General features: G+C 40.2%; 4 protein-coding genes across 5 annotated transcripts; 1 reads left to right on the top strand and 3 right to left on the bottom strand.

Moving 5' to 3' along the window:
- Positions 1-14,524: 14,524 nt before the first annotated feature.
- On the bottom strand, positions 14,525-17,942 carry LOC128742201 (endoplasmic reticulum metallopeptidase 1-like). Of its 2 annotated transcripts, none has more exons than XM_053838488.1 (5): positions 17,883-17,942; positions 16,292-17,806; positions 15,311-15,838; positions 15,040-15,251; positions 14,525-14,981 (listed from the first exon to the last, which is right to left on the bottom strand). In XM_053838488.1, exons 2-5 carry the CDS (start codon positions 17,759-17,761, stop codon positions 14,525-14,527), a joined length of 2,667 nt encoding a protein of 888 aa, XP_053694463.1. In that variant the 5' UTR covers positions 17,762-17,806; positions 17,883-17,942. The 2 variants fall into 2 exon arrangements, with proteins under 2 accessions (XP_053694463.1, XP_053694454.1); XM_053838479.1 differs by having other exon boundaries at positions 17,887-17,942.
- Positions 17,943-21,242: 3,300 nt separating this feature from the next.
- On the top strand, positions 21,243-22,097 carry LOC128745293 (50S ribosomal protein L27). The gene is made up of 3 exons (XM_053842327.1): positions 21,243-21,389; positions 21,446-21,609; positions 21,660-22,097. The coding sequence occupies exons 1-3, from the start codon at positions 21,335-21,337 to the stop codon at positions 21,861-21,863; spliced, it is 423 nt and encodes a 140-aa protein (XP_053698302.1). The 5' UTR covers positions 21,243-21,334; the 3' UTR covers positions 21,864-22,097.
- Positions 22,098-34,532: 12,435 nt separating this feature from the next.
- On the bottom strand, positions 34,533-35,138 carry LOC128745726 (ADP-ribosylation factor-like protein 16). Its single transcript, XM_053842806.1, has 2 exons — positions 34,820-35,138; positions 34,533-34,762 (listed from the first exon to the last, which is right to left on the bottom strand). The coding sequence occupies exons 1-2, from the start codon at positions 35,136-35,138 to the stop codon at positions 34,533-34,535; spliced, it is 549 nt and encodes a 182-aa protein (XP_053698781.1).
- Positions 35,139-43,740: 8,602 nt separating this feature from the next.
- LOC128736635 (endoplasmic reticulum metallopeptidase 1-like) lies at positions 43,741-55,127 on the bottom strand. Its single transcript, XM_053831125.1, has 8 exons — positions 54,943-55,127; positions 54,816-54,867; positions 54,154-54,758; positions 53,305-54,093; positions 52,722-53,246; positions 52,454-52,665; positions 45,503-45,788; positions 43,741-45,447 (listed from the first exon to the last, which is right to left on the bottom strand). The coding sequence occupies exons 1-8, from the start codon at positions 54,949-54,951 to the stop codon at positions 45,280-45,282; spliced, it is 2,646 nt and encodes an 881-aa protein (XP_053687100.1). The 5' UTR covers positions 54,952-55,127; the 3' UTR covers positions 43,741-45,279.
- Between the last annotated feature and the right edge of the window lie 4,189 nt (positions 55,128-59,316).

Below are 59,316 nucleotides of genomic sequence, written 5' to 3'. Positions count from 1 at the left end.
GTTTGCATGGTAGGTCGTTCCGGTAAACACACAAAAGGCCTTTCGTTGTAACAAACACCGAGTCGACTTTATTGAAACCAAATCAAAGAGAAAGTCAAATACAACTTAATCCTTATAAGTTCATAGTTTATTTAACAGTCTAGCATATATAACATTACGAATCGAATTACCGGACTCTTAGCCCTGTCGAGCGCAAGACAATGACTGACTAATTTTACACGACAACCGATCAAGCAATTGTGATACCTATTCATAATGACATTGACTTTGACCTATGCTGTTTTCGTTAAGTGCCGATCTGTTTGATATCCCGCCTCAATCGATTTTGCTCACTAACACTAGTTCTGACGTTTCACTGAAGATCTCCTATACAGTAACCGATTGCTTTTTTCGTCGTTACGGCAAGCAAGCATTTGGAAGCAAAGCGCTTGTGGATGCCCACAAGGTGGCGTTCTCTCGCCTCTTCTATGGAACCATGTGGCGGATGGCCTACTGAGGAAACTCAATAGTCTAGGCTATCCGTCATATGACGTTATGCGGATGACTATCTCATCCTATTAATTGGAAAGTGCATAAGCACATTATTTGACTTAATGCAGCAGGCACTACGCGTTGTGGAAACGTGGTGCCGAAAAACTGCACTTTCGGTAAATCCGAGCAAAACATCTATCGTCTTATTTTCAAGACGTAGAAATACCAATGGAATTCGCGCTCTGCGCTTTTACTATTCGGATGTTGATGCTGTGAACGAGGTGAAGTACGTGGGGTCCACAAATATTGATTTCCGAATTAAAAAAGCGTGCATGGCCTTTGGGCAATGTAGACGGGCAATTGACAACTCTTGGGGGCTTAAACCCAAATACATACACACTTAAAATCTTTTACCGAACACCGCAATTTTTGACGAAATTAGAACTGCTGAACGTTCGGTAAAAATTTCGGTGATGGATATTCACGTTTTCGGACCTACAGTAACGTTTGGCATCACCGAAATTTTTACCGAACAAAAATTTTACGAGAAAATTTTGGTGCGTGATTGTACACGCTCGTTGTCAGACCAATACTGGCGTACGGTTGTCTTGTATGGTGGGTGGTGGCAGAGAGAGGAAGTTGTGACTATCCAAACAAAGCTAAACCATCTTCAAAGGATGTCGCCCTAGAAGCTATTTTCAATATTAAACCTCTACACGTGATTGGCTTTTAGTAGTCTGTGGACGGTTCCACTGGTCATACTCGATTGTGGTCGCAAATTGTTGTTGAGGACAAGTTTTCCCTTGCTCCTAGCGATATTACGCTCATGCGTACTTTTCCGTATAGGGCATTCTCAAGTGACTTTCCTCCTAGAGAAGAGTGGATGTAAGGCTACATGGAAAGGAAAATTTGCGACTATGTAGTCTGTTATACTGATGGTACGAAGGTCGCGCGTAGGGATGGGAACTATCATTAAAAATCGTTACTGATAACTATCAGTTGTTCCCAGAACTTTACTGATAACTATCAGTAAATATCAGTAATTCTACCCGTCACGGCATTGAAGAGAAAAAAAGGGAAGTTGTCATATTATAACTGAGTTATTCATTGCAAGTTTACATTGCAATTTGCCAGGCTGACGTCATGGAGGCTCACGCAGCTGCGGAGCAGATTTTTTCCGCCAGATTTAACAGAAATGTCAAGAGTACAGCGTGACCACGCAGCACATCTTTAATGATTTCAAAGCAGCATACGATACACTCGATCAAGACCAGCTATGGCACATAATGCACGACACCAGTTTTCCGGGTAAACGGACGAGACTGACCATAGTTGCATTGGAACGAGTAACGTGTTTCTCACGTTTCGGGGATACATTGTAGTCCCTTCGAGACACGGCAACGGTTGAGGGGGCTCGACCAAGTCGAAAGTTATTTGCAACTTCTGAGAAATCCGAGGACAGAAATAGGCGAGAACTGGCCCAAGATCGAGTTGAATGGACACGAATGATTGGACCAGCACGAGCCACCCCGGCTCTAGACTCTTGACGACGACGTCATATTGTGTCATTTTCGTCTATCGTGCGCAAATACCGACCAATAAGTTTAATCTAGCTGATTTTTACTATATCAGTAAACATCAAAAACAACGAAACCTTACTGATACTTAGTGATATGGCTGCTTACTGATAACTATCAGTAGTTAATGATAGTTTTCCCATCCCTAGTCGCGCGGGTGCTGGTGTTTACTTTCGTGAACTGGAATTGGAGTAATCCTATTCGTTGGGTAGTTACTGTACCGTTTTTCAAGCTGAAGTCTTTGCAATTATGTGCGGAGCTCAGTTTGCACTTCAGAAAAAAACTGATAGGCAAGATTATCTACTTCTGTTCTGATAGTCAATAGGCCGCCATGCAAGCGCTTTGTGCGGCTCATTCCAAATCTAAAACGTTCATCGCCTGCCACACTCAACAAGAAGAACTAAGCATTCTGAATGTCGTTCATCTGGTCTGGCTGATGTACTAGCAAGATCTGGAGGAAAGTCGGTTTTCGGACCGGAATCTGCTTTACCCAAGTAACCAGTTAGCACTTAAAGAAGCAGAAACCTAGCTTTTTATTAGCCTATGGTGCACACCACATCGTGGTGCAGCATTCTGCATTACCAATAGGGTAGAAAAAGACGGCATCCGTTAGGTAAAAGAGGGCACGAATAGTGCCTGTAGAATAGCAAAATAAGAAGTCAAGTACAAACCGTTTATCAACACTTACGGCTCGTTTTAATGCAATTGACTAAATGCATTATATTACGTTATATGCACATATATTTCTTTCTTTAATGCTGATTTACGTTAATGCTTCTAAGCATCAACAATATTAATATACGTTTTATAAGCATTAAGATTGCTAATATACAAAAGTTTGGCACCAGGGATGCAGAATTATTTCCAATATACGGTTTTGGATTAATGCTTATGGTTACTTGGGTTGTACTCGGTCCTGGGCTATTCGTCGCCAATTCGTTGCGCATCTCGACACACGCAATTCGGCTTCAACTTGGTCGACCATCGTGCATGTTTAGCCCCTCTATTCCTGGTGCCGATGGGGTTCTTGAAGAGACCGGATTTCACTACACAGTCCGGCATCTATGCAACGTGGCCGGTCCACCGTAGTCTCCCAGCTTTCGCCAGGTGTACGGTGGGAATCTCTCAAAGCAGTTCCTGTAGCTCGTGATTCATACGTCTCCGCCACTCTTCGCTTTCCGTTTGCGCTCCGCCAAGAATAGTCCGCAACACCTTTCGTTCAAAAAACGGCAAGTGCACGTATGTCTTCCGTAAGCAAAGTTTCCGTTTCAAGTCCGTAAAGGACTACCGGTCTTATTAGCGTTTCGTACATCGTCAGCTTTGTGCGGCGGCGTATGCTCCTAGATCGAAACGTCTTGCGGAGGGAAAAGTAAGGTCGATTCCCAGCTTGAATGCGTCGTTGGATCTCCTTACTCGTATTATTGTCGGCGGTGACCAGAGATCCCAAATATACGAACTCATCAACCACTTCCAGTTCATCGCCGTCAATAGTCACTGTCCGTGGAAGGCAAGCGTTACTTTCTCGAGAGCCTCTTTCTACCATATATTTGGTTTTCGACGCATTAATTTGTAACCCTATCCTCCTAGCCTCCGTTTTAGTCTGGTGTAGATAGCCTCCGCCGTCCCACGGTTTCTAGTAATGATGTCGAGGTCGTCTGCAAAGGCTAGGAGTTGGCTACTCTTGCCGAAGATCGTTCCTCTCGTTTCGATGCTCGCTCGCCGGATCACAGCTTCAATAGCGATATTGAATAACATACAGGACAGTCCATCCCCTTGCCGTAACCCTCTGCGCGATTCGAAAGGACTTGAGAGTGTCCCCGAAATGCGCACGTAACACATCACTCGTTCCAGAGTAGCTTTGATCAGCCGCGTCAGTTTGTCCGGAAAACCGTACTCGTGCATTATCTGCCATAGCTGTTCGCGTTCAACGGTATCGTATGCTGCTCTGAAATCCACGAAAATATGATGCGTGGGCACGTTGTATTCTCGACATTTCTAAAGGATTTGTCGGAGAGTAAAAATTTGATCCGTATTAGCACGGGCCCCCATAAAGCCCGCCTGATACTGACCTACGAAATCTCTTGCTATTGGGGATAGACGACGCAACAAAATCTGGGAGAGCACCTTGTAGGCGGCGTTGATCAGCGTACTGCCGCGGTAGTTACAGCAGTCTAGCCGGTCGCCCTTTTTGTAGATGGGACAGATTATGCCTTCCATCCACTCCTCCGGTAGTTTCTCTTCTTCTCAAATCCTTGAAATCAGCCAGTAAAGTGCCGTTGCTAGCGGTTCTTGGCCATTTTTATAGAGTACAGCCGAGAGTCGGTCCTTTCCGGCGGTTCTATTATTCTTCAGCAGACCGATTTCTCACCGGATCTCTTCGAGATCGGGAGCCGGTACGCTGTTGTCGTTTGTAGGTATACCAAAGTTAACTTCCATTGCGTCTCATGCTGCTACATCGCCGTTGAGGTGCTCATCGAAGAACTGCTTCCACCTGTCGACCACCTCGCGCTCGTTTGTGATTAGATCCCCTCCCTCGTCCCTACACCTGTCAGGTTTTGGTGTGTGGGCCTTGCGAGTTTGGTTCACCTTCTCGTAAAACTTGCGGGTGTCATTAGCCCGGAATAGTGGTTCTAGCTTCTCGCGATCTCTGTCCTTCTGGCGCTTTTTCCTCCTCAGGATAGTGGTCAACTCATTCCTCGCTCGTTGATACTTGGCCAAATTCTCTCTCGTGGATATGCTCAGATAGTTTTCCCAAGTTCTTTTTTTCCTCGTTAATTTTAATGATAATGCTGACTTCATGGAATGATATGCAGTACCTTTGTTAGCATTCCGTGGTACAGATTGTTCTAAATATACATTAGAATACGTTGTATGCATATTCATATTTGATTACATGGAGATAATATTATTAAAGCTCAAGTACAAAAATGTTGTCTGTTATTTCAGAAGCTCTTAAAAAGAAATAAAAATTGTTTAAAACAGAATGCTGAACATTTAGGTGCTATAGGACAGCTCAAAATTGCTTACAACAATAAGCATCAAACATAATTTTTTACTGTTTAATGTTGAATGTCTTTTTCCAATCCCACTTAACATTTGCGTTTCTTCTGAAAAGCCATAAGATGCACTGATATTAAGGCATTTAGATTAGCGGTATGGATTATAATCTAGACTTGCCCAGTTCTGAGAAATACTCTCCTTGGTAAATTTTAAGATTTCCGTTCGTTCACTTACCTATCAGAGAAATATCCAAAAAATCATGACATTTAACATTTTAACATTCTTACTTTTAAAACATTACGTTACGTGCTTTTAATATGCTAAAAAGTATAAGGGTCCATGCCTAGTGGCACGGGCGCAGGCTTGAAGTAGGACTACGAATGTAGAGCCATTCGTCTCCCAATCGTAACAACCGGACAGAGCATTTCCCACCAATTTAAGCCCTTCTGCTTCCGCGACCAAAATTTGGGTTTTCTAGCTTATTTAATATTCTATTATAGCAGCTTATTGTCAATTGCAAGTAAAATTGTACCATCCAAAGTGCGATATCGCTCATAAAAGTGCTATTTTGCATTAAATCATTTCGGTATCTTCGGCGCACTTTTTCGTTATCTTCCAAGCAATAAGTGCGCCGAAGAGACCGAAACGATTTAAGCTAAAATAGCACTTTTATGAGCGATTGCGCACTTATTGATTGGACAATTTTCCTTGCAATTGACAATAATAGATCGATGTTTCGAATCCAACACGGTCGGCGTAATTTACACTCCACACCAAACAATAACCGGCTGCTGCCGAGTTTTACCACCTTTGCCGTGTCCGGAAAGGGAGATAAAATCGTAACTCTCATTATTATTTGCAACCCAAACAACGCGAAATGATGCCGTTCGCAAAATCAATTCAACTGCTTCATATACTTATTCAGTAGTTCTTAAAAGAACTGATTGTTTTCTACCAGCGGTTAATAATACGAATCGAAGAAATTTACTGCTTGGCAGCAGCTTTTTTCGGACCGCATTCTCCGTTAGAACTTCTTTCGATGCCTTTACTATGGTTTGGACCAGCTTTCTCTTGTTGAAAACTAACTTCAAAGCCTTTTTCACGAATGTGTCCAACCCTGAAACGTCACAATTGTAGCTGGCGGCGATATACTTCTATACTTCTCCTCGTTGCAAGGATCCGTTGACTCTTCGGTTTATTGGCGTCTCGCTTAGTGAATTTGGATGTCTTCGTTGCCTTATTCCGAGGAAGTAGCAACTGCTGAAGCTCAACGATTTTCGAGCGGATTCTAGAGCGTAAATTAAGTACAATCAACCTTTGATTCAAAGGGAATTTAATCCATAGCTCTTCTCCTATATATTTCTGTCATCCGTGTTAGGGAAGCATTGGCGTGGGAAGGCAAAAATTTTTAGCAAAAATAAAATTAAAGCAACGTCATGAGTTAGAAGACCGCATGGTGAGTCACCACATATTAAACGTTTTATAGATCAAATCAGAAGAAATTCTTCATGGTTTAAAGAATCGGCGACATTTGGAAATTTAGTATACAGAAAATTTTCATCTCTTCATAAACAAATTCGTTCGTCCTAAAAAGGACGGGTTGTGGTAAATTATGTGGTTGAAAATCCGTCTAGAAGAATGGCTTGAATGTTTGAAACAGCACCTCCCAGGGCAATGGTGACAATGGTTACCGGACAGAGCATTTTTCATTGATTCAAGCTCTTCCGCTCCCGCAACCAAATATTCTAATATAGCAGATAACAGATCGATGCTCCGGTACCAATGCGTTCGGCGCACTTTACACCAAACAATGATCCGCTGCTGCTGCCGCTGCGCTGCGTTTTGCCAGTTTGCCGAGTCCAGTGAGGGAGGTATAATCGCAACTCTCTGTCTGTTCTGCACCGTACCGATGCCAATGCGAAAATGATGCCGTTCGCCGGCTTCTGATTATATACCAGAGCAAACGGCAGCAAGTTGTAACAAAGGCGGATCAACGTAGGGCAGAGAATCATAGACACGAAAGAAAGGCGGTACAACGAAACCGTACTCCGTACATTGTTTGAACAAAACCGGTGTCCGGTGCTTCCTTAATAAAGAGCTACCAGTTTCTGCAAAAGCAACCTAATATGAAGCATCGTCTTCATGCCACCGAAAACCAGTGGAAAGGCCGCAAAGCGCGATAGGAAAAAGAAGAAGAAGCCACGTCACTAGGAGAGCAACGCTATTTTCTTTCATTTAATGCCGACAGGGATGGCACGGCAACGGGCATGGCAGACGTGCACTCACAGTTGTGTGTGGTTGTGCCGGGTGAGTTTGCCAAGCGCGCCGTCTCGGAAGGTACCAAAGTATACCGGTACCGGCCTATAGTAAATGTATCTGGTCAGGCTTCTGTAACTATACAACAATTAGCCCTTTTTAGGGCCTAATATATAAATGAAGATGCAATTCGATTTTCTCACTAAACGCTTAGTCTTGAATTACGAAGTGGCGCAGTTTTCTTTTGCCAGATAATGTGGCTCACTCGTTTCATGTTTTTAGGAAGAATCTTAAATTCGTATTATTTTGCATGTGTAGGTATATGAACAATTTTGTTCAGAAATATTCTTCGGAAGGTTTCGTCTTAATACAGTTTAAACATGTAATTTCTGACGGGCTCATACTTCGAACGCTTATACTAAACTGCCAACATCACTTTAAAATGTGAGAAAAATCAATTTAACTGCTTCGTATACTTTTATTCAGTAGTTCTTAAAAGAACTGATTGTTTTCTACCAGATATTAGTAATGCAAATCAAGGAAATTTACATCTAGGCAACAGTTTTTTTCGGGCACCTTCTCCGCTGGAACGACTTCCTTTGACTGGGGCTTTCGGTGCCTTTGCTACGGTTTTCATTGGCTTAGTAGATTTTTATTCGAGGGCACCCGCATATTTACTCCAGTAGTACAGCTTTAATCGGAGCCGCCTTTGCAGCAGTTAGCAAAGATATTGTTTTCGTCCGTTTTATCAACCTTGAACAAATCGGAAGCGCCTGTTCTTTTTGTTTGGACCAGCTTTTCGACCAGCTAATTTCAAAACCTTTTTCACAAATGTGTCCAACCTTGGAACGTCACAATTGTGGCTAGCGGCGATTTACTTCTAACGGCTTGCAGCGAGGATCCATTGATTTTACTGGGTATTGATAGCAGCAAAAACCATATCGTTCGCTGGCGGGCGAGTCGGTGGCTTCTTCGGTTTGTTGGCGTCTTGCTTGGTGAATTTGAATGTCTTCGATGCCTTATTCCGAGCAAGCAGCACCCAAGAAGCTCAACAATTTTCGAGCGGATTCTATAGAGCGTAAATTAAATACAATCAAAGGTCAGCTTAACCCATAGATCATCTCGTATATATTTCTGTCATCTGTACTAGGGAAGCATTGGCGTGGGAAGGCAAAAACATGAAAATAATGAAATAATGAATATACGTCTAATATTTTCTCAATTATTAAACGTCTGTTTGAGAAACTTGGAATCTATTGTATTGTTATGGATTTTTTGAAAAATTTCCAATCGATTGATACCGATATCTCTAGAATCTGTTGACGGATGACTGAGTTATAAGCGTGCAAACCATAACCACTTTTCGTTACATGTTCCCTTTTCGTTTTTCTAAAGTGCACCCCAATATAGAAATCAAAGAAGTAGTCCTACTTCAAAAACAATCAAACTGCTCAAAGAGTGCCTTTTCAAAAAGATCTTTTATTGTCTTGTCAGTATGACTTAAAAATAGTTAAAAAGGTAATTGTAAAAGTTTTTCAAACCAGATAAATAATAGTTTTTTTAATATTCCGCCACAATAAAAATAAGTTCAATTTTAACAAAAGAAATAGATATTTAAATTTAAAATAAAAGCGAAGAAATCGTTAATTTTTTTGGTTGACAAATCTGCATTAAGAACGTATCCTTGAAATCTCTATATTTTTTTGTTTTTGTTGTAAAGAAATAACAACAAATTTGAACGTGTTTTGATGCAAACCATATTTTAATGCACCTAGAATCTCATGATTATCCCTGCTTGTATATAAATCTAAAACGATGTCATATAAGACATAATCCGATGAAAACTGTAATTAAATGCGATTACATCTTCATGATAGCTATTGTTGGTAACTAAATCTAAGAAATCGTCATATGCGATATTCGCTAAGCATAACCCGATTATCTTTCGACCTACACCAAAAAAACTATACACGTGCGATCAATGTGCAGATCACATAGATATTCTCCTGGTGCTAATCACTACAGTTCCATAGGAATAACCAAGGAATCATATTCAATTGCAAAACCATGGGTAAAACACTTTGAGATGATCTGGGGCCCTATTCTCACAGTCACCTTACCTAAATTTTTTAGGTGAGGTGACAATTTGCGATCCTCACAGTCACCTGGGTGACTCTGCTCACCTGGGTTACTGTACAAATCAAACGGGGAGCCGTTAGGTGAGGTGAGGTGACTGTGAGAATAGGGCGCGTGAGAGAAGTAAGGTGAGGTGAGGTGACTGTGAGAATAGGGCCCCTGATATTCACATCAACTCATCGTGAAAGCCACGTGAATTTCAAATAGAATGACTTTTCATAAGAGTTACCCTTTGATTAAATGTGTAAAACCAGTGAAATATTTATAAAAACTTACACCTTAATTTCATGTGGATTGCAACAGGATATGATCTAATGGTAAAACACGTGGATTTGCGGTGCTAAAGCAGTGACCACCATGTTGATTGAAGGTTTGTTGGAAAAGCATGGTTGTTTAACATGTTTCCCATATGAAATATTTCATTTCACTTTAAATCGAAGGGAAACGCTTTTGATACCCGAATGATTGACATATGAAACAAGATTATCAATATTTGCACGTTGAAATTCATGTGTAAGGTCTTTTGATAACGCCGTGTCTATTTTTATCAGTGTACTTACGATTTTTACTATTAATTCGTATATCAATCATCGTGTGCATTACATACGATGAAATTTACACATTGCGTTTACAAAATGTGTACATTTATACGAGTCCGATGTGATATCCATTTATATAAGATTAGCTGACCCGACAAACTTCGTATTGCCACAAATTAAACTATGTTGTACATAAATCGTGAATTTCGGATGACCTTTGTCACAATCTCGAGTTTTGCACGTTTCTGAGAAGTTCATGGGTGTTTTAATAAACAAATTTTCCTCACAGTAAAGTAGAAAACAACTCCCCCCATCGCTCAGCCTGATAAAATAAAGCGGATAGGATTTAACTATTCGCCATCATTACGAACCATTTCGCCGAGTACCATTTTGCGGATCACCAATTCTCGGTTGACCATAACGCGGAATATAGAGTTTCGCAGAATACCATTTCGCGAAAAACCTTACGCGGGATGTACCATTTCACAGAAAATCTTTTCGTAGAAAGTACCATTTCGCAGGGGTGACCCAACTGAAGGAAAGTAATAGAAGTCAGCAGATCTAGGAAAATAAATAAACCTAGATAGAGGTGATCTCTACGGGGGGCTGCCTCCCGCAGTGGCCGGCGCTTCCGGCGGCAGGTCGCCGGCAACACTCGCGGCCTATGGCCGACTCGCGCTGAATTATCTAATGTTACTATTGATAGTTTTTGGTGGTCTTGTTATTGATTAATGTTTTATGAGTCTAAAATTTCTCGAGTTTGATTAGTTTTTGTGTTACGCAAAGATTTCTGTTTTATTTGTATGAGAGTCCTTATCCCCCTACCACAGGGATGAGGGGTCTCAAACCATCATTAAAAAAATTCATGCCTCCAAAACCCCCCACATGCCAAATTTGGTTCCATTTGCTTGATTACTTCTCGAGTTATGAGGAAATTTGTACTGAAGTTTTTGGAGCGTATTAGTAGAATACGGTAAGCTTACTAGACTTATCATGGCTACGATGGATGGAATCCAGTGCTGTGTGAGAATCTCGGGTGGATTGTCGGACCCATTCGAATCTCGCAGGGGACTTCGACAAGGAGATGGTTTTTCCTGCCTGCTATTCAACATTGCGCTTGAAGGTGTTATAAGGCGAGCGGCGATCGAAATGCGGGGCACGATTTTCAATAAATCCAGTCAATTTATCTGCTTTGCTGATGACGTGGATGCTGTCGGCAGAACATTTGAGACGGTGGAAGATCAGTACACCAGACTGAAACGCGAAGCAGAGAAGATTGGATTGAAAATAAATACGTCTAAAACGAAGTATATATAGCACCGCGGTTGCGGTCTCGTTGAAGGCCGAGCGTATCCTGCTCCATCCGTTTTCGAGGTTCGAAGCATCTAGCTCCACAGAGGAAGGCAGAGCTTCATTCAGTACGCGCGCGTAGTTTTCGGCAGTTCGCGGGTTGTCTAGTTGCCGAATGTTTAGCCGAGGGGGGTAACATTGTCGCGAGGTATAAACCGTCGATAGTTTTGAGCGCACATGTACTGCTACTAGGTAGTGGCCCGAGTCAATATCCGCACTCCGTAGGGAGCGTACGTTGGTGATGTTCGAGAAAACCAGGCCCACAATGAGAATATGGTCGATTTGGTTCGAGGTTCATTGGTCAGGTGATCTCCAGGTGGGCTTGTGGATATCTTTGTGGGGAAAGAAGGTGCTTTTGATCACCAAGTCTCGGGAAGCCCCAAAGTAGATGCATCGCTGACCGTTATCATTCGTGCCGGTGTGCAGGCTATGGGGCCCGATCACCGGTCTATACTTCCAGGCCGACACGGGCGTTCATATCCCCGATGACGATCTTGATGTCCCGTTGTGAGCAGCTGTCGTACGTTGCCTTTAGCTGCGCATAGAACGCTTCCTTCTCGTCGTCGGGTCTACCTTCGTGTGGACAATGCACGTTGCACGTACGATGGTTTAGTTGAAGAAACGGCCTTTTATCCTCAACACGCACATCCTCTCGTTAATCGCTTTCCAGTCCATTCCGCGATCCTGCATTTTGCCCAACACTACGAAGCCCGTTCCCAGCTCGTTGGTCGCTCCACCACTCCGGAAAAATTGGACTTTGCCGCCACGGATCCTCCACACCTTCTCGCCTTTGCGACAGATCTCCTGCAGTGCCATGATGCCAAACTTTCGGGGTTCTAGCTGATCGAGCAGCACCCTGTCGCCACCAACGAAGTTTAGCGATCTGCAGTTCCAGGTACTAAGTCTCCATACCATGTTCTTATTTCGGCGCCTTGGTCCATGCCGAATATTCCGAGAAGATATTTCTTGACTCTTGTTCTTAGTTTTTTGGGTTTAGATAGGTAACCGTACTAGATCTTACGCTACGGAGTCTCGTGATGGGGCTGCCATCTTGCAGTGTCGGGACACACTGTGCCTCCTCCTCTGTTAGTATACGACCTTAGTTTCCACCGGGGTTGGTTTCCTGATTGTCTCTAAGGTTGCTCGTTTTCCGGTTGGTACCACGTGGAGGTAGGGGCAGGAGTTGCTAGATAAGCTAGGGACCACAATGGGATCTGTTTTACGCATTATCCAACCATTTACCAACCACAGACTAATTATCATTATTATTCTAATTATCACTAATTATTCTCACAGTCACCTCACTTTTCTCACCCGACCTATTCTCACAGTCACCCTCACCTCACCTTACAGGTCCCATTTGAATTATACAGTTACCCAGGTGAGCGAAGTCACCTAGGTGACTCTGAGAATGGCAATGGCAAATTGTGCTCTCACCTAAAAAAATTAGGTTTTAATTCGAGTCAAAGATGCTGATACCTGATACCTGAAGAGCGGAAAGGTGAGAGAGAGGGAGGGGGGGGGGGGGGGTGTATTAGAGTAGTCGTTGTGACTCCTACCTTTTGTTCAATGCTGGAGAGTGCATGAGTCGAACCAAGCTATAATCAAAGATTATAACCGGATTCGAAAACCGCCAGGGCATGTGACTTGCTGGTACTGATGACCATGACCATGTCCAGCGCCTCTGTGGTTCAAAGGTACACGGGTACCAGTGAGCGACACGCCCTGGCAGGTGTTGTGGGTTCAATTCCGGTTATAATCTCTGATTACAGCTTGGTTCGACCCATTCACCTTCCAGCATTGGACAAAAGATAGGAGTCACAACGACAACTTGTTAAGCATAGCTACCTATTACCCCCCCCCTTCCTTTCCACCCTTCCCCTTCATTCCCGAAAAAATCCTTCTTCATTACTTTCCCTTACCGTCCCTTCATCAATTGTAGAATCATCGTTCAAAAAAATATTTACTAAAATTGTTTAATTTCGTTATTTGTTTCTCTTTGAAGAAATCCCGCTCGCAGTTCTGAGATCAGGCAACCGGGAACTAGAGATGGTCGGGTTTCATATTTTCCAAACCCGAACCATACCCGGGCCCGAAATTTATTTCCGTCAAACCCGAACCCTAATTTTTATTTTTCGTCGAATCCGCATCCGCCCTGAACTCGTACTGTATTTTAATTTCATAAAACTCACACCTCGATCCAAGTCTTACCAGTTTTCATTTCGTATTATCTTTAACTTCAGACTCTGAAATTAATTTGAAATTTTGGTTTCAGTTTTCGTTTTACTTTTTGCGGGAATGCGTTCCAAGTTTTCTATGAAACCGTGTAAAAAACGAAACGAAAAATTATTTTGAAATGCTTGGATCTTGTTTCAGTATGTTATAACGGTATCTAATCGCCAAAAGTCAATTTTTAAAATTCTCTATACTAGCTTAAAGGTAGCAGACATGAAGCACGAATCACGAAACTTTTTTGAAATCGTAAAACAAACCAGCAACTTGTGATAGCAGACATTAAAGAAATGTTATGAGAAATTTGGTAGTCTTCTATCAGTCGGATCAATCGCTCGTTAGGGCACAGTTATGGCATGATCCAACTAACGAATTCTGGGTGTATATAACTTTTGGTTTAAATCCGGAAATTCCTAACCGTCTAAAAAGCAACCAATCCAGCGTAGCTGATATCTGAGTCATACTAAAAATGTCATTAAATTATTGCTTGTTTTATTATGATTAAATAATACTTTTACACAAATTGAATGTGGAGATGATCCGGTTTCTCATTACTCGAACTCAAACCCGACCCAAACTCGGGTTTAATTTTTTCGCTAAGCCTGAACCCGAATATTTTTTCCCGGCCAAACCCGAACCCGACATTTTAAAAAACTTTTTTCGGGTTTTGGGTTTGAAAACCTAGCTTTGCTACTCAATAGAAAATTACCGGGTAAGGCCACGTGGAGGCGCTAGATAGGAGCTTGGGATGGTTGGAGCTCTGTTGGACGCTTCCTCATTCACCTTCCCCATTTCATACCCCTATAACCCAAGCCTTTTTATATTTACAGAAACTATACCACTGAACAGTCAACTATCACAGTCTGAAAAAAACATTAAAAAAATAATTAAATAGGCTGACTGACCATCACATTAAAAGAAATAATACTCAATAAACTTCAGAAGTCAACGAATATTTTAATTTTAAAATATGTAAATATTCATTACAGCAACTGTAGGTATTACATGAGCCCAATTCGGGAATTTACGTATAAGGTCATTGAACTCTTTCGTATGATTCTTATGGAATTCCCAATACGTAGACACGACAGCAAGATCAATCAATGGTCCTGTATAATCTTTCTCCTGGTGTTCAAAATCCATTGTCACATTCCACGGAACATCATCCGGTAATCCGTGAGTTATCAGTACAAAATGACCATTTCTATTGTTAAAGTTAGTAGTTGGTGTTACACCTTCAAGTAAACTCCAGTTAACCAACTTTATGCCAGATTTTGGTCCAATAATGAGCGATGACTGGAAACTACCTTCCAGTGTGAAATGTAATCGTCGAATGTGATCACTTATCTGCTCTGTACCTCGCAAATTAAGCGTAACTGTTTTTTCCACAATAGGTTCCGGCCCTGGAATCCAAAAATTGCTGAAAATATCGAAATATTATTGGATTTACTCTCCATCGCTCTTCTTCTTAGTCATACTCAAATCGAATTTGATGCCATATGGAATAAAACGGAACAGCACAAAATATCTCCGTTTCACACGTATTCATTTGGCTCATTGGAATGATAATCTCAGGACTAACAACGCCACGAATGAGACGCTGGGAATTTCGGTCCATTTCCCGAAAAAGATATCCAGAATCCCTTTTTCTCAACGATCCTGTTTTATCGTAGTACAATCGCAATGTGTGCTGTAACATGCAATCTAGATCATTTTAGTTTCACATGGCCTTTCATATATTCGACTTACTGTTACATAATGCCGTTGAACTGATGGTGCATTGGCGCTATCATCACGATAAGGAAACCCAACCTGGGTAAAACAGGCTATCAGCAAGGCAATTAATATTAACACAGTTAATCGAGAGATTAGCTCGGATGATTTTTTTAAAAGAGCTACCAATGGAAACATGTAGCTGCCCATCAACAGTACACAAAGTGCTGCTATGGTACCTAATAAATATTCTGGATTTTCATTGCCTCCAATTCGTCCGGAAATAGGTATGAATAATTTCATAAACATATGATAGAACTGTGTTGCCCAAAGCATAGTTATAATCTGGAATGCAACGTGAATCAGGAGCCATTTCCGTGAGCTGTTGTACTGATGACCAAGTACAGATGTCACAAGAGCCGACGTCAGAAAGAAAAACTGTACCACCATAAAAATATAAGAACTACGAATGCCGGCGAATGTCAATGGTATTACAAGCACTGTCCAAAATAGGCTAACTCCAATCAGACGAGATTGTGTAATTTGAGACAGATTTAGAAGGCTCTGGAAAGATATAAATTAAAAATTGATTAAAATGAAGAGGCCACTCTGCTTCAGATTAAATATTCTACATGAAAAAAGCAGTTTATTAATACCATATCAAATTTTCACTTTCTACCGGATATACCTATATGTAACTAGATACAGCTTATGCAAAAAATTCCAATTTTAACAAAAATTATCAATTGACCTGTCTGTTGCGGAACGGTCCAAATAAAAAAGGACAAATCAATAAAGCACACATTTTTGGTTAGAAAAAGAACAAATAATAAAAGTATCTATTTTTTCAAACAAACTTTTGCGCGAATTATTTATATTGAGCCGTGTTAAGATACCTTATTTTGCTATTTTTCAAACAATTTTTTTTAAATTTAAATTAGTAATAAAAACAAACTTTAAACTGCGTTCAACATATTTATACAAGCATTTTTTTAGTGCTCGGTTAAAAAAACTCACCTTTTTATCAATAAAAAACATGCTCACAATCATCTGCGCGAAGCACTGAGATAACAGTGCCGGACAGCAATACAAACCTAAGATAAGATATGGAGTTGAATACCAAGACATGGCTCGCCCCATTGCGTCTAGTTGTCGACCGATTATCAGGCAAATTAATACACTGAACAGCGTACCTATTACAATTGCTAAAAATCCGTACATAATTTCTCTGATGATGAGGGCTTCTGCGGATTTTTTTATAACTTTGCTAAGCCCAAAATAGGGCAGCAAAATTGAAAGTATGGCGACAAGGATATTAATTGTGACGGCAGTATTCGTTGAATAGCATACGAACAACAATCCTAGAAAATCATAAAACACAGAATATCCTAAAGAGGCCTGCTCGCTGCGACTGTTTTCCAATTCCTCACTGTTGGCCATTTCTCGAGTAATTGCAAGTATATTATCGCCCGTTCTCTGAATGACTGGCATAGACAAATAGTCGATGTTATCATATTTTGTGTGGTAACGGTAACCCTCCACCATGTGAGCAAAATCCATTCCAGGTATATGTCCGAAATCTCGAAATATTCTAAAATCAGTGTCTGATGGAATTAGGCCTGATTGGAAAATTTCTTCAGCTGTGGCATGAGCAAAGGGGTAACGAATTGCACGAGCATATACATCAATCATCCACGAGTGTTGAGGACCGCTCTGGAAAAGTACTTCTTTGCCTCCAGAGCCTGCAGATTCCAGATTTAAAAAAGCAGCCACGTGCTTAGCCCAAGGATGCTGAGTAATAAACCCATGAGCCCCCTGTAACGGAGTTTCCTCAGCACCATTGAATAAAAATATTACTGAATGCCGTGTTCGTTGTGATTGGCGAGATAACACCCGCATAACTTCCAGCATGACACAGCAGCTTGCTCCATCGTCACTAGCTCCAGGGCTACTAGCGACCGTATCAAAGTGGCAATTAAGCATTAAAGCAGGGCTTGTTGAGTTTTCATTTTCACCAACTAGCATCACAACTAAATTTTGGACATTTCGATACAAACTGGTTAATGGATGTCCTTTAAACTGTACACCATATCCACCGCTTACAGTCTGATGCTGAACAAGCAATTTCTGATTATTATGCTTAGTAGCTTCAATTACTGCAATCTCCTGCTTAATGTAATTAGCAGTCAATTTTTCATTTGCTTCACTACCAGTCGGTTTCGGGCCGAAATCGTTTAGGACCTTTAGGTTTTCCCATGTTCGTTCTGCAATAAACGCTCCAGGGTACTTTTCCAAATCAGCCTTTGTTAACGCTTCTGGCAAATTAGTAAATAAATAACTTGAAATGGAGCCGCAGAACAGCAACAGAACTACACCGAACATTCCCAGTTGGGAATCAATTTTGTGTAAATTATTCTCATCGTCTCCTACGGGATCATATTGCTTTGATTTGATTAAACTCTTTCTTGCTCTCCGTTGATCGCTCATTGCTTTGCAATATCCTGATCACCTGCCAACTAGCCGATGAGTTTTCTGAGTAAAAGAAACAATTATTAAGTACTTTACTTTTATCTCGGTTGATTTTGAATTGGTTGTGAGCACAACTTACTTACAATCCTTACAATACGGGATGTCTTATCGGTCTTATCTTCCCATGAGGCTGTAAATATGCCGCTTATATATAAAATGAATTATGTAAATAAATAAACAATTGACATAATATTTTTAGATCGTCTATCAACAAACACTGCCCGATAAAAAATTTCTCCTGCTTTTCGTATCCAGCTTTTTACGAGCCATAATGGCGGACGTGTTCGTAATATTCGAACAGCATTTTTGACATTTTCCTAATACATCACACGTTTTCTTTCCGCACGTTCACTGTAAAACTAAAGGAATGTACGGAAAGAAAACATGCGATGTATTGGGGAAATGTCAAAAATGCTGTTCAAATATTACGAACATGTCCGCCATTATGGCTCGTAAAAAGCTGGATAAAGCCTTATAAAATTCTAGATAGAATTAATAAAAGGGCGAATGTCGCAAATATAAACAAAACGAGTGAGAGTTATTTTTTGCTGGACCAGCATAGGAAAATCAACCCTCACTCAGTTTGTTTACGCTTGCGTCATTCGCCCTTTTGTTAATTCTATCTTCAATTATCCACTTTTTCGCGTGCGTAATTAGCGATGTCCGGTAATCACTCGATTTCGAGTAATCGATTAGAACATGGAGTAATGGAATACAGCAAAAATTCGCTAATTGGTGGTTCGTTAATTGGGCGTTCGATAGTTGGGCGGAAATGTCAAAATTCACTGTCAAAATGAATTATTTGAGTGGTCTAGAAATGCGATTCAAGATCATATTTATTGTTGCTCAGGGGATAATCCGCCGGATTCAACGTCACGGGTTACGTCTAACTGTTTAGCTAGAGGTAATGTGGTATATCTGCGTTTTGTCGCTGTTCTTCCCGGCGATACAGTCATTGTCTATTTAAAAACAAACTAGTCATATCAACAGTTGATTATTAATCATCATACTTGAATGCAAAGACAGCAGACGGAAATATTTACTTACTCCAATTTTAAACTTAACCTGGTTTTCAATATGTATTCCGAGTCACGAAAGTTTTCAAAATCAGAGACAAAAATAATTTGCGTGCCCCTCAGGAAACGGTCAGTCAGCTCAATTAACGAACACGGCTCGATAGTCGTGGCCCAATCAACGAATTCTTCATTGGCGGAACTTGCGCTCATTTCTAGGGGGGGCTATCCAGCTTTTTACGAGCCATAATGGCGGAGGTGTTCGTGATATTTGAACAGCATTTTTGACATTTCCCTAATACATCGTACGTTTTCTTTCCGCGCGTTCACGGTAAAACTAAAGGAATGTACGGAAAGAAAACGTGCTATGTATTAGGGAAATGTTAAAAATGCTGTTCAAATATTACGAACCCGTCCGCCATTATGGCTCGTAAAAATCTGGATAATCCCAGTGAACCGATCATAACCGTCCCATTAATCGAAATTTTCGAATATTTGTAATACAATACTACTAGCACGAATACTGAACTAATCGATTAGTGCATAGAACTCTAACCGATTAATCCGTAATCGAATAATTGAAAATTTCGGACATTACTGTGTAATGGAGGCTATCCAGCTTTTTACAAGCCATAATGGCGGACGGCGTTCGTAATATTTGAACAGCATTTTTGACATTTCCTACATCGCAAGTTTTCTTTCCGCACGTTCCTTTATAGATTTACCTTGAACGTGCGGAAAGAAAACGTGATGCGATGTATTTAGGAAAAATTGTCGCTATCCATGAATGTTTATCAAAATTTTGACAATTTCACACCCCTGCTCTGCATACACCCTTTTGCAAATTTTTGCTAGAAATGTCAAACAACGTGAGTCAAACCTCAAACGTAGAGTGACTATATACAGAGTGGCGACAAGTCATCCCAAATGTATGCAATGCGGTTTTTCCAAGGTTTTTCTTTCTCTTTCCTGCATACGCGTTGGATAGGCCGTCTGCTCGATTGGAATGACACTGACAGATAATTATCTGAGAGAGAGTCGCGGAGACGGTCTTCTTTTTCTTATGCTTTGGCTGTTCTTCTTCTTCCTATTACGTTTGCTTTCATTTTCGGGCAAATAAATGAAACTTGTGCGTGAACATCTCATTGGACATGTGAAGTGTGCATTTTATAATAACATATTTTGGTGTTAATTGTCACACGGGAATTTCAGTTTTTGCAAAAATGTTAATTTACAATTGAGACAAACAAGACTAATTCAATTCCGAATGTGTTTTTCACAAAAACACCGGCAGAAAACTTATGAGAATTAACAATACTTTTCCATTTTGGGACAACGATAACGACTGGCTGCATTTGACAGATCGTACTGGCTGCATTTGACGTTAGAATTTTTCCTCTTCGCGAATCTCTCTCAGATAATTATTGTGCTTTGCAAGAAATCTTTTCATTCTCGGAAAGTTCATAGCAAGCTGTCAAAATAATTCAGTATTGAGCGAAGCTGACGAATTTTCGTTAATTGAATATCGATATTTTTCACATATCGATACGTATACTCAGTTGAAAGCATAATCAGCAAAATTGCTCGCATCACGTGACGATCAGCATTTTACATTTATTTTATAACACTCCGTATAACGTGTTAACATTTACAGAGCTGTTGTATTTATTTATATGCATACCGAAATTAACTATATTTCGAAAAAATCTCTATCGAGATTTCGTCCACAAATGTCGATACCAGTTATATCGATACATTATCGCCCAATGCTGAGCTCGCCAAATATTGAAGGATGTGCTTTTTTCCAGAGGTGCCATACAAATAGATCAATTTCTATTGTTTAGATTGTTTGCATCACCATTCCGTACTTCTTAAATTTTGTTACTATTTACACCAATTTTTGTACTTATGATTTATATAAAACAGATTTTTGAATGTAAGAGGCTAAAAGAAGTTTTTTATGGTAGTTTTAGTTGCTAAAGCATCAGTAACAATTGCACATATAAACCAAAAAATATTTGGCCACCTTTCCTTGTTCTCGTTGCGGTGATTGACGATGCGGACTACCGCCGCAACACAATGAAAATTTATGTAAATAACCGCAATATCATTCCAATTTTGACATTGTCGCCACTCTGTATATAGTCACTCTACTCAAACGCACCCCATCGGCAGACAACCATGTTTTCGCCGCCAACATCTGGTGTGTGCGAAAATGAGATAGCATGCCAGCACTGCGTTTCACTGGTTTCACTCATTTGCGAGCAGTCTGATTTGGGGGATTTGGGCCGCTGTCAAATTTTGAGCCCCGGACATGCTGTCGCTGACGTTTACTGCAGCTCGATATAGAGATGTCGATGGGGTATTGGGGTACTCAAACGTCAAAGTTACGTTACGTAAAGCCAAAGCGTAAAACCGATAAAAAAGAAAAATAATATAAATATAGTCTTAGTCTCAGATAAATAATATTTATAACTAGATAGATTGTAATTGTAACATTCACTAAACTGTTTTAAACATGTCTACGCTGTTTTGTTTTGCTAATAGAGTTTTGAAAACCTCGCCGCATCTGAGTATGTACTGTTGTACATGATAAAGTTGATCAAATTTAATTGTTTTTTTACATTAGTTTTTTTTCGCAATGCTTCCAAGAAAACGGGTGGTAGCACAAGAAACCCGTCTGATCACGGACGACCAAAACATCGCGGATGGAAGGTTCAGGATGGGCATTATGTATCCGCCGGTACCATTCTAGCAACTCAGCGTACACCTCGCTTTCATCCAGGCCTAAACGTAACTATCGTAACTGCAGTAATTATTTTTTCTAACTAAAAAGATTTCAGGTTGGATTCGGAAAAAATGGAACCATATTTGCGCTAGAACATGGGAAGGTATACGTTACATGTGAAAAATTGGATCTAAACTGGGAGCATACATGGGTACAACGTATATACGCCGGTCGCGAAACTCAAACTATTTTCAAGAAATTCTTTAATGTAGTGCCCATAGAACAGCATAAACGTTTTAGGCTGATAGAGGAATCATAGTGTAACTATTATCAATATTAAATAATAATCGCGATAGAACCTTTCTTAACAAAACTCGTTTAGAGAAAGTTATTTGTTGTTATATGGCAAACTGGAAGGGGTCACTATTACCTACTTTTGCAAGTGCACTGGTACAGGTATATACCTGAGACAGCCCTGAGATCTATATTGCCCATAATCGCATATCAGTCCCATGTGAATTTTCACTGAATAAATATCAAGATCATTTGTTTTCATGCTATACCATCTTAGTCAAATCACTGAATAAATATTAAGATCGTTTGTTTTCATGCTTTACCATCTAAGTCAAAGATGGTAAATGTGGGTTTATCTGCCACGTGTCCCTGTGGAACGAAAGGTGTTTGCGGTGGACGTAACATGTCCAAATTCGTACGGATGTTGCGCCCAAACATAACCTCGGCCGGTGACATTCCCTTTTCAGCATGACGATTCGGTGTGGTACGATATGTTAAAAGAAATATCTCCAAAGCTTCATCAATGTCGCTTCAACTCCTCCCTTCGCCAATTTTCTGCACCGCCCGCTTGAAAGTGTCAACAGAACGCTCCACCTGACCGTTGGACTGAGAGTGAAAATTCTGGATTTCGACGCTCGTGAATTGTGTTCCGTTATCGATAACGAGTGCTTCTGGCATACCGAAACGCGCAAATATGTTCCGCAATATAGTGATCGTTGCTGCTGACGTTATACGGCGCGTACGAATCACCTCTGGCCACTTAGTGAAGGCTAGGGTTGCCAAGTGGCCGGTTTTTGGCCGGCCCGACCGGTTTTTCACTTGCAAAGCCGGTGACCGGTCAATCCGGCAAAAAGGCCGGTTTTCCGACATGTGAAGCCGGATTTGTACTTTTTACCTGTTTTGTTAAATTTTCTGATAAATTTATTAGCAATTCTGAGCAGTGGATCATTGAAGATAGTCAGTTTAGCAGTGACAATACCTTGGTTCTGGCTGCAATATACATTAAATTGCCCACTAGCGTCAGAGGCAAGTAGTTGTCACTCTAAAATTAGCTATCTTCAATAATCCATTCATTGTTCGTTGTGGTTGCGACTGTGATGTCCTGCCGTTCGCTATCTCCACAACTGATTGCTCATCCCATTTACAACTGTCAATCGACTTCCACTTTCTCTCTGTGCTGGTTACTCCAGGCAAATCCTCTAATATGCTGGCGCAAATCCCACCCCCCCGCATTTTTGAAGGCAGGACCGACCGGCCGGTTGTTCTAATTTTCAGACTTGGCAACCCTAGTGAAGGCATCTACGGCAAGTAAAAAGTAATCGCCTTCAATTGGACCTGCATAGTCCACATGCACTTGTTTCCACGGGTCGGTTGGCTTTGGCCAAGGAACCGGCGCTGAGTGGACTGGGGACTTCAATACAGGCGCACAATGCTTACAGCCCTTGACGTACGAAACGATTCCTTTATCAAGCGACGGCCAATAAACATAGCTTCTGGCTATCGCTTTCATTCGTTGGATACCTGGATGTCCCTGGTGAAGCTGCTTCAAACAGCGCTGCCGATGTTGGTCTGGAATCACAAGGCGCTCGCCGAACAAAATATATTCACCTACGGTGCTAAGCGAATCACGTCGAGAACTATACCGCTTGATATCCGGATCAATGAGCGCGGAACTTTACGGCCAACCTTCTCGAAGGTAATGATAAACCAAACGAAGTTGCAAGTCTGCTTGGGTGTCTTCTTCCACTACTCTGAAGCTGAGTGGTTAAACATTAGTTACACCATCTGCAACTGATTTCATATCCTCCTCTAAAGTAATGCTTGAGATGACATAATCCTCTTCAGGTTTGGTATGGCTGCTGATTAACCGTGACAGAACGTCAACATGTCCAAACTTTTCGGTTGGGACGTGCTCGATCGAAAAATCATACAAGAGTAACGTGGGCGCCCAAGGCTGTAATCGGTTTGCCGTATACACCGGAATGCCTCTCCTTGAACCGAATATTCGAACCAGGGGCGCATGGTTGATCTCTAGTCGAAAACGACGACCGAAGATCATTTTGTGAAATTTTGTAACGGCAAAAATGATTGCTAACCCCTCTCTGTCTGGATGACTATAACCCTGCACTGCCTTCGTTAGCGAGCGTGCCGCGTGCTGCACGACCTTCATCGAGCCATCCTATACCATCCTGACAGCTATGCTGCCGCCTAAGAGCCTAGCGGCGTGCGAATGCGATGGGGGCACTCCGCTATCCACCTTTTCGCGTGCGTAATGGCGGCTTGTGGGTACAATTTTCGAAAAACGTTAACATGCCTTTGGCAACTTTATTCTTGTCAAGTTGATGCTTCCACGCTTGATTGTTGTTGTAGAACTTTCAAGCGTACGTGAGCGGAATTCCCAAAAGGAAATGAACATTGTCGAAAAGTGTACCAACTGGCCGCCATTAAGCGCGCGAAAAGGTGGATTCCAGTTGTTCCCAACACTTTACAACTGCTCAAAAGTTATTGATATACTCCACCACAATCTCTAGACATCAATCCCAATGGAAAGCTTTGGGAATATCTCGACAAAAAAGTTAAAAACCATCAAATTTCTAACAAAAACGATTTTAAAAAGCACTTGATGGACACATGAGTCAAAATTCCCATCGAAATCGAATACACGAAAAAACTCAGACAGCAACGTTCCAAAATGACTAAATAGGGCAGTTGCAATGAGCAAGAGATACCATACTAAATACTAATCCTTGAAATTAGGCTATATCTTCGGAATCCAAACTGTTAATTTGAGTCCTGCACGCATATGAATTTGAGTGGATTTTTGCATGCGCTATTTTAAATTGTTTTTATTTTTTCTGATAAATAAAAACCATTTTTCCAACCAGATATCATAGACCCTATTCTCACTGTCACCTCACCTCACTGCTCTCACCCGACCTATTCTCACAGTCACCTCACCTCACCTGACAGCTCCACATTTTGAATTGTACAGTCACCCTGGTGAGCGGAGTCACCTAGGTTACAGACGGTAGATAATCTACAGACGCGCAAAGAGCGTGGCATAAAACACCAATCGAACCGTCAAATCGAGACACCAAATGAGCAAAGTAAACAAACTTGTGTTTCGTATAGACAGGGAAGACTAAGTTTTGTAATCTACTAGAGATGTTAAAACTTTAACTATTGATTTACTAAAAACATATGGATTAGTTACCTTGGATATATCATATAATGCTTTGAAAAATTCAATTGGCTTGTTCACTTTGCATGGAACATACCAGGTGATTCACGCAACTTACTGCTGATTATAGGAAGATTGATCCAATTCTGACTAGTTGCCAAAACTGTTTAAATAATATAAACAAAAAAAAGTGTTGCCGAATTGGAAATTTTTCTCTTTGCGCGTCTGTAGATTATCTACCGTCTGTAACCTAGGTGACTATGAGAATCGCAAATTGTGCTCTCACCTAAAAAATGTAGGTGAGGTGACTGTGAGAATAGAGCCCCCTACCTTAATATTGACATTTGACTATGATGTTATAAAAACATGTTATAAAATAGTTAAATAAATGTAATTATGTTTTAGGTGTAGTCAATGACTGAAGGATAGTAAGTCAAAACGTCCGCTGAAAGCATCATAGTTTTTATTTTCATCGAAAAAATCAACTAAAGTGATATGTACTAAATAACATGTCCCTTAAACTTTCAAATGTAGAAAGACGAGTTTTGCATGTTGGTGTACGAATACAAGTTTGTATCGGTTGTACAATATTTTCCCGAAAACCGTTTCCTCGATACCCAGTTCCCCAAAGGATATTTTCCCGAAGCCTATTTCCCCGAATGTACCACTTTCCCGAAAACCATTTCCCCGAATGTACTACTTTCCCGAACACTATTTTCTTGAATATAATACTTCCCCGAAAATCACTTCCCCGAATATACTACTTCCCCGAAAACCATTCCCCCGAATGTACTGCTTCCCCGAAAACCGTTTGCCCAAATGTACCATTTTCCCGAAAAGTAACGTTTTATATTTCGAGGTCACAAATTATAAAGACGTTGAAGCTAAGTAGGGGAGTGTCGTCGGTTGGGCCACGTTTTGGTATTCGCCCATCACTTTCGTTTCAAAAGGAATTTGGGAAATCTTAATACATCGTTGCAAAGATCTAAGAATAAGGTATATTTCCGGAAATTTTTGAACTGATTGCTTGAAAAATAAAAAAGTTATAGGCATTTACGTGAAGATAAAAAATGTTGTCATAGTCGGGCCATATTGTACAGGTTGGGCCACCGCAGAAAATCTAAGACATACGAATTGAAATTCTATATAAAGACATGAAAAAGATGAACTCATGAATGAAACGGCTCATATAGGTACAAATACCCTATTTTTAATTGCATTTGTGCGAAATTTTGGCGATCTTGTAAAATCAATATTGTTAGAATCGCCTTTTCCGAAGTGTACAACTACAATGAAAAAACAACAACAAAAATCTAGGTTTTTATCGTAATAATTTTGCTTTATTTCATTACATTTTACGTGACTGACATTCTCTAGCGATTATTGCGCTTCTGCGCTTAAAATTGTGGCGGTCCAACCATGACTACTCAAGTGGCCCGACCTTTACAAATAGCACTTTTCTAGTATTTCACCTTAGCCTTCCCAAACACCTTACTTGAGGGGATTTCCCTATTGTCTTCGTGTGCAGCACAACACACTTCATACATTTTCAAAATTTATCTCGATAATTGCATTTCATGAATCATTTCTTGAAGAAAAGTTCATTGCGCCTGGAAAACTTTTTTTGTAAGATTTAGTCACTGAATTCAGTACGGGTGTTTTGAATACATAATTGAAACTCAGAATATTGTGAAAAGTTAGCTATCACAGTAAGAAGTTTTACAATGATTCTATCATAGATATCATGAGTTACTAAAACTGTATAATCGTGATGGCCCGACCATAACAGTGGCCCGACGATAACGACAATACCCTACACTGAAGTCGCTTTTTACGCGACTATTTCGGAATTTACGCGGCTTTCGGAATTTACGCGGTTTTCGGAATTTACGCGGTTTTTTACGCGGTTTTCGGAATTCACGCGGTTTTCGGAATATACGCGTTTTTTTCGCGATTTTCGGAATTTACGCGGATGTGCTCAAAACGTCTATTTTTTCGCGTAGTGTTGAAATTCACAGTTTTTTTACGCGAAATTTTAGTTTTTTTTACGCGAATTTTGGAATTTACGTGGTTTTTTAGGCGGTTCTTTTACACGGTTTTCGGAATTTACGCGGTTTTTCTTACGCCGTTTTCGGAATTTACGCGGTTTTCGGAATTTACGCGGTTTTCAGAATTTATGCGGTTTTTACGCGGTTTTCAGAATTTAGGCGGTTTTTCTACGCGGTTTTGATTTACGCGGGACGTATCCTTCGCGTAAAAAGCGACTTGAGTGTACATCAGAGATCAAAGTATTATGCATTACTGATGCGAGGCGCGCAAATTCCGTTCGGCTAATTTTGGCTCCTAATTCCGTGCAAATGGTATTAAAGTCAACAATATCTCTCAACAAAACATGCACATTTCCTTCAACAAGTGTACGTTCAAACATTTTTGTTGAAAATGTTCTGTACGTTCCGCTAGGAAACCGCCACCTTTAGACCATGCGTATGAAATTAGGCGTCGCACGCAATTGCGGCACCTCACGGACTCAACGAATGGTTGTCCGACTTTCTCTAGAAAACTAAACACCAGAAAATAAAATACCGAAGGATATTCCCCAGAAAGAATCATTCTCCAGAAAATCAATGCTCAGTACTAAATTCCAGAAAACCAATTCCAAGTATCAAATTCCAGAGAACCGATTCCCAGAAAGTACTATTTACCAGAAAGCTATTGGCAAGAAAAAACCAATATCCAGAAAAATATTTAACCCTAAGTTAAAAATAAGTGGAGCGTTCATTTATTTAAAAGAATTATAACTTACATCAGGAAACAAAACCAAATTATTCTGCAGTAGGTATTATTATAATTATTAATATCTTTTCTTCCAACCACATATTATCTTCATCTGTTATCTTACAGTTTATTAAGTATCTCTCTGTTCTGGATTTTTCGCGCATCGTCTAATTACCGCATTTGCCCGTATTTTCGACTTTCCCCGAAAATTATTTTCTCGGATAAACGAATGTTTTCAAAGTCAATATTACGAGTACAATGAGTTACGCTTATTACAAGATGTGGCACCTAACTATTTTATCGTATTAGTAGCAAACGTTTCCTTTCCTAGATGATTAAGGGCGAGACGGCTAGGGCTATGGTGTGCTTGTCAAACTCTATATATTGTCAATTGCAAGGAAAATTGTACCATCCAAAGTGCGATATCGCTCATAAAAGTGCTATTTTGCATTAAATCGTTTCGGTATCTTCGGCGCACTTTTTCGTTATCTTCCAAGCAATAAGTGCGCCGAAGATACCGAAGCGATTTAATGTAAAATAGCACTTTTATGAGCGATATCGCACTTTGGGTGGTACAATTTTCCTTGCAATTGACAATATTCGATGCGTTACTGATATGCACCAAAAATTTGGCTCTTAGGGTTACCATTTTTTCCAAATTAGAGTGACCAAGAAATTTTTGCAATATTTTTTACTTTCAATCAGGTATTTTTTTAATTGCTTAGAAATTGAAATAACAGCGAAGAAAAAATTTGACTTACATATAAAACTAAATGGATTGTGATACTTTAAGCTCGCTTTAATTAATTGTAACAAAACTCATTACGACCATTATCAATGACCTTCAAACAAAACAAGTTTGGTTAGCTTATTACGAATAGACTGAATGCTTTTTACTATTGAGTATATGTGTTTTTATGAAGAACGAACATTGGAAGAACTGGGATTGTTATTTTTGAAATACTACTGCAAATACTAAATAGGAGGAATTTTTTATGGGGATGATGATTTCGATGCTAGGTACGAAATTTTCGCTTGACACCACCCCCCTGTAGACGGCCGTAGGCCGCGAGTGTTTGCCGGCGACCGGCAGGAAGCGCCGGCCACTGCCTCCACCTCTATTTAGGTGCATGTGTTTTCCTAGGTTTACTGACTAATAGGGGTTATCCTTTAGTTGAGTCCGAACGAGCGATAGCGAGTAAGGACAGCATATAACCAACAATTAAGTAGACCGAAGGCTGCGAATCGATGTTTCCTTACTGTAAGAGGTAAATTCTATGACTGAAGATGAAAGAAGGAAGTAGTCACCAGCGACTTTGCTGGCCTAGACCGTAACTGAAGAAGATGTGCACCGTCTGATGAGCGGTATCGACTATCAATAGCAAAATGCGACAATATGTTTGAAATAATGACGAATTTTGTTTCAGTTTTTCATGAAATATAATGTCATTACCTTTAATTGACCTTTACACAGTGTTTCGAGTGAAATTATGGTAAAAAAGTGTTGTAATTATTATTGGAGCTTTGCTTTTTGGCACCCTTAAGACCTAGTGCCCTTGGCGGTGGCTAGTCTGACAACCGCACGCTATGGCACTGGCCTTACCTACATGATCCGAAAACAATTTTTCTTTTATACGTTGGAAATCATACCAAGGGACCTAAGAAGGTCAAAGTTCTGCATCTGTTCACGAAGAATGATCCATCTATTCACCAAGAAAAATGATAGCCATTTCACCGTTGGATGTAGCAGACTTTCGCACGCACAAATTTGTGAATTGCCGCATACCCAGTCGTAGTAACTAATTTTCAGTTGATTCCGCACAAGCAGCAGTTATTTTATGAGCAAGAATATGTGAAAACTGGTTTTGTTTGGTAATGTTAAATAGTATGTTACATGTTCCGTCAAAATTCATCGACGTTTCAATTGTTTCAGCTTTATATGTTTTTCTACTTTTTGATTTGCAGCCTTCTGTGGTACTCAACCCCAGTTTTTAGATTATCAAATTTTAAACTTATCAGATTTGCAGTATAAAACTGCATCACCTATTCTATAATGCTGCGCAGTGGAAGTAATGGCTTATTTTTAAAAATATGCTTTCCGGGGAAGCGGCATTCGAGAAATTGGTTTTTATAAACTGTATTTTGGGAATCTAGTATTATTGAGGAAACTGATTTTCGAATTCAGTACATTCGAGGAATCAATACATTCGGAAAAGCATTTTTCAGAAAAGTTTCATTCGGGGAAAATATTTCCCCGTATGTCGTATAATCTTACACATATTTCTATTTTGAAGATACTGGGAAAGAAATTGGGTAAGACCAGACATACACAGGCATTGCAATGTCACATGAATTTTACTCGTGGAAATCAGTATTCGGGTAAGTGGTTTTCGGGGAAATGATACCTTCGGGAAAATGTTTTTCGGGGAATTGGTACATTCGGGGAATTATATTTCGGGGATTTAGTACATTCGGGGAAATATCTTTCGGGAAATTAGTACATTTGGGGAAATATATTTCGGGGAATTATTACATTCGGGGAAATATCTTTCGGGAAAATGGTTTTCGGGGAATTGATATATTCTGGGAAATATCTTTCGGGGAGACGGGTTTTGGGGAAATGGTTTTCGGGGAATTGTTATACAATTGTATAATAACACTAGACGCGAGAGCGAGACGGCCGCAGGCCGCGAGTGTTGTCAGCGAGCCACCATCGGAAGATTCGGGCACTGCGGAGGGGCAGCCTTATTCCAAAAATTCATCTCCAGTGGTATTTTTCCGTCTTGCTAGAAATCTGCTTGTTTTCTGTGTACAAAAAAGGCAACAAGCGATACGGAAATATACCACTGGAGATGAATTTTTGGAATATCGAGGAATTACATCGTTGAGTGCCGTCTCGAAGTTGTTCGAGCTAATCGTTTTGTAGCTACTTTTTTCACATTACAAGTAATATTTGAGCGCGGATCATCATTTTTTCCTGGCCGATCCACTACAACCAATTTACTGTGCCTTACTACGCACATCATCGACAACATGTCTGCAATGACGCAAATAGACCTTCTATATACCGACCAGCCTTTGATAAGCTCATTCACGTAATCGCTAAACTCGAAAGGCTTGGGATAAGCGGAACTATCCTGCGATGGTTCCATTCTTATCTAACTGATGGTTGCCATAGGTGATTGTATATCCAGTACATTTTAAGCAACCTCAGGTATTCCGCAGGGTGGTCATCTCGGACCCCTCATAAAAAAGCCATTGGTATAAACATCTTTTCGAACTTGACCCTTCTTTATCGACAGACTCCGCAGCCGGTTATTAGAGTACTGGAAAATTACGGGGCTAGTGCAAAGATTCTATTAACGCTGCAGCGGCACCACCCAGTCGAGATTCGAACATACGACGACAGGCTTGTTAGGCCAGCATCATACCCCGGAACTAACTGAGCGAGCCCTCGGACCCCTCATATTCCAGCTATATTTCAACGACGTAAATCTCGTGCTTGAAGGACCTTGATTATCATATGCTGATGATCTAAAAAAAATATTCTCCCGTATCCGCTCAACTGACGACTGCCTCGCACACCAACGTCAGCTGGATGTCTTCGCTATGTGGTGTACCTAAAACAGAATGATTATAAATTCCTCAAAATGCTCTATAATATCCTCAAGTAAAAAAGATGCTGCTATTTTTAACTACACACTACTATCGAGCACTGTCGAGCTGGTCGATCATATCAACGACCTAGGTGTAACCTTCGATGCAAAGCTAACATTAAGACAGCGTCTATCTTATATCGTCAACAAATCCTCCAGGATCCTGGGATTCATTTTCAGGATCGCCAAAAGTTTCACAGACGTCTACTGCTTAAAAGCATTATTATGCTCCCTGGCCAGATCGACTCTAGAGTACTGTTCTGCGGTCTGGAACCCGAACTACCACAACAACGCTTCGTCCATCGCTGCTTCCCGCGTTTTGCTCTTCGTCGATTGCCCTGGCGAAATGCTGACCAATTACCAAGCTACCGAAACCGATGCCTGCTGATCCACCTGGATACTCTTTCCACACGGAGGGAAACATCTAAAGCCTTGGTAGTCGCCGACACTCTGCGAGGAAAAATAAAAAAAGCAAAGCCTTGGACTTAAACGTCTTTCTAAGACTTGACCCTTCTTTATCGACAGACTTCACAGCCGGCTATTAGATTACAGGACATTTACAGGGCTAGCGCAACAATCCTGCTGACTCTATCTAGCAGCACCGCGAGGAAAAATAAACTGCCCTCAAATTCTTGAGCGAATTGACCTTAATGTGCAACCTAGATCCCTTGGAAATAGTGATGTGCTGAGGATGGCGCCACCGTAGGAACTACAGCAAGTTCGGAGCCCTCAGTGGTCCCTAGAGGACGTTTGTCAAAGTTGCATCCATACGGAAATATGCACAATACGTTGTGTAGTTTCTGAGAAAGAGGTACATAAAGTTTGAAAAACGCGTTTTTTCAGGAGCGGCTGTCGAGGTTGTTGCACTAGAATGCTTATGTGTATGATCGTTTTTCGGCCACCTCCGTGGTCGAACAGTTACATAATATCGAAATAAGCGGAAAAGACTGTAGAATCAAAATCTATAATAAAAAAAACGATTTTTTCAAAATGTTTAGGGGTTTATGTCCGCTTAATGATTATTCGTGCATTAATCAGTTGATCACACCGGTTGTAGTAGACTTTCTCCGATTTCAGCCAAATTTCATATAATTACTTTTTCCAATCTTGCATTCAATTTCTCAAAATTCTGACGGATTGATCAATCCGCCTTGCAGTGGCGCTTTTCCATTTTTCTCAGATTTGACCAAACTCGTGTTGTTGTAGTCAGATTTTCCAAAAACACGAATTTTTCTCGTTGAAATGGCTATTATTGAAATCGAAATGCTTATAATGCAAAAATATTAAAATATTGTTCCTCTTTTGGAAGTACCTCCCCATTTGTCAGCTTACCTCCTTTTGTCTACCCGGCCACTTGCACATCTGTTTTCTTTACGGAAATCCCTATAAAACCCTATAAAGAAAGAGAAACGAAGATTTTTTCTTATTTGCACCTTCCGCCTTAACAACGGCCACCCCACCCATAGGAAATGAATAGTTTTGTTATTGTACTGTTTTGAACATAGCTTTTTATTTTTTTTATTAGTTTAGTACTGCATCCTATCCTGAAATCTGAAACATGTTCTCAGATCAATTCCACACTGCTTGAATGATTGCCCCTGTAACCCAAATAGAGTCGGCCAACAATAATTTGCACTTGCATGCTTTGCATGATCGAACACTTTTTATACGGGTCACTTTGATTCGGTGCATAATTACATTTGATAAACCTACAGCTGCGAGCATTGCAGTTTAGTGTTTCGTATTGTGATTTTTTTCAGCAAGTTCCGGTCATCAACTCCCCCTTTTGTCCCACGTTTGTCAACTCCTTCAGTTCTGATTCCCTTATGTCAAGGAACATGTATGCCAAGTTTAATAAAGAACGGTCAAATTGTTTCGGAGTTATGGTCTCCCCCCCTCTTTGTCAACTCCTGGTGTTGATTGCCTGATGTCAAGGATCATGCGTGCCAAGTTTGACAAAGAACGGTCAAGGCGTTTCGGAGTTGTGCCCTCCTCCTATCAACCCTTCCCCCTTCCTATCAGAGAACCTCCCCCCTCCTTTTTGTTATCCCCAGTGCTTCTCTTTTGTCAAGGAACATGTGTGCCAAGTTTGTTGAAGAACCGTCCAGGGTTTTCGGAGTTATGGCATCCCCCCTGTTGTGAATCCCCCTCTCTTCTTATCAAACCTATCAGTGCTGTTTCCCTTATGTCAAGGAACATGTATGCCAAGTTTGGTGAAGAACCGTCCAGGCTAGGAGTTATGGCCTCCCCTCCTGTTACGACCCCCCTCTTATCAACCCCCAGTGCTGATTCCCGTATATCAAGGAATATGTGTGCCAAGTTTGGTGGCAATCGGTCATGGCGTTTTGGAGTTATGGTGGTATATACATACTCACGCTCACTTTTATATACATAAAATGACCGAGACTGGCAAAATTTTGCCGAAATTCAAACGACCATAACTTCTACAAAATAGAACATTGTTAGTTGAAATCAATTACATTCGACGGGGAATTTTTTCTAATTTTTCAAAAATATTTCAAGATTCGCAGTAGCCAGTGGACACCGAAGATATTCCGGGTTGTCCGAGGGCATGTCAAAAACTGATTTTTTTCATCGCCTGTATCTTTTCCTGTCAAAGAATATTATTATTATTCATATTTTATCCCGAAACTAGCTCGTTTTAGGAAATATCCGAAACCATATCAATATGGGTGTCAAACTGAGTCGAGTCGACTTGCTCGATGTGGCTTACGGAATAGGGCCCTATGTGTCAATACACTAAATTATTTTATGTCTAAATGCTCTAGCTCTAGCGGCGAGTAAATTTGAAAGTTAGAAGTTGACAGTTAAAATGATCTATTATTAAACCCATTTCTAATTAATTTTCTTGTTGGTCGCTAGGTACAACTTTGGTTTAAAAATAATAATAAAATAATAATATTTAACCCTTGGATTTTGAATATTGTTCGATATCATCAGTAACATTGTTGTAGTCGCTCCGCGCTTGTTTTTCTATTTATTGTTGCTTTAAATTATACATTGTTTATCAATTACATCGTTTTAGTGTTGATATCGTGTCGTGTGAGCGCTGTTTAGGTTTTTACAATGCACCCAACCAATCGTAGATAGCATCAATACCCTCCTTGTTAATCGCACTAAACTCCACGATGGTAATATCTTGCGGAATTTGTTTCTTGAATTTTTCCATTTGCAGCATCAACAATGCCTCGTTTCTCATTTGGCGGTAGGCTAAATCCATTTTAGAAAGCACTAGTAAGAATTTCGTTTTCTGTAATCTGGGTTCAGCTAACATCGAATATAGAAGAACGCCTGCAATACGAAATCCCTTACACGGTTGAAACACGTGATGCGCTTCCATTCACTTACCTGCAGCAGAAATTTGACAAAGATTTGAAGTGTCCACGACATAAATGACCCGATCAACTGGTTTATTCAGATAGTCCCTCCATATGGGAGCTAGGCAGCCTCCTACTTCCCGAACCTGAACGACATCTCGCTTACGAGGTGATGGTTTTGCATTCACTTCCTTTTCGTCGATCACCATTGGTGGAATTCTGATAGTGAATAAATTGGTTCCCACACTTGGAACGGAGTGAGACGTAAAAGTGACCGAGTCCTGATTTTGAAGACAGGTGAGTAGAAGCGTTTTTCCCGCGCTGATTGGGCCTAGACAAAGGTAAGACATTTATCTTGCTGTAAATAATCTGTCCGTTTGTTTTTCAAAGCATTGATTGATCGATAAAAAGATACACTGTTTGGATGTAAACTTTTTTGCGCATGCCTTGAAATATTATTATAACCATTGGCGTGGCAATGTTTGTATGGAGTAAATGACCATGGAGCGTCGAAATCATCCTAAAAACCAGAATCAATCCACCCAGTGGAGAAATACATATGGGTCATTCCATCTCAAAGGTATACAAGGTTTGGATTCGACCATCAGCGATTTAAACCAAAGTTGGCATAATTGTTCATTCCGACCCCACAACCAATTTCCCAAAGTTTTGCGTCGATTAATAAATCCTCCTAGCAGTGGCGCTACTTCCTTTTTTACAGATTTTCAAAAAAGTCATTTTTTGGGTTTAAATATCTCTGAATCAGTTTGATGTGAAGACATGCCAAAATACTTTTTCTATGGGTTTTTGGCCGCGCAATCGAATGATGTTAGCAGTTTTTATCTAATTTGTCAACTTCATACATTTTTTTGCAATTTAAAACGAAAAATGCGAATAACTCAAAACATCACCAATTTTATTTTCAAATAAACATGCTTAAAATGTTCGCCAGAAAATTCTACATAAGAATCACTTAACTATAAAATACAATATTGGTGGTTTGGGAGATATGGCGTTTTAAATATCTGGGGCATGCGTAATTCTATCTGAATTGTGAGTGAAAGTATGTTTAAACACGTCTACCTAAAACTTCCGGACATTTTCATGACTAAATAGTGTATTTTGACGAAAAAAGTGCATTTTCAACATATATTCAACATAACAAATTTTCATGTTCTGGATCCTTTTGTATATACTTAAATAAAAGTAACAATTACGTACAAATTTTAATAGTTTTATCACAGACAAACAGACGAGACACTCACGTTAATTCCACCGCCCAATCAAAAACCACTCATTTAAAAAAACATGTTTCGCAACATGGCCACACCGCGACGCGCGGGTGTTGCTTCGAGTTTTCAGTATAAAACCATACAAATGTAAAAACCCTACAGCATAAAACCCTGCAAATGGAAGCTACTCCGCAACATGCATAATAGAGGGTGCTAGTGTGCAAGCACTGTGTAGGACGATGGTTTTTAAAGGATTTTCTTCTATGTGTCATGTCAGTTCGTCAGTGGTTTTATTATTTAATGCATGCATAGTTTTATTATTTAATAATGCATATAATGCATTGCTATGTGGACGAATGTGGTAGGTATTTCACTTATGAGATTATTTAATAGTGGCTTAAGTGGAAAATATAATTATTGCACGCACTATACGTTCTGGTGAATTTACCGTTAAGTAAGGATTTTGATGAATATGGAACTGATATTTAAAAATATCTCCCAATTGGCTTCGGGTTATGTCGCTGGCCTAATAAGCCAGTCGTATTTTCGAATCTCTACTGGGAGAGGCTGTTAGAGTCAATAGGATCGTAGCAAATGGCCCTGCAATTGTCCTGCATTCTAACAGTTGGCTGCGAAGTCTGTCGTTTAAAAATAGAAGGTCAAGTTTCGATAACGGAATGCAGCACCTAGGCTTTCCTTTACCTTGCTTTTTTATTTAAAAATATAGTTAACTTAATTATAGATGTTTCTGAGAAATTAAACAATAATTATTGTTGCAGCAGAAAGGCTAGGTTACACCGCTAGGTGAATTAATTCGGGTTTTTTAAAACTAGGATTAACTTTAGCTTCCTGTGAGTCCAAATAAGATTCAAATAAGCAACATACTGTCAAACTTATTGAAAAAAATATATTGAAAATTTAAAATCGTCTAGTTCTTAGGTGTACCGATTTCGATACTGCACTGTATAGCCACAGACTAACAGACGTAATACTTCGAACAAATTTTCTAACAAAACATCGTTTCAATGACACCCCTTCTTCTTCTTCAGCAGCATAGAGCCGGGGTGGCTCGTGCAGTTTCAAGCACTCGTCTCCATTCAACTCGGTCTTGGACCACTCGTCGCCAATTTCCTAGTCGTCTCAGAAGTCGCAAATCGCTTTCGACCTGGTCGAGCCATCGTGCACGTTGGCCCCCCCTGTTCCTGGTGCCGGTGGGGTTGTTGAAGAGGACTATTTTCGTCGCACTGTCGTCCGGCATCCTTACGACGTGTCCGGCCCACCGTAGCCTGCTAACTTTCGCTAGATGTACGTTGGGAGTCTCCCCAAGCAGTGCCTGTAGCTCGTGATTCATACGCCTCCGCCACTCTCCGCTTTCAGTTTGTACTCCGCCAAATATCGTCCGCAGTACTTTCCGCTCAAACACGGCAAGGGCGCGTATGTCCTCCGTAAGCAGCGCACGGCTTCAAGTCCATAAAGAACTACCGGTCTAATAATGGTTTTGTACATTGTTAGCTTCGTGCGGCGGCGTATGCTTCCTGATCGTAGCGTTTTACGAAGGGCAAAGTAGGCCCGATTTCCCGCTTGGATGCGCCGCTGGATCTCCTTACTAGTGTTGTTGTCCGCGGTCACCAGCGATCCCAAATACACGAACTCCTCTACCACTTCTAGTTCGTCGCCGTCAACGGTTACCGTCCGTGGGAGGCACGCATTTGTTTCCTTTGAGCCTCTCCCTTTCATGTATTTGGTCTTCGACGCATTTATTTTTAGCCCAATTCTCCTAGACTCCGATTTCAGTCTGGCGTAGATTGCCTCCGCCGTCGCAAAGTTCCTGGCTATGATATCGAAGTCATCTGCAAAGCCTAGAAGTTGGCTACTCTTGGTAAAAATCGTGCCTCTCGTTTCGATGCCCGCTCGTAGGATCACCCCCTCAACAGCGATGTTGAACAGCATGCAGGATAGACCGTCACCTTGTCTCAACCCTCGTCGCGTCTCGAAGGGACTCGAGAGTGTCCCAGAGATGCGTACGAAACACATCACTCGATCCAATGTAGCTCTGATCAGTCGCGTCAGTTTGTCCGGAAACCCGTATTCGTGCATTATCTGCCATAGCTTGTCTCGATCGACTGTATCGTATGCTGCTTTGAAATCAATAAAGATGTGATGCGTGGGCACGTTGTATTCCCGACATTTCTGCAAGATCTGTCGGATAGTAAAAATTTGGTCCGTAGTTGCGCGAGCCCCCATGAAACCCGCCTGATAATTCCCTACGAAACCTTGTGCTATCGGTGACAGCCGGCGTAACAGGATCTGGGAGAGTACCTTGTAGGCGGCGTTTACCAGCGTTATACCACGATAGTTGCAGCAGTCTAGCCGATCACCCTTTTTGTAGATGGGACAAACCACTCCTTTCATCCATTCCTCCGGTAGCTTTTCCTCCTCCCAAATCCTAGAAATAACCCAGTGTAGAGCCTTTGCTAGCGTTTCTCCGCCATGTTTATAAAGCTCTGCCGGTAGGCGGTCCTTCCCAGCGGCTTTATTGGTCTTCAGCAGCCTGATTTCTCGTTTGGAGATCAGATTTGGACTTCTTGGAGATCAGGTACTAGGACATCACTATCTTCCATGGGCGCTCCTAGGTTAATTTCCGTTCCGCCTCCTTCTGCGACTTCGCCATTGAGGTGTTCATCGAAGAACTGCTTCCACCTGTCGACCACCTCGCGCTCGTTTGTAATTAGATTCCCTCCCTCGTCCCTACACATGTCAGGTTTCGGTGTGTAGCCCTTTCGAGTTTGGTTCACCTTCTCATAAAACTTGCGCGTGTCATTAGCTCGGAATAGTTGCTCTAATTCTTCACGATCTCTGTCCTCCTTTTGGCGCTTTTTTCTCCTCAGGATCTTGGTCAACTGGTTCCTAGCTCGTCGGTACTTGGCCAGGTTCTCTCTAGTGGCAATACTTAGATAATTTCTTCAAGCATGTTTTTCTCTTCCACCGCTTGTTGGCATTCCCCATCAAACCAATCATTTTGTGTACTCTGAGGCGCAATACCTAGTGCCGCGGTAGCGGCCTCTCCGATGGCCGAGCGTATTCTGCCCCAACCGTCTTCGAGGTTTGAAGCACCTAACTCCTCGGAAGAAGGCAGTGCCTCATTCAGTACTCGCGCGTAGTTCTCGGCAGCTTGTGGGTTGTCAAGCTGCCTGATGTTCAGCCGAGGAGGGCGGCTTTGACGTGTCCGGTATACGGTGGACAGCTTTGAGCGCACATGTACTGCTACTAGGTAGTGGTCAGAATCAATATCCGCAATCCGACGGAAGCGTACGTTCGTGATGTTAGAGAAGAGCCGGCCCTCTATGAGAACGTGATCAATTTGGTTCATTGTACGTTGGTCAGGTGATCTCCAGGTGGCTTTGTGGATATCCTTGCGCGGGAAAAAGGTGCTTCGGATCACCAGGCCTCGGAAAACTGCGAAGTTTATACATCGTTGGCCGTTATCGTTTGTGTCGGTGTGCAGGCTATGGGGTCCTACCACCGGTCTATACATTTCTTCCCTACCGACCTGGGCGTTCATATCCCCGATGACGATCTTGATGTCCCGTGACGAGCAGCTGTCGTACGTTGCCTCCAGCCTCGCGTAGAACGCTTCTTTCTCATCGTCGGGTTTACCTTCGTGCGGGCAGTGCACGTTAATGATGCTATAATTCAAGAAACGGCCCTTTATCCTCAATACACACATTCTCTCGTTGATCGCCTTCCAATCAATCACGCGATCCTGCATTCCGTCCAGCACTACAAAGCCCGTCCCCAGTTCGTTGGTAGCGCCACCGCTCTGGTAAAACTAGGCCTTTCCGCCACGGATCTTCCATACCTTCTCTCCTTTGCGACAGATTTCCTGCAGAGCTACGATGCCGAGTTTGCGGGGTCCCAGCTGTTCAATCAGCACCCGCTCGCAACCTGCGAAATTTAGCGTTCTGCAGTTCCAAGTCCCGAGTCTTCATTCGTCGTCCTTATTCCGTCGCCTAGGTCGATGCCGAATATTCCGCTCCGTATATGCTTGATTGTTGTTAGTTTGTGTTGTTTAGGTGTGTAGCCGTACTGGGGCAACACTACCGAGTCTCGTGATGGGGCTGCCATCTTATAGTGCCGAGACTCACTATACCTCCTTCCCGGTTAGTATACGACCTTAGTTTCCACCGGGGTTGGTTACCCGATCTCCGCTAAGGTTGCTCGTATTCCGGCTGGTACCACGAGGAGGTCGGGATCGGAGTAGCTGGATAAGAGGCTAACGACCGCTATGGGGTCTATATTCCGCATTATCCAGCCGTTTACCAACCAACGACACGACCAATGACACCCCTAAAACTTGGAAAAAACGCTAGCATCACCTGGTGTAGTCTTCGCGCTACGCAGAGTTGGTCGCTATAAATTTAGCAATGCTATAAATTTATTTTTATGTTACAGCCTGAATTCGTTAATTGGGCCACGACTGCACTCCAGCTGATTCGCTAATTGGACCGACTGACAGTTGTTAGAAATTTCTAAACTTGAAAATTCCATACAATTTTGACATTCAAGTTGTCACATAGCCCAATTAGCAAACACCCAATTAACGAACCGCCCAATTAGCGAACCACCAATTAACGATTCTTTGCTGTATCTGACAACAGCGTTCTCGCGCAGCGACTGTTGTTTGAGTCTTGGCTTAAGTGAAAATTTGATATGATCGTTTTTATTGGCGATGGAATGAGGCTTCAGTGTTACGTATGTTAGTCTGTTGTATCGCTATAGAGTGAGCGAGCTGCTTATTATCCATGTTCATATTTTCCTTCTAGGCTTCGTCCTACTTTTCAACCAATCTAGCTCTAGAGCCAGGAAGTGTGGAGACTAGTTATAATTTGTCCTTGGACAAGAGGCTTCATTCGCACCTCGAGCAAGTATCATTCCTATAACCAGTCCCGGCTATAGGCTTCATGCATGGCCGGTAAAGCAGAGTTCAGCACAAAGTGAGGGCGTGTGTATATGTGAATTCGTTCCTTACTACTTCTGCATTTCCAATCTCGTTCTTAGAACCCAGGTAGTGGAACAAGTTATAATTTGCCCTTGAACAAGAGGCTTCATTCGCACCTCAAGCAAGTACCACACCACTCTTATAACTTGCCCTGGCAAGAGGTTTTCATTGTTACTTCATTATAATAGGTTTTGATCTTAGTTTTATTAAGATAAGCCGCGTAATAGATGTAAATTAGAAATAATTTGTACAGTGAAAGATTACAATGGTTGCAATATGTTCAAAAATAAACAGTGACTGTTAATTAGCAGTTTGCGATTAGTGATTAGCGAAATTTCTACGATTATCTAGGAAATTGTATCGGCTAGCGAATTAGCGGTGCCCTAAACTGGTTTTATGGTGGTGGCAACCACAATAAATTTGCTTCATCAACAGTTTTATTATGGTTTTATAGCTAGCTATAGGCGTATTTTGACTTGTATCTTCTTGGTATTGTGTAATTCCATAATAAAACCGGAGGTAATGATTAATACCGCAATAAAACCCATGTAAAATTCAAGTAAAAGCAAGTGGCTTTAGAATTGCTACTTGGAATTGTTTCAAGAGGTTACGAATTGCTCGATTGGACAACTTTTCTCCTCTCACTCTCTCAAGTCTGACTATTTCGGCGTGAGATCATACGCCATTTGGAACTTGTAACACCGACGAACCGACATGACATCCCCTACATTTTCCTTAAAAAACTTGTGTCCGATTTTGAATCAAAATACGTTAAACAGTAACACCATTTGCACAGCGGATGTGTTCGCGCAAACAAGGACATTTTGTCCGCTAATGAACGGACTTTGGGAACTTAATTTGCTTTATTTCGCAACAACGACAATGTGGATTAACTTTCCACACTTTAGGAAAACGACCGCGGCGGACTGGAGATAACGAGAGTAGCGTTTTGTTCGAGAAAAAAGAACGCATGTGGTTCTGTTAACGACTTTATTATAACTAACTTCAAAGGCTTATTCGTACAAATTTTTATAATGTGTGATCGATGAGGTATGCAAGTATGTGTAAATTATTTCATAAAGGGAAATAGGAGACCGCAATGTTCTCATTGCATCAAATTATAACATCATTTGTTTTAACTAACTAAGTACACTGTACTCAATTCACTGAGTGAAATATTTAATCAGGATCAGGGTTAAATTCCATCTCCGAACAGGATCGCTATTTATCTTGGAAAAGTAGAGAACAGGTTTGGGAGAATGGCATTTACTAACTATCTGTGACCGACACGAAAAAATAAAAATACACTAGGAGCACAAGTGAATGCATAAAGTCCTTTGTAAAAATTACTTTATCCTTTGTTTTTGCAATACACTAAGAATTACCGGGTTATTTACGATATTCATACAGATTTCCGGTGAAACAAATTGAATTTTGCATAAAACTGTCTCCCGTACTTTTGTACATCGCTCTCCTGTTTGACATAAGCGATCGCTCGCTTATAAGCGAATGGTCGTTTGCTTGCAAGATCTTGTGAGTCAAAAATGAAACGCCCGTGTCACGTCAGTTCGTCAGTGCTTGTAAAACTTAACCTACAGTACTGAATTGAAAGACTGGCCATGTCACTCAATAACGTGCATCATTAAACCAACGGCACTCACTGATAACGTGAAATGTGTGTCGCTGGTTTAATGATGACAAGTACTCGCGAGCTACTGTGTTACCAGTTAGTTTGAAGTTTTGAACTTAATCTTGAGCTCATTTTTCTACATGCGTCGGAAGCTACGATCGGATATTTACAATTGTTTACCCATCATTTAATCGGCGGTCGTTGTGGATTTCGCTCAGGTCCCTTCTTAGTTTTTGATAATTACGTCCATGGCATTTTGCGATGCTAACAATATCATCAAAACGAGTTAGAGTACGATAAAGAAAAACTTGCTGGGCGCTTCCGACCACGGTGGGTCACCGGCAAACATTCGCGGGCTTCAACCGTCTCGTTCTGAAACATCTATGAAAGCGACTGATGATGATGTATGAGAAATTATGCCAATTGGACGTTATGTCAATTGGCCTGCCCACAAATGAGAATAATCTATCACCCGAGTCGATTCTGTTAAAGATTTGGGCATTTTTCTAGACAACAAATTATGGTTCACTCAGCACATTACAGCTACTACTGCTAAAGCGAACGCTATTCTGGGCTTCATGATAAGGAATACGCAGCAGTTTACCGACTCTTATTGCTTGAAATCCCTTCGTTCAGTACGCTTTGCGGTTGCTGCCCTGGGATGAACCAATTCGACTGCCTCCTTACGAACATCGATGCGCTTTAATACGTCTGCCAACGTTGGCGAATAGGAGGGCTTTGCTGCAACCACTATTCTTTGATCTGCTAGGAGGTAATATCGACAGCCCAGAGTTCCTAAGTCGAGACCGATTTAACGTTGCACCAAGGCATACTCGACGAGCTGACTTCTTTAGGTTTCCATTGCACCGTACTCAGTTCGCTGAAAACAATCCATTTGACGTATACTGTCGTGTATTTAATACTGTTTCTGACGATTATGATTTTAATGTTACTCGGACTACTTTCAAACTTAGAATAAGTAATTACTAAGAACTGTCTGTACAAAATTTCGAAGACTAGTAAATAAATAAATAAATAAATAAAACAAATGAGAATGATATTATTTTTCTAACTATGTCTTTGTAGTAAGAATTTATTTTGTATTTCTTTTCTGTGAATATTGGGAGGAAATACAGCATTAGCTAAACTTATTTACTTTATATTCGAATCTTAGGTGCCCGTGTTACTTCCATCCGGAAGTTCGGCATTGTTTGTATAAATGCGGTCACATGTAAAACAATTAACATTTTCAGTGACCATATTCCAGTGTGTTTGGACACCATTTTATTCTTTTGAGTTACTTACAAGTTTGCTTTTTACATGTGCAAGTTTCTAGCTTAATACAACAAAACAAATGGGCTTTACTCCGAATAATTTGTGTCCTATACACCCCAATTAAAGATACGTAGATGTAGATTATGAATTCTTTGATTATTAAAAATGTGCAATACATCGATTTAGTTTAAGAAAATCTTACCTTATTATCTACCTTATCTAGCTATTTTTCATATTAGTATTCCTATAAAGATCCTATAATAATTATAAGACACATACTAAAAGTATTATTTTCTGTTGTTACTATTTTTTCCGTGTAATGCTATACAATATCATATATTACAAGTAAAAAGCTTAATCGTTGCATCAGGAGATTCTAAAGGAACAATAGAACACGTACATTCAATTGAATTATTGAATATTAAACACAATATAAGCTAAATGCGAAGTAGTAGAAATTCTAAATAGTGCAATTACATTTCAGAGTATTATAATAATGTTTCGAGCATGATTTCAAGGCTTGTAAAAATCAAAGCCTATATGCTAACTTCCATTTTCGAAACCTGATCTTCTGTTTTTATTCGACAGACTTCGCAGCCAACTGTTCCAGTGCAGTGCAATTGAGGGGCTAGTGCTGCAATTCTATTGACTGACTATGGACCTATAGACTGAGTCTAATTTTCGACCAAGTTAATGTTTTAGATTTTTTTTGTTAAACGATTTTTAAAGTAAAGCTTTTCAGTGATTTCTTTTGCCTAAATTTGTAGTGATCTATAAATAGAGACAAATAAAGAACCTTTTTGTCGTGCTCTATTGTTTATGATGTATTTTCACGTGACTATATAGTGCTACGGAAGGAACATTATTGTTTCTGAAATTTTTGCAGTTGTCACGATTACATTTATTCCTTAAATTTTATCTTTGTCTGGTTGGACCATCCCTTTATCATCCTAAGCGAGTAGTCTTTAGATGATTTACCATTACTGTTTTTGCTTATAGGAAAGTGTTCCTAAAAGCTTTTATAACGTTGTATAAATAAACACGTAAGCATATATGGCAGTCGACCTTCACCACGTTAGAAATCCTTGAGTCTGAAAAAAATCAGGCAATCTCTTGCCATTGGAAGTATCCAGCCATCACCGTAAGTAATTCAAGCAACATTTTTTAAAAGGTTGGAAGGAAGAGATTCTAAAAGATAGTCAAAACTGTCTATATAATATTTGAGCATACTAATGAGTGGGATAAGACACTGCATCTATGAGAAGCTTCACTTATGAAACTTGTGTTTCAGCTATTCGAATAAGGGGCACTTTTGCACAATCGCCCAACAAGACGTTTGAAAGTCTAGCTAAATATTAAAATGTATAACTATTGAGCGCTGCTACTGATGGGACTATATGACACCAAGCTGGAACGCGAGAAAGAAGTTTTTTAAATACTGGCGTATGATGTTTTTGGTATTCCCAGAATGTTGTTGTCACTGTAATGTCAATGAGAGGACCATCGTAGTTGGGCATTTCATGCTAAAATATAATACTCTCAGTTCTATAATTTTAAAAGCAATTATTACCAACTTACTCTAAGTTGTAGCGTAAAATTCATTGGTCCTGGGTTAATTCCACTACTGATAAGGACAAAATAGCCGCGCTGTCCATTGAACTCAATAGGGCTAGCTAATTGTTCAACAAGGTTCCATTGTATGAGTGTTACGCCTGCTCTAGGTCCTATAACTAGAGAGCATTGGTGATCTCCATTCAACGTGAGCTGGAGTTCTGTTATATAGTCAGAAATTTTATTTTTGCTTCTCATGGAACATTTGACCTCTGAGTGTATGATTGGCTGCGGTGCGGAAATCCAGTAATTTCTACAATGAAAAGAAAATAACTACATAACAACTTACCCTAGGAAACATAAGATAACGGAGATTCTAATGATTTTTAACATTCCCTTCTATAATAATTGATTGTCAGCATAATAATTATCAGTACTGGAACTATCTAGTGAAATTTTCTAACTTTTGGTTCAGATTTGACAGATCAATAGTTATTTCCCTTCGTATTGAAAATAACCCTGCTCTGGAGCATGGTTATTTTTGCCAGTTTAATAGTTATTCTAGACAGACAATAGTTACATTTGTCGTGTTCCCCATAAGCTGAAGTAAACCTAATTTCGCAGTGCGCAGTTAGTCAACAAAGTGTTCGGATACTCTGTATATTATATTATGGGTTAATATATGGGTCATTCCATGGGAAATTTGCAATTTTACGTTCTTTGTTAAAAAACGACAATAATTTTTTCAACTGTTTGTTGAGAATGCGGCTTGATTTAGGCAATAAGGCCAAATAAGTAAAAATAACTAAAATCGGGCTGTGTTGGTGTTTCGATTATACTAGGGCAGCGTTTCCAAAATGGGGGTTCGCCAAAAATTTAGCTCGCAGCAAAATAGTACATATACGGAATTTTACCAGGGGGTTCGCGAACCAAAAAAGGTTTTGAACCAGGTAATTAAACAGAACTCACCGTCTACAAATATTAGCATACTGCCGCAACAGAAACATCCTTAGACATATTCTTGCTGGAAGTCGTTCTTACTATGGACTGTACAAGACCCTAAAATCTGGTAAGCTTCACCGCCGTCCTGATTGTACCATGTACAAAACGCTAATAATTATGTTAGTGCTCGATAAGAGCATAGAAAATGCTCGAAGGTAATTTATAAATACTGGCCGTTTTCGAGCATCGTGTGCTCAAGACCATCTTTGGCGCGGTATGTGAGAACGATGTATGGAGGAGAAGGATGACCCACGAGCTGGCACAACTCTTTAGCGAACCCAGTATACAGAAAGACGTTAAAGCTGGAAGGGTACAATAAGCGGGACATGTTGTGAGAATGCCACACAACAACCCCGTAATGCAAGTAGTGTTCGCTTCGAATTCGGTTCGTACCAGATCCAGAGGGGCGTAGCGAGCTAGGTAGTTAGCCTAAGTGGAGCAATATCTAGAAAATATATGAAACAGCCATGGACTGGTAGGTTGGTGGAACATTGTAATGGGGGTCAAATCCTAACGGACATTGCACTGTACTTACTTGTAGTAAAAACGTTTCAAATTTATACCGCTTCATCTAGATTGCCCGTGTGACCTTTTTGTAAAGCTAGTAGATACTGATTTACTTAAATGTACAATTATAACGGGTGGCAACTAAAATGTGGCAACTAAAACGGGTGGCAACTAAAACGAACTCTTTGAGGCCCCTCCAACTAACCAAGAGTTCGAATAATGGTGTCTTTTTTTGTATTGTTTATGCAGGGAGAAAATCTTCATAGACAGCACCTTCACGGTGCCGAATAGGATTCACATGGTGCCAACATGCGCCTACCTACTAAAAACTATCCTGCTGCCCGTTCCTGAACCCCTCCCGGAACTACCGTTAGGTTTTACTTCAGGAGGGAGGACGTGCCGAAGCACTCCGACTTGTCCGTTGCGTGTATGGGTTCACACAACACCCTTGCCATTTCATACCGCCACTACCCTTCACCTAGGGCCTGGGCTGCCCAATCAGCCCATTTCTGACCCTAGCAAGCTATGTCAGGCCCTGTCGTTGCAAACGTTCTAGCCGTTGCAACTCCGTTATCACCGCCGTTGCCGCCCTATCGACGGCACCCCATGCGCGCTGCTCAGCGCACATTCTCTGCACAATGTTGTCGGCGTTGGTGTCTTCCCCAACGACCGCAAGCATCACCCGCCGAGTGGACGTAAACCGCGGGCAGTGAAAAATCACATGCTCCGCCGTTTCCTCGGCTACCGTGCAAACGGGGCAAAAGGGTGAATCTACCCGCCCGCGCGTATGTAGATACTTCTTGAAGCATCCATGTCCCGACAGAAACTGGGTAAGGAAAAAGTTTCCCTCACCATGTCCTCTGCCGATCCAGGACGATATGTTCTGGATCAGCCTATGGGTCCACCTACCATGGTCGGTGCGATCCCATTCCGCCTGCCAACGCCTAATAGAGTCCAGCCTAACTCTGTCCCTAGCGCCCCTGACGTTCCTCTGCCTATGGCACTCGATATCCTCACCTAGGAGTATGCATATTGGAATCATGGCTGCAATAACCCCAATCGCATCCAACGATATGGTACGGTGGCCGCACGCAACGCGCAATGCTAACAGCCTGAACACCTTGTTCAGACATGCTTGATTGCGCTTACTCTCCAAAGCCGGGGCCCACGCCGGTGCACCGTATCGTAGCACCGACATGGCAACGCTGGCCATCAGGCGTCTCTTACTGCAGCTAGGACCGTAGCCGTTCGGCATGATCTTAGACAGCGCAGTAACCGCCGTTGACGCTTTACCACAAGCATAATCGAATAATGGTGTCTAACGAGGGTTAAACAGCTTTATGTATATTAATTTATAACTTGCTAAGCAGCGTCACTTTTCAGTAATTAACCGAACTTTCAAGCTGTCTTGAGTTCGCTGCATAGAACACTAAGCAGTTTCGAAATTCGAACTGTCAATAACTAAGAAAAAACTAAAATTTAGCAGCACTTCCATGTTATATTTTTATATTTCTACCTAACTTCTATATTCGTTGCATTTGCCTGCTGTTGGGTTTACACCCGGGTGTTCCGCATTGTATCCGCGACCTATCTCGATCTACTGCGTCACCTTTGTCGTATACAAGCGATGTGAATTTTGCCAATGAGTTTGTTCTTAAGTAAAAGTTCGTTTGAGAACTTGCAGCAGCTTTATGCAGCGCGAGTTAATTATAGAACATAAACTTTGGAGCCAGGCAATTAATTAGTAGTGAGATACCGACAGCATATGCGACACAACACAACATATCAATGAAGAGCATTGCAGTTTAATTAATATTTGTAATTAGAAATGTGCGAGGATTACATTTATTCGAGTGAAATAAAAATAATTAATCTCAAATAGTCTTAGGTTCTGCTGGTTTGATCACCAGAAATTTAAACAAAAAAGTGGCCAGAAGCATGCCCGCAGAACTTGTTAGCAACTAAAGTTACTTCAGAACTTCTTGTAGCATCCTAATAGCTTTGAAGTATCTATGAAGTACTCACAGCACTTTTTAAAGCATTTAGTTCCATGTATATTTGATATAAACTACTAATCAGCAAGAAAGTTCCACGGAAACAAATTTGAACTAATTGTGAACTTTCGAGTTCGCGTGTCAAGGAATATTCGAAGTTCTGGTTGCTTGGGTACGCACAACAACAGACGAGCTCAGAGAGAAATGAGAGTATGTTTGTCGTAGCTCTCTCTCTCTCTCTCTCTTTCTCTCTCTCTTTCTCTCTCTCTCTTTTTGTTTATACTTGCTAAGTTTAGCTCAAAATGGCGTCCAAACAAGAACCATTTCGCGAACGCGTACTACACTTCTACGAATTGCACAAATATCGCGGCAAAAAGTGTACGGTACAACATTTTGAAAGCGTAAATGTTGCGGCTTTGACTATTTATCGTATCCTAAGAACCCCAACAACTATTTGCAAGTAAGTCCAGTCAAAATTATGGACGCAGAAAGGCTTCGTTCTCTTTTTCGTGCGTTCAACAACAAAGATTTCGTGAGCCAACGGGATGCCGCAAAAAAGTTCAACTGTTCCCACCGGAGGCGGAATAAAGTGCCGAAAGAAGATTAGAGCCCTGGAGTACACTGAGAGACAAATTTCAATGCTAAAATCCCAATCCCGCTGGTTGATAAAAAATTATTCTGGAAAACGCTTTGTTACTTCCCTCTTTCGAAGACGCACATTTCCGGAAGTGATCGATACTATTCCATCCCATGGATAGTTCTACTACATCTCCAAATATAAAGTATAAGTTTTAACATAAGTTTGAACAGAAAGTGACGCTGTACATTAGCATTTCCAAGACAAGTATGTCCAAGCCATGGTTCAAGCCCTCTGGTTTGCCTATCAATCAAGAAGTGTACCAGAACAAAAGTTTGAAAAGAAAATTTTGATCCCGTTTGTACAAAAACATCATGTAGATGGCCACTACGTGTTTTGGCCGGATAAAGCTTCATCGCACTACGCCAAAAAACACAATCGCTCCAGAATACCCATTCGATCCCATTTGTATCCAAAAACCACAGCGCCTCAGTGTCGCGCAATCGACGATATCTTCGGGATTTTGAGCTCTTTGGTGCACAAAAATAACTGAAGAGCTTTGAATTGTAAATAGTAAAATTAGTAGAATCAAGAGATGCATTCGCAAAGTTGGCATGACGGCCGTACAACGCCGATAACGGCCCGTTTCCAAATGTTCTCTTTTTTCAGCAATGGATAATGTATCTTTAGTTTCAGTAAATCAGATCTTCTTCAAATAGCTTTATTTTTTTGACAGCTTGAACAATAAATTCCCAAATTTTAGTTGCCACCTGTTAATTGTTTTTAATAGGGATGGAAAACCAACGATTTTGATCAAATCTATGATGTATCGCCACACGCACAGATCACGATCCGTCCAGATAATGACAAACAGTGAATCTTTAGCTTGAATCAGACGATTCTGATCCCTTACCAATTTACAGCAGTCGATCACAGTGTAATATTTAAGCTAGCTACTGATATTGTTTGTATTGTATTGAGATTCACGCACTTCACACAACCGATCGTTTGTATCTGTTATATTTCTTAACGCAATCAAACAATGCACATGATCTGATATGAGGTTTGTACAGATCGCGACAAAGTATTTGTGGCTTAGAATCGCTTGATCGCAAGAAGCAATATTTTTTCAAACTCTGGTTTCTAAATGTTTTACATAATTTTGCAGGATGCGAGAACATGGACATATTTAATGATCATGCTACCAGAAAAAGTCGTTTTCGAAGTCCTTAAAAAATAGAAATAATATTTTTTAGTGTTCAATATTTCCACGATTGTTTAGAAAATATTGTAAATTGTTATCTATATTTTCCAATCCAACACAGTTTGAGCCGGCATGCGTTGTTGTGTTGAGTGTTGAGCGACACTATAAGTGAGCATAGAGTGCCCCACTGACCCCATATTTTGATAAATCTTCGATGCAAAGGACTCTCTTCGGTCAATCGATAAGTTTCCGACACTCCGAAAGTAGTATTTCATTGCCGTCCATCGGAAATTCATTGATTCCCGTACAGAACAACATTATTAGTTGAGCTTTCCGGTTGGCCTAAAGCCCCATGGTATCAAAGTATGGTAATTTGGAATTCCGTAGTTTCAGCAATACTGTTACTTAATAACTTAGTCAGCCTGGAAATGTTACCAAGCATGCAATTACTACAAGCTTTGGTTTTATTTTCACATCAAAAATTGAATTTTGAAAAGTTAGGTTTCATCTCTAACGCTGCAAAAATCTATGCAGAATTCAATGTGTTCCAGTCGTTGTATATTCGAATATCTACTGGTACTGGGAGACACTATTAGAGTCGGTGGTGGGGGCTCCGTTGTCGTCCTTTAGGCCCCTCATTACCCTTTCTTAAGCATACTCGATCAAATGAAAAATAACAACTTTATACTAGAATGAGTTTTAAACATCTCCTTTGTGATTTGTATTAAACTATCCTGTTTATAGTTAAAATAACCGAAATTTTAACAAAATTTACTTTGGTATATCACCAATATACCCAAAGTAAATTTTTTTACAACTCTAATTTAATCCAGCTTTTATAACAATTTGTCCTGTTTTATAACTAAAATATATCGTAACGTGTTATAAGTAGCACAACTAAAATTTCGAAAACAGACAGCGATGAAGCCTACAAGTCGTAGGCGAAATACGTATCTGTCGTGTATGAAATTAATAGTGGAAATTAATCGTGAAAAGGTATCTTTTTCTTTAATAAGTAAATAAGCAAAGAAGTTCAAGTCCCGTCGGAATGTAGCGTTAGAATTTTGATTCATAGTTACACAGCTATTTATCTGTCGAAGTGTATCACATTAAATGAATGAATGTAATGAATCACATTCTGACCTGAGTTTTGAGAATTTTTATGCTTTGTACCAAAGAGTTGTTCTTGCATATTAACAAATGCGGCTGTACCGGCTTTCTTGTACATTCTCACTAGAACATCCATGACCTCCTTGGCATATTTCAGACCGATAACATATTATTCAGTACCTCGTTATTGGTTAACTTAACAATTTCGTCCATGGCTTCAATGTCTTCGTTTAACCGCTTCTGCACCTTTTCTCTAGTAATTTGACACTACATCTGTCTAGTTCTCCATATTTCGGTTGCTCGCATCACTTACTTTAAGAGATACTCATACAAATAATAATGAATAAGCGCTTTGTAGTGCATTACTTGAATGCACTGCACAAATATTAATAACTATCAAACCGTCAAATTTTAACTAAATGCTAAAAAAATCACTAAACAGTTCACAGCTTATTATCATGCAATTTTGAATGCTGGGTGGCCGCGTGCAAAGCGGCGCTAGGTCCCGCTCTTCCCATGTTTTGTGTAATCTGTGTATGGCCCTTAGAAATTTTCCTAATATTTACAACATTGGTAAAACTTACTCAAACAACACTTGATGCCAGATCGAATAAAAAGGAATAGCGCAAAAGAGCTCTTTTTCGCAGGTTTGTATTTCGCGCATTGGCGTTATCGTGTCTGGCATAGCAATACCCTCGATCGTTTTTCGAGCATTACGATCAAGTTCTTGTAGTAGGAATCCTGAATCGGAAAACCGCTTTTCACCATTGTAATCGTAGAACGTTCTTAAAGTATGCTGAAATAAGTATTTACATAAGAAAATTATTAAAATTGATTTTATATGGCACTCACAGTTATATAGTGTCTCTGTACGGTTGGAGCCTTTATGGTGTCGTCGCGATATGGAAAACCAATGTGCGTAGATGTTGCCAAAAAAAGGGAAATTAATGTTATGGCCACCAGCTCACCTATTAATTTATCTGTCTTCTTCAATAGAAATAGCAAAGGAGTTATATAGCTGCAGGTGAAAAGCGTGATTGCCGCTGCTATCATTCCTATGATAAAGTCTGGATTGATTGATGCTCCGATGCGACCCGTAATCGGGATAAACATGTTTAACATAATATGATAGAACTGTGTGCACCACAAAATAGCACCTATTTGAAAGAACAGATGAATGTAGAGCCACTTGTGAACTGTATTCTGCAATCCGAACATTGAGATTAATGTATTCGAAAGAAGTGAGAAAAAGATCAAAATCATAAAAACGTATGCGATCCGATAGCCAGTAAAAGTGATTCCAAGGGTAGCCATTCCCCAGAATAGATTGACACCATTCAAACGTGCTTGAACTTTTAATGCTAAGCTCAGAGGGGTCTGAAATTTTTTTAAAAGTTTTATACATCTTCAATGACAACTCCAAATTTGTACATACCGTTTTACTGCTGCACATATTACCAATCATCATATGAACTAAACATTGGCAAAGCAGTGCAGGACCGCAATACATGCCCAGCACTAAATTTGATGATGAATACCATGACATAGAGCGCCCCATCAGATCTATTTGGTAGGCGATTATAAAACATATTAATGCAGCGGCTCCTGCTCCTAAGAATGTTGCCACGAAACCGATCATAGTTTCGGAGCGAATTTCTCGTCCGTGGGTACCACTAGTAGATCTAGCTAGTGACAAAAACGGTATAATAATCGATAATAAGACTACCGAGAGATTGATCATCAGTCCTACGTCTGCCGAGTAGAAGATAAAGAATAAACCAAGAAAGTCAAAGTACACCGTATGTTCTGTTTTCCTGTGCTGTTTGCCTAGTTTATCCGAATTAGCAATTGTTTTCGTGAGCGATAGAATATTATCTCCTGTTCGTTGTAGTACTGACATCGGAATGTATTCGATAGAATCGTATTTCGTGTGATATCGATAGCCGTTGGCTGTATAGGCGAAATCCATTCCTGGAATGCCGCCTACATCGCGGAATACACGAAAATCAGTATCAGAAGGAATAACACCTAACTGAAATATTTCTTCTGCGGCGGCTTGGGCGTAAGGATATTTTATTGCCGCTGCATACATTTCGATAAGCCAGGGATTTTTGGGACCACTTTGAAACAGCATTTCTTTTCCGCCAGATCCCGCAGATTCAAGATTGATGAAAGCTTTTGCTTCTTTAGCCCAACGATGCGAAGTTATAAAACCATGTGATGCCTGTAAAATTAAACGCAATTATAGAACGTTGCCAAATCGAATCATATGAAAGGACTTTACTTGAAGTGGTGTTTCTTCTGCACCATTGAATAGAAATATTATGGAATATAAAATGACATCTGGCTGTCGGGACATAACTCGTAAAATCTCGAGCATTATTACACAACCGGATAAGTCATCACTAGCTCCGGGACTTGTTGCTACTGAATCAAAGTGGCAATTCAACAGTAACGCTTGGTCACTATTTCTACCGACTAGTTTTACTGCCACATTTTGTATATTGCGATATACACTCGTTGCTGATTTGTTCATATAGACTCCAACATACCCACCGGAAGCAATCTGCTTATCGACAATCAGTTTCTGGTTTTTATTTTTCAGTTGATCAATGTACGATATTTCCCTAACTAGAAAATCCACTGCCAGGACCTCATTGGTATAACTTCCAGTAGGCTTTGGGCCAAAATCGTTTAATATCTTCAAGTCTTTGTACGCTCGTTCCGCAATGAAAGCATCTGGATATTTAGCTAAATGAGCATTTCGGAGCGCATCTGGTAAGTGCGAGTTGGTATAACTGGTAAGATTACCAATAAACAATATCAGAAAAATTCCTCCGATTCCCCACCAAGACGATATGCTATGAACACTTTTCACTTTAGAATAATCTATAAATAGACAGCAAGTAGTAGATATTTTACATAGATTTAGCGTAATCTAGTTACCTATATCAGGATCAAGCACTTTTCCTTTTAATCCCTTTCTGTTGGTGTTATTCTATAAGTAACAAAAATTGACATATAGATATAAAGTAACATTTATATAACCGAGTTCGATCAACTCTTTGATTACCTGGAACATTTTGTTTATTTTTTGGAATAGAAACCACCTTCTTCAAAAAATATAAAATTGATAAATGTACCATTAATTCCAAAGTCAACTGTAATATTTGCTTATAGATAGAGCACTGAATCCACTTTACCTGCAGATCTTTAGTAAATTCGCTTTTTTCTACTTTTTGATCCACGACATCATTGAGAACGTCATTATGCGGCAGAATGGGTAGAATGGACAGAATGGAAATTTTGACATATCATGTTCACACGCTCTCATACACTTGCAATTTACTTACACAAGCGAACTTATGCTTATGGTCGCAGTTCGAAGATTTCTAAGGAATGATGAACTAAAATAAAAAATAAAAACACATATTCCCAATGCTCCCGGTGTTGTTTATGCGCCGGCAAACGGCGTACATACATGTACAGCTGAATGTGGCCATTCTCTAGTGTGCGTTTCATTCATTATTATGAAGGAACAGAAAGCAAAGAATGGAAAATGGTTGATTGGCGGGTTTCTTGGGGGGGATTAGTATAATGAAACAGATTGGTCACGTGTTAGCAGATTCGCATGTTTGCATCCGTTAGCAGTAAATTCGTTGAAAAATGACATTAAGAAATTTGAAAACGCTTACTCGCTTTATTCCTATACAGTAAATTACTATTTTTTGACAGTCTGCTGTGAACTGCATTATAAGTCTTTTCTTCTAATCGAATTGCAGGCCACCTAATGAAAACCGCTATTTTGGGTTACAGAGCCTCTTTCGTCATGCTAAACACGATCCGTACTTTATTTCGAGTACAGCAGTCCCCCGAATAACGCGGTTTCGAATAAGAACGTTTCCAAGAAGGACGGTCTCGAGTGATGCCATTAACGCGGTTGAACGTTCTTATTGGAGTCTACGTAGCATATGGGAATTGACTTAATTGGTTCCAACATGGAATAACTCCTAATCCTGACCGTATAGAAGGTTGATGTCTTCGACAGAGTTGTTCAGTACATCAACGGGTTTTCATTGGATTATGGTATTGCGGAATTGCCTCACTACGTGGCACAAGCGTATTTGTAACACTCTTATACAAGCTGTATCTTGCGCTGCTGACTATCTAGAAAGTTGTGGTCTTCGGGAATGTTCCTCAAATGACTACCATCTTCAATATGGCACGAAAAATAACACAGAACTGACTCACTACGTGGCGCTAGTGTCTATGTGATTTGTTTATATAGGCTGTATCTTGCGCTGTTGACTATCTAGAATGTTGCGGTCTTTGAGAAGGTTACTCAAATGACAGACTCCTTCAAGGTGGCATGGGAAATAGCGCAGAACTGACTTACTACGTGGTGCTAGCGCATGTGTAATATTCTTATACGAGTTGAATTTTGCGCTGCTGACTATCTAGAAAGTTGCGGTCTTCGGGAAGGTTGCTTAAATGACTACCACCTTCAAGATGGTATGGAAAATAGCGCAGAACTGAGTCACTACATGGCGCTAGCGTACATGTGCTATGCTTAGACAGGCTACCTGCAAAATAGTCTGTGCAAATCTACCAACTATTAATGCTACTTCCGAAATGGCCTGAGAAATCCTCCCAACTCACTTATTCAATTAGTCTCAGTCATGTTAACACATTTCCAGCTACTTTCTAAACATTCTTGCAACAACTGAATAAGCATTTATGTCACACAGCATTAATAATGTGAAATCAACGGCATACGTAATGTTAGTTTTAGTAATTCAGCTTTCTCGTGCTGCAGTATGCGAGGAGTGAATAAATTCTAAGGAATTTCATCGACTGCCAACATTAAATTTTGCAGAGAATTTTTATAAGCGACCAGCATTGTGTTAAATAACAAGAAAAATATTAGATCATTTTCCAACTTGTTAAATAACTACCACAGACAAACAGACATAACACTCATTTTCCATTCTTCGTACCGATTAAACCGTCATTTCAAATTTGAGTTTAGTTGGCAATGTCTCCGTTTTGGTCAAAGTGACGCTTTTTGACGAAAGAAGTGGAATTACCCATAAAAAATACTTGCTACTTCGATGGATACCCATGTTGCTATTTGATATTTGGGAATGTCGATCATAGGTGGTGCTAGTGTTCAGGCTAAATGTGAGGTACGATAATTTTTGTTGATTTTTCTTATAAGAGTTATGTCTGTTTGTCTGTGTAACCACTGTTACTTAAACAACCTTTCCGAAGAAAGAAACTTCTTGTTTATTACCAAAATCAGTTATGACAAACACAAAAAAATCACAAATACACTAGCGCCGTCGGTTGAATCAATTCTGCATTATTTTCCATACCATCTTGAAGGTGACATTCATTTGAGTGACCTTCCCGAAGACCACAACATTCTAGATAGTCAGCAGCGCAAGATACAGCCTGTCTAAGCTCATCACTTATACACCAGCGCCACGTAGTGAGTCAATTCTGCGCTATTTTTCATGCCATTCTAGATAGTCAGCAGTGCAAGATACAGCTGTATAAGAATATCACATATACACTAGCGTCACGTAGTGAGACAATTCCAAAATACTACAATCCAACGAAAAGCCCTCGATCTGCTGAAGACACCAACGTTCTATACGGTCAAGATCACGAGTTATTCCATGTTGGAACCAATTAAGTCCATTCCCATATGCTACGTACTGTCCATAAAAGCATAACTGTCCCATATGGATTTTTATCGATTTTGGGAAAAGCACGAAAGTAGGTTATTTATATCCTAATTTACATAAAAAACTGTAATTTAGACGGATTTTGTTTGAAAAATTATCCAAAAAACATCAGCTCTGAGCAGTCCCATACGAAAAATAAAAGCATAACTGTCCCATTATGATATTGTCCATTAGAAACATTTTTTTTGCCAGTTGAGGCAACCATAAAGCATTGTAGCTTTGTTAAAATAATATTCGTTAAATTTCAACCTCTATTGAGTACGATAACAACTTAACAAAAAAAGAAATATGACAGTAATATTTGTTTCGATTTTTTTATTTCGATTGAAAAGTTGTCAATACAGTAACTTGTATTGTTTTTTCAACAGCAGCGCGTACTTGAAGTTCGAAATTCGAACTTCATCAAGTTTGCTGTTGTATTTACACCGAGGCTGCTCTTTTTGAATATTATTTCTTGAATATCTTCGAAATATAGCCTTGGTTAGGATTTATAATTTGTGTATTACGAAACCAGTATAACTGGTTCGAAAAAGGCTGACAACTCTAATGTCCAAGACCGCGACGGCTTTCCTGTAGCGCACACTTTGGCCTAAGAACTAGCTTCTACTATGTACTAAAAAAAATTAAAAAAAAATGGAATAGACATGCTTTTATTTAGCAACTTGCGCTTGTAAATAAAAGCATAACTGTCCCATCTTCGAAATTTTGAGAAAAAAATCAGTCTGTCACTTCCAATGTCATTTTCCCACACTTCACGTTTTTCCATATGGGACAGTTATGCTTTTATCGGCAGCGTAGACTCCATTAACACGGTTTCCATTAACGCGGTCCCTATTAGCGTCCTTATTGGGGGGATTACTGTATAAAGGAATTAGATATGCAAGTGCGTAAGTTTTTTAGATGCATTTTACACTACGCGTGTATTAAACTGGTATAATATTTTGGAATATATTTTTTTCAAAAATCTATGTATTTATATATTCGTTAAGCCGTATGTACGAGCATGCCGACTTCCTCAAAAGAACAATTGGTATAGCATAGACGACCGTACACATCATGGGTGGCTGATATAGTGTACAATGGGACATCAAAATGGGACATTAAATTGAACCTCAATTCCGTTAAACATTGCATTTGAAATAAGACTAAAATTGGACTTGAAATTGAATTTGAAATTTGACTTAAAATTAGGCTTGGAAATGAACATGAAATTGTTTGGATTTAAAATTGAACTCAAATTAAACGTTTTGACTTGAAATTAGTCTTGAAATCGGAAATGAAATTATTCTTGAAATTGAACTTTAAATCGAAGTTGAAACTGGGCATAGAATTTGACCTTAAATTGGCACTAAATTCGACTTAAAATTGGACAAGATAGGGTAGCTGGGTAGGTAGAAACTCGAAATATTCTATTATTTTTGCAGATTTTGGTACAAGTTTGATACTTATCAAATGATACTGCTACTGATAGTTTGATACTACATATAGCTTTATGCTCTCGTTTACCTCTTTTGACATACCTACTTGTGATTAAAAATAACATAAACAGCTGAAATAATAATTTACAATATTACTGATGGAATAACCAACAATTTTGGTTTTGTTCTTATTTTTGATTGAAAATTATCTCAAAAAGACATTATTGACGACAGATTAACTTTGTAAATACAATACAGGGATACCTCGATATAAGACAA

The sequence above is a fragment of the Sabethes cyaneus genome, chromosome 1 (genome assembly GCF_943734655.1).
Source record: "Sabethes cyaneus chromosome 1, idSabCyanKW18_F2, whole genome shotgun sequence".
In the NCBI taxonomy this organism is placed as follows: Eukaryota; Metazoa; Arthropoda; class Insecta; order Diptera; family Culicidae; genus Sabethes; species Sabethes cyaneus.
The sequence above is the reverse complement of the archived record's forward strand: the minus strand, read 5'-3'. Positions and strand labels throughout refer to the sequence as shown.

Coding starts and splice junctions, on each gene's coding strand:
- LOC128742201 (XM_053838488.1), bottom strand. CDS start 17,761: ATGAGCGATCAACGGAGAGCAAGAAAGAGTTTAATCAAATCAAAGCAA. Junction 15,839..16,291: donor TGTTTTTTATTGATAAAAAG/GTGAGTTTTTTT, acceptor ATATCTTTCCAG/AGCCTTCTAAATCTGTCTCA. Junction 14,982..15,039: donor TGGCATCAAATTCGATTTGA/GTATGACTAAGA, acceptor CGATATTTTCAG/CAATTTTTGGATTCCAGGGC.
- LOC128745726 (XM_053842806.1), bottom strand. CDS start 35,138: ATGTCTTACCTTTGTCTAGGCCCAATCAGCGCGGGAAAAACGCTTCTA. Junction 34,763..34,819: donor TTGTCAAATTTCTGCTGCAG/GTAAGTGAATGG, acceptor TTCGTATTGCAG/GCGTTCTTCTATATTCGATG.
- LOC128745293 (XM_053842327.1), top strand. CDS start 21,335: ATGTCTACGCTGTTTTGTTTTGCTAATAGAGTTTTGAAAACCTCGCCG. Junction 21,390..21,445: donor GAAAACCTCGCCGCATCTGA/GTATGTACTGTT, acceptor TTTTTACATTAG/TTTTTTTTCGCAATGCTTCC. Junction 21,610..21,659: donor GCTTTCATCCAGGCCTAAAC/GTAACTATCGTA, acceptor AAAAGATTTCAG/GTTGGATTCGGAAAAAATGG.
- LOC128736635 (XM_053831125.1), bottom strand. Junction 54,759..54,815: donor AGTGCTTGATCCTGATATAG/GTAACTAGATTA, acceptor GTCTATTTATAG/ATTATTCTAAAGTGAAAAGT. Junction 54,094..54,153: donor CAGAAGAAACACCACTTCAA/GTAAAGTCCTTT, acceptor TTAATTTTACAG/GCATCACATGGTTTTATAAC.